The 63423-nt window shown below is 39.2% G+C and overlaps 2 protein-coding genes and 1 long non-coding RNA gene across 3 annotated transcripts; 2 read left to right on the top strand and 1 right to left on the bottom strand.

Annotated features, from left to right (window-relative positions):
• Positions 1-5016: 5016 nt before the first annotated feature.
• Positions 5017-7958, bottom strand: LOC139455265 (uncharacterized). The gene is made up of 3 exons (XR_011652471.1): positions 7781-7958; positions 6011-6177; positions 5017-5431 (listed from the first exon to the last, which is right to left on the bottom strand). It is a non-coding gene; the product is annotated as an uncharacterized lncRNA (long non-coding RNA).
• Positions 7959-8119: 161 nt separating this feature from the next.
• Positions 8120-16132, top strand: LOC139455264 (uncharacterized protein C1orf50 homolog). Its single transcript, XM_071236817.1, has 5 exons — positions 8120-8183; positions 9610-9725; positions 10301-10387; positions 13575-13706; positions 15147-16132. Exons 1-5 carry the CDS (start codon positions 8150-8152, stop codon positions 15372-15374), a joined length of 597 nt encoding a protein of 198 aa, XP_071092918.1. The 5' UTR covers positions 8120-8149; the 3' UTR covers positions 15375-16132.
• An 11072-nt stretch (positions 16133-27204) lies between these two features.
• Positions 27205-46654, top strand: LOC139456035 (uncharacterized). The gene is made up of 16 exons (XM_071237546.1): positions 27205-27418; positions 29390-29895; positions 30362-30473; positions 30738-30912; positions 33864-33924; positions 34363-34498; positions 35446-35634; positions 38869-38997; positions 40395-40468; positions 42042-42135; positions 43280-43341; positions 43545-43671; positions 44309-44442; positions 45081-45251; positions 45823-45945; positions 46508-46654. Exons 1-16 carry the CDS (start codon positions 27205-27207, stop codon positions 46652-46654), a joined length of 2454 nt encoding a protein of 817 aa, XP_071093647.1.
• Positions 46655-63423: the final 16769 nt, after the last annotated feature.

Below are 63423 nucleotides of genomic sequence, written 5' to 3'. Positions count from 1 at the left end.
TGTTTCTGCGTGTGTTTTTTATGCAAACAAATGACAAATTACAAGAAACAAGCGTATAGTCAACGAAGTCATCTATATTCCCCGCCCATTTTAACACGTTCTGGTCCCAAACCAGGTAACTGACCCAACATTTCTCTTAGCCCATGTCAAAATAGCTGCAATGGAAATTCTAAAATAAACATTTCTAAAACTCCTTAATATCAAATGGCACCTGTTCAGTATGCACTTTTTACATGGACATGCAATGTTTGGCAAGGAAATATTTAACAGTTTATTTGTTATACTCCATAAGTGAACCCACCCTATATGAAAACTTAAATCCAACTTGTTGCCATGGAAACGTAAAAAAAAAAATTAAAAACATTTCCTAAATAGCAAAAGGCACCAGTTCAGTATGTGCCTGGTAGACATGAAAAGTTCATAGAACCTAAGTCCAACTTGTTACCATGGAAACGTAAAAAATAAAAATTTCTAAAATTCCTTATTAGCAAAAGGCACAACTTCAGTATGTGACTGATAGATATGCCAAGTTTCAATCAAATACACTGAATTATTTTCGAGTTCTGCTCCGGAAAAGGAAATGATTACGGACGGACAGACGGACGGACAGACAGACTGGCTGATCGCTATATCCCCCCGCATAATATGCCGGGGGGGGGGGGGGGGGGGGGGGGGTAACAAACAAACAAAACAAACAAAACAAACAAGTACTGTCACTGTAGTAACACACATGCTTATATTAATATGGCAAATTAGGGATTTCATCAGTGGATCCTAACAACAACCGCAAACAGACTCATGTCTGTGCCATGAAGAGACAACGCACTAAAACGCATTAATAAGTAATATATCTTGATGATGTTCTGGTTTTTATGAACAAGTATGTTTAGAGGGGAAAACAAGTTCAAACGTATACAAAATCGTGAAGTTTTCCCTAGATCTTCAGGTGCAGACTATATCGACTCCCTGAGTCAAACCAACACCCCTGTGCATAGATTCAGTAGGATTTTCTTGATTGACGCAAGCCCTCGTAAAATGTTTTCAGAACGCCACAATGTCCATAAGAGTGAGTGAGTGAGTGAGTAAGTATGGTTTTACGCCGCTTTTAGCAATATTCCAGCAATATCACGGCGGGGGACACCAGAAATGTTGTCCATAAGAATACACGAATTAAATGTGACGGGAATTGAACCTCAAGGTTGGAAAAAGGTAGCATATATGGTATTTAATCATACATTGTGTGCAGTATTTTTAACATATTTAAGTACGTCTTGACAACTTCATTGGTAAATTGTTACAATCTTGACTACGACATCATTTTCACTTTGCATGTTTTTATGGACTTCTAAATATTTAAGATGTAGAACAAAATTACCGTTAATAATACTTTTAACAAAAAAAATTTTTTAAAGTCCTAACATCCACAGACTATGAAAACCTTTAGTAAAATCGATGAACGAATAATACAGTTCCTGTTTTGATTTCATCATTACCTGCATCAACATATAATATATTGTCAACTGGAGTTTCCTAAAGCCTGCATGAACAGGGTACAGTATATTATTTCTTTTCAAGAAAGGTATCAATAGTTTTCCAAAACAACGCTGGACAGTGATAGGCCCTTAGGAGTTGGTAACCTCTCATTCTGCCTCAAGTTTATATTACACATGATGTTTTATTTGGGGATTTGTTCCTCGTGACTTAATGATTACTGAACACCTGCTGTTCCCTCTCCCATAATAGGCTCATCCATTCAACACAAATCCTGCAGGCCAGGACATAAAAGGAATGTGAATGCAGATCAGTTTGTCTCAAAACATGCACTGAGAACTGGCTTCCGGTGAAGAAATTGGAATTCATAACCTCACAGAAAGATGAAAGAATCTGGTGGCCCTGAACATTTTTGTTGTATATTTCGTATGACAAAAGGTCTGCCGCACATGTAAAATATCTACATTTATTCATAATATGCATCAACGATGTTCGACCAGCTCTTTTACAACCTGCCAATATAAGAGACTGATCATCACAGAAGTTAAATACCTTAATCTTGTTTATGGAATATATAAACTAAGTTTATCTGATAAATATAATTCTCAAAATGATATAATAACAATGATATGCATCATATTCAGAGCCAATCTTTATTGATTGAATGAATATTTAACATGTGTATTGTTGTTGCACTGGGATCTAAATTTAGCAATTGCTCACTTACCAGGCAGTGGCATATACGATAATACAGTAGTAAATCTGATAAATTAATGTTGAACATTAACAGGATAATAACAATGATTTGTTTGGCAACAATTAGTTTTTAAAGCAAAGTGAACCAGACAGAGGTAGAGATACCTTGGTGTTACAACGATCCAGGAAAATCCAAGGTTAGAATAGGCTTTTAGCAAACCATATGATGGTGGTCTGTAAATAATCACCAGACAATCAAGTGATTGACATCATAAGCATCGATCCCTGAAATTGGGATACGATGTCATGCATCAACCAAGTCACTGAGTCTGACCACCCGATTCCATTAGTCGCCACTTCTGACAAGCATAGTCACCTTTTATGGCAAGCATGGGTTGCTGAAGACCTCTTCTACCCTGGATCTTCACGGGTCTTAAGCAAAAAAGAAAAAGATACTTTTTACAAATGAAAGTCATGAAAGTTGTCAATTTTCTAACAGATTTATCAAAAGCATTAAGCCTTGTATAACATCAAATTGAGACATTGATCAATGTTAGTATACGTTTTGTTCTCCCAACATAAAATTTTAAATTTTATGCAAGAAAGATCTTCAGTATTCACCAAATTGCACTGTATTGCTAGCATATTCACATGTATATGTTAACATATGAAATTGTTTACAAAAATAGATAAGTACATTTGTTTTAATTGACAATCTTCTTTTTATCATGTTTATGTACAATGTTTACAAGAAAAATATTTCAACAAGTTTTGGACCACATAAATTTGGATGAGTGAATGGCTTTATCTGTTATGTCATCTATAAGGAGATTAGCTGACAGACGTAGCCAAGAAACATGTTTAACTTGTAGAAAACATGTACATGTTAATTTTATGGCATACAAATACATTTACTTGAAACTACAAACAGGTATCAAGAGTTTTTATTCTGTCATGACTTTCCAACAATTCCTGGTTTACAGAACCATGCCGAGTAGGAACATAATTTTAAATTATTTCAATATGGGACACGTGTTCACAATGCTCTGAAACAATTAACATAGAAATTTGTCAACAAGACACATACAGTCCATATTTGATTAATTGAACCTGCAAGTGGCAATGGCAACTCTGAATCAAGAATATGATATTCCTTGCAGCATCCATTGCTCCTCTCAACAAGAATGTCTCTCCATCTTCTCGGTTCCACTAACTTCATCTCCAGACAATCTATCCTTTTCTCTAAGGAAAGCCGGAATGACTAAAATAGCTCCCTTCGGTGTGTAAGAAATATGCTCGTTTTGCAACACTGAGATGGGCAGTTTTATTATCTCGGTCCGAACATTTCTTTTGCTGATGCCTCAGCATAATTGATAAATATTACACAGTTTATAATGACATCATTCAACGCCTGTCAGTGTTCATATTTTCAGATATTAGCAGCTGTTTATGATTGTCGGAACACAATAAAAGGGAGACTACTCACAAAGTATTATCTCCCTTTGAACAAGATGCGAACGAACCATAAGCATGTGCTCAACACTGTACACCCACTGTGAAGCCCATTTCTGGTGTCCCCCGCCATGATATTGCTGGAATATTGCTAAAAGCGGCGTAAAACCATACTCACTCACTCACTAAAATTCCAGACTGTTGTGTTATTTCCTTATCAGGAGTGAACCAGTGTACAAGCAACTAACAAAACTAACCATACCATCCGGTGTCATGCCAACTAAAACTTTTACTGTTGGATGTGACTTGTTACTTGAATACGTTTCAGAATTCCTGGTTTCTGCACTCCATGTTTGGACACTTATTTCTGTACAATCCAAGATCACTGGTTTGTTTGTTTAACCCCACACTCAGCAATATTCCAGCTATATGACAGCGGTCTGTAACCATATGATGGCGATCTGTGAATAATCAAGTCTGGACCAGAAAATCCAGTTATTGATATCACAAGAATCGATCCACGCAATTGGGATACGATGACATGCATCAACCAAGTCAGCAAGCCTGGCCACCTGATCCTGTTAGTCGCCTCTTACGACAAGCATAGTCGCCTTTTATGGCAAGCATGGGTAGCAGAAAACCTATTCTACCCCGGATCTTCACAGGTCAGATCACTCTGGTATTAGGGTATGTACTTTTAAAATATTCTGGCATAAGTCTATTTATAACGGCTCTTTGTGGCCAACATAGCACCCTACCTAACATCACACACAGATAATTGGCCCTTGTAATAACAGTTCTACTTACAGGACTAACAGACACATTGAAGTGAACAGACAGATCAATCTAAAAAAAAAACCCGACAAAGAACCATGAAATACTGATCAACTTGTAATCTCATTAAAATCAGATCTTAGTTCTCGCAACCGCTAAACAAAGATCTGAGGACACCACATTATAGGTCACATCAGACCGACCTTGCGTGAACTTTGACCGACCAATGGAATGACTGACAAGAAGTCGACATTAGCCAATCAGAAGGCAGCTTTCTCTTGGTTTACGGCACTAATTTCAAATTGGCGACTACGCTTCGAAAAGCATTTCGACTTATTCTCGATTAAAAATATGAAACCTGAACAAAAGAACATTCTGGATTGGCTAATATATGGTCTAGATTGTGTGGATTTAGTCATTAATCTTGTAACTATCGTTCGGAATACCCTGTGTTAAAGTTTTTGAGGTTGCATGATTAGAAGTCACATTCCGACTGTCACTTTCATGATCTGGTAAGCGACGCTCTGATTGGTCGGATGAAAGGTTCTGACGTGACTCCTAATGGGATGTCCTCAGATCTTTGTTTAGCGGTTGCGTGAACTAAGATCTGATCTTGATCAACTAGGGAAACATTTTGTTATAAATGGGCCATTCTTAAACTGAATATTACCACTGTTGTCTGGTATTTGAAATTGGTTCCACCGTGACATATTACCAGCAGCTGGTTTCAATGAATCAAACTACAAAATTCTCATTTGTTCTAAATCCTGTATAAAACTGTATTAATTCAGGATCTGTAGAGAAATGTTGTATACCAAACTTATGTGATGACACAACAGCTATGGCTGCCTCCAGTTGTTTAACATGCTTCCTTAAGGTCTCCAGCTGTTCTCCAGCTGTACTGTCAGCTGGCTCGCCACACTCATGGTCTGGAGCAGGAGCCGGAGTAGGTCCAGGATCTGCCGACAAGGTGAAATTTGATGCCACATCTTCTGTGCTGACAATTTCTTCCTTAAAGCTGAAAACACAAATCTTCATTCCTTATTCAAGAATGTTTATTGAAAGTGTTCAGGTACTATGAAAACCAATATTACATTAGTAGGTATAAATTACAGGCTTTTACAATTAATAACATGCTATGACCCATACTTGTTTGTTTGTTGTTAAACGCTGCACTCAGCAATATTCCAGCGGTATGACGGCAGTCTGTGTATAATCAAGTCTGGACCGGAAATTCAGTGATTGACATCCCGATCCACACAATTGGGATACGATGACATGCATCAACCAGGCCAGCGTGCCTGACCACCCGATCCCGTTAGTTGCCTCTTACGACAAGCATGGGTTGCTAAAGACCAATTCTACCCAGGAACGTGACATGTCTAATGTCCCATACCAGCTACTCTTCATGAAAATGTGTAATTGATTGAAAAAAGTCTAGCGTGTCCAGGATAATAAATTCATGTATTATTACAGGTATATATTTCCAAGTATAGTTTCCTACGGCTACAGAACTATTTTGATAACATTCCTCAAATTAGTTGTACATACATGACATTTTTAAATATATTATAATTTGTAAATAAACAAGACAAACCTGACTAAACTTTTATAGGAGGTGGACATTCACTTGACCATTGTTGACATTTTGGATGAGAAAATGGTCGGTATAGCAACCTTCTTTAGCCTGCGGATGCCAGTCAAGAATATTTGATAATCATCTGGTCTGAAGTGTTTGCCACAAACATGTGTTGCATTAGTAATCTAAAACAAAACAAAATTGTACACAGATATGATTTTGTCAATACATTGACTAGCTACACACTCAGCATGCTCAGAGAGGGGGCATATCAACAATCATCACAATACAACTCGCTTACACATTGTCGGGGGGGCAGCATGGGTGGCCCTGTCGTCTTAGGCACAGCATTACGCTTGCAGAGTTGTGTCCCTTGTGCGAGTTAGAAACCTATGATTGTGGGTTCGAATCCTGGTTTGCCCCGATTATGTTTCTACGTTTGTCATACCCGTGCTTGTGGGTTTCTGAGACCTGCATCACTTGGGGCCTTCCTCCCACATTAAGCTGACATGCTGTTATATGACTGCAGTACTGTGAAAAGCGATGCTAAACACAACTCACTCACTTACTGTCAGAATTGCTAAGGAAATTGCTGATACCAAGGGAGATAACTGCAAGTGGTTTCAAAATTGACCCTTCATTAACATGTATTATCCTAAATGACTGGTCATATTTCAGACACTTAGTTGAACAAAGCCGGGTCAGACTGGTACATGGATCATGTTGATTGAACAGATATGTTAAACAACAAATAAAATATCAAATGTCACTCCCAGTAAACTGTTAATCTCATTCTACATTAACAACATAATGAACATCAACTGTAGTTTGGGGAATACCATAAATTGAATTATCTGTCATAATATATATATGCAATATCATGAATATATAATTCATTTCCATCTTATTCTAAAAACCCTGCTTTTATATACATTCTACATTAATGTAAACATTGCTATGCACAATAAAAATAAAATCTGACATGTTGAAATGGGAAGAATTTTTATTGATTATTTAAAAAAAAATATTTCCAGGACCAACACTTTTTTTCATTGATGTAGTATTGTGACATCGCCTATATGGAACTATTTAGTGTTTTTTTTCGAGCTTAAAGTCCTATTATACACCAACGTAAAATGAATCGTGGGGAATAAACTAGATTAAAAAGGGAAACAATATGGCTTAGCGATGATGTAAGACAATATGTAGGGGCATGGCAGTCATGTTGGAAAGGTGTTCCTGGGTGGTTTGTCTGGAGAGTTATCTCCAGCAGAGGAATATTATATGGACTATGAGGAAAGAGGATTATGCTTGTCTGTGAATTTTGGGTATTAGCAGTTCACCTAATTAGCTATGAAAAAATGTTTGGTGAGTGTCCAGGTACTACCGCTATAGAACACGCAGAATACATATGCAAATGTAATGAAACAGAACTCATTAGAAAAAAAACAAACCATATGAGACTTAGAGTTAAATGACCTGATTGTAACTGTCCCTACAGAGATTTCACATCCACTTTATTAAAAAATAATGTTTAGAAATCTATTTTAAAGCTTCATAAATAAATAAAGTCATTGATCGAAAACTGAACAGTACATCACCTTTCACTAAATAGTTGGTGACATACCGTTCAGTGTGTAAATATTACTAAATTTACATTTTTACTTATACCAGATATCAGTTCACTGTTTAAAAATTACAATCATCAAAAGTGCATCATGTGATCAGAGTAGCAAGTGAGTATCGTCGTTGTTGAGAAAAATTGATCACAGGTTTGATTTTTCTTACAATTTTACATGTGGCTTCGTGACCAATATATGCTTGAATAACGATCCCTTATCACGACGGATGTTGACAGTCAACTGTTTCCGAACCTCTTCATCTTCAGGAATATTGTGGAAGAACAGCGTTTTATCTTTACGGCTATTGCTCTTGTAGAGCGGTACAGTACATAATTCTGCGCCATACTTGCATACCAAGCCATGTTGATTTGATATCTTTTAGCGGGTCGCGAGAGAAGGCCTGGTCGTAAAAAGCAATAACTGCTCCCTTCTAACAGCTGATTGGTCTCTTATTTGTGACGTCATTCACTGTATATAAGGCCTTTGCCACATCCGGAGAAATCATTTCTGTGTTGACACTCAAACTGGGCTGAACATGTCACGTCCTACAGATCCCAATTTGACATCAGGTATAAATCTCATTATTCTCTGAAACTATAGATGTGACTCTCATTGTCGACATACTATTAATCAATGTACATTCCGCCGTCGAGTTATATAACATTTATTTCAAACGAAGGGAAGTAACTCTTGCGAACTTCGCAAAACTTCCGAAGCCGCTGGTGTAGTTACTCCGCTTAAAAAGCGTACTGCAGTTCGAGTTTCATAATTTCATCCGTGAAGGGCTCACTGACTTGTTTGATGCATGTCATCGTATCCCAATTGCGTGGATCGATGCTAATTAAATCAATCACTGGTTTGTCTGGTCCAGGCTCGATTAATGACAGTCCGCGGTAAGGATAGGATTTATGGATATGATCAATATAAGATCCATAAATCCTATCCGTTCTTAGTACTCAAACCTCTTAATGCGTATCAAACAAACAAAACACTTTTTTAAAAAGGGTTCATAATTTGAAATTGACAACATCGATTGATTTATATGATGCTTAGATCCTTTCACTGTTGTCAAGCAAGAGTGAAGTAAGTGTGCTGTCTTGCTTCTCTGTTGTTAGGCAATGGTATAAGTATCTATATACGTCAGATCAGAATAGAATAAAGAAGTTGTCATCATTAAAAAATATGTTGTCTTTACTGCCACCTATAGCAACTTATGAAAATGCCAGTCAGACATTTGTACATTTATAGGCTTATCTGTGTCCTATTGACTATATATAGACTAATATATCATACAACACTTGTCTCAGCTCTCAAACTGAAAAAACCAAAATTCCTGATGCTGATTTCATATAGCTTGCTAGACTGCCTTGCTTAGTGGCTATTACGAGTTACGTCCCTCCTATTGACCAATCAGATTCCACCTCTTATATCACTTGCATTTGCTTCAAACAAAATGGTGGCACCCATTCAAGGCGATCCAATTGATGGTCAAGATCTATATTGTAATAAAACTGTTCTTACTTTGTTTAGAATCATGAAATATTTTGTAAATATCTGTTTGCATGATTTGCACTCGGCGTCAACAGATATTTTCCAAATCCTTTTATGTTTTTAGTCAAGCTGCTCACATGATTTCATGCACTTTGCAGTATTAGATAAGTTTTATCACAATACAGATCTTGATTATTGATCAGATCATCTTGACTGGGCGTTGGCATTTTGTTTGAAGCAAATGCAATTGATACAAGAGGTGGAATCTCATTGGTCAATAGAAGGGACACTCGTAATAACCACTAGTAGCGCTATGACATTCCAGTCTAGTTCGGCAAGGGAAACTGGACTTTGATAGTCAGGAAGATGTTAACACCCTTGCCTCAGAAGATGGAGAAATAAGGTTTACACTAGTCCTCTTGACTGCTCATAAAAAGGACAAGTTTGTAAGGCTGCCATCCCAAACTAAGATGTGTATCTGTACTCTTCTTTTGTCTCTGCAAGTGTCTCTGGTGGAGAGCAGCACTCGTCCGGGGGGTGTCAAGCTGGTCAGTGCTCGTCATGCCAACAAGACATCCGACCCTATGGACCTCGTGGAGCTGGCTATGCAGGTGCAGAAGGTTGGTGCATCTATTCCTAACTCTGCCCATGTTACATGTACACTCAAACCACATCCCCCATAAAATTGTTAAAACTACCGTATTTGACGTAATAAGCGCCTGGGCGCTCTGAGAATTACAAAAGGGGGCTCTCATTAGAATATTATTTTGGTGAAAAAAAACAGTTGAAAGATAAATATCGTGGTTTATGCTGACGGCCTGAAATGTTTATGTACGACAGATATATCACCATGTTAACGAAGTTTGTCGGGTAGCCTAGTGGTTAAAGTGTTCGCTCGTCACGCCGAAGATCCGGGTTCGATTCCCGACATGGGTACAATGTGTGAAGCCCATTTCTGGTGACCCCAGCCGTGATATTGCTGGAATATTGCTAAAAGCGGCTATTTCAGCCTAGTTCGGCAAGGGTGGAAACTATACTTTGATAGTCAGTTAACGCTCTTGCCTTGAAGAAAACAAAGTTAAAATAGAAATGTAACTGTTTCTCATTTATGTTGTTTGACGTTACAATTGTTACAGACAGTTATTTCTTGTTGAGTAAATGTTTTTCATCTCTAATGTCAGATGCTTGCTTTCAGGCAGATGAGTTTACCCGAGCCAATGCTGGGAGCAAGTTGACGGTTATAGCTGATCAAATACGGTATCTACAAGAACAGGCAAGAAAGGTATGCTGACATATACCCTGTCAAGATTATGTTCCTCATGTGGGACTTTACAAATCATCCCTTGGACATGCTTTATGATGGTGGGTTCGAATCCTGTTTTGCCCCGATTTTGTTTCTACCGTGCGCATGGGTTTCACCAAAGTGGTAAACGTCTGAGACCTGCCTCACTTTGGGCTTTCCTCCCACATTAAGCTGACACACGATGATATAACTGAAATTCTTTTCCAATGTGGCTTTAATCTCAACTCAATCGCTCGCCTTACAAAAGCCCCCTTTATACCTATTATAATTAATCTTATTCACATATCAATAATAAAACCATAAATACCAGAGTTTTACCTTGACTTACAAAAGCTGGGGTCCATGAGACCCCCAAGAATTAATTTTGAAGGTCCGTGCAGGTAATATCAGGGTCCTGTAAAAGATAGTGATTTGTCAGTCTGTCCGTCCGTAATCATTTTCTTTTCTGGGGCAAAATTCGAAAACCATTCAGTGTATTTGATCGAAACTTGGCAAAGCTATCAGGAACATACTGAAGTGGTGCCTTTTGATATTTTGGGACTTTTCTAAGTTTTATTTTTTAAAATATTTATGGAATGAAGTTGGACATAGACTCAATTAGGGATGGGGTTCGTTGCCGGGGCAGAATTCGAAAACCATTCAGTGTATTTGATCGAAACTTGGCAAGGCTATCAGGAACATACTGAAGTTGTGCCTTTTGATATTTGGGGTTTTTCTGATTTTAATTTTTTTTAAATTTTTATGGAATGAAGTTGGACATAGACTCCATTGGGGAACGGGTTCGTTTCTGGGCCAGAATTCGAAAACGATTCAGTGGGTAAACAATGTATGCTTCTTAAAGAACATTCAACTGTTGACTCATTACATAGAGAATTGCACATTTACTAGTGGTTACTTCACAGACAGCTGCCGGGGAGATATGTCATCTTTCTGATGACTCTTGTTGAAAATTACTTTAGAGCCTGGAACGAATCAATGATCATGTTGACAGTGGTCATGACAGATTGATGAAAGAACAGACACCAATAATCGCTCTTGATGTGCTGTAGGTACAATGAATAACATTGGTTTGGTTGGTTGGTATGTTGTTTAATACCGCACTCAGCAATGTTCCAGCTATATGACGGCGGTCTGTAAAATCGAGCCTGGGCCAGACAATCCAGTGCTTAATATCATGAGCATCTATCTCTGCAATTGGGATCGATGACATGCATCAACCAAGTCAGCGAGCCTGACCACCCGATCCCATTAGTCGCCTTTTACAACAAGCATAGTCACCTTTTACGGCAAGCATGGGTTGCTGAAGACCTATTCTACCCCGGATCTTCACGGGTCTGAATAACATTGGGAGTCCTAAAGGATGCAGTGTATTCTTTTTGTGGGTCCATTCTCCTCATTTGTGCATCACGTCTTGTTTATAGGCTGTTGTCGATGATTCCATAGATTCTGATCAACAACCCACTCCAAAGACTGGACTCAACTCATTGCACTTCACTCAATATAATTTGTGACACCAGCAATTTCACGTTTTACTTAGTCATGGAAGAATGGAGTTAAACATACCGTTTTCAATAAAGAGCGAGGTTTCTTTTAGATTTAAGCACACTAAATTTGACGTTTGAAACCTCATGCTACGTGTTCGGTTCCAAATTGTAGCGCAGTTAGATCTTCAGGTAACCTTGCTCTTCACAGTATGTTTATATCATAATTTCTTCATTTCGTTCAAAATTAGCTGTAACATGCATCATGCAAAATAATCCTGGTAAACATGTGTTTTCATCATGATCATCTAGTTTTGAAAGGTAAATATAGAAAAAAACAGTAATCAAGACATTTTATCTGACTTAAGTCAATGCTCATTTCTAATTTGAAATATGTTCCTTCTACAGGACCAAAGTCATAACATTGTGGGACTTGAAACGTTATCCCATTATGACTTCAGAATGTGTAGTAATTAGAGTTATCTCCCTTTGTCTTCTTAACCTCTATGCGCAATTCCACTGTGTGATACCTTTGTCACCCTCCTGGTATCGCTGGCACCAGTCTGCAAACAGCCATTACAAGAGACGTGCAAAACTTTCCCAGATACCCCAAATGTAGTGATATTTATATTTTTGCGTATGTCTTTAGGACTGCCATTCTAGTGAATTGGGAAAAGGTGTATGACAGATTTAATATTTCCCAGATGTAATTGCATTTGTTTGTTTGGTTAAATCATATTGGTTTGAGATTGCAGACTATGGAAAAACAAGGAACTTCCCCCTTGCATTCTCGCTAAACTAGTTACGTGATAAGTGATACGAAATAGAAATTGACAAAGAAACAAAACAATTAAGCCGTACCAAGTGTATTGGCGTCACGATAGTCATCACTTGTAAACAACGGTCATTTGGTTGCGGGTTCAGCAGAATGCACTGTTAGGGAGCTTGTTTTAACTTGCTCAAGTCCTCCTCAAGTCTACGAGACATGATGCAGTGAAGCGAGAACATAATGACCCTCCCATAATGCTGGTCATATTTTTGGATGACCCACTCCATGTCCTTGTACATTAGGGGGCACGGGTGGCCCAGTTGTCGCGCCGCGATTCGCTGTGTAGAGTTGCGTCCCTTGGGCACGCCAGAAACCTATGGTTGTGGAATCGCATCTAAAAGTAGGCCCCTCATGGTTAATTCTACTTGTAGTGTTTTATTGAATGATAAATAACCCCCACTCATGGTGTATGTCTGAAAAATTATGTCCATTTTAACATTTTAATATAACTCTCCACAAATATGTGTATTATTTTTAAGACTCTCCCTCAGAGACTCCCCCTCAATAATAAATGGGGGCACGGGTGGCCCAGTCGTCTAAGGCGCCACGATTCGCTGTGCAGAGTTGCATCCCTTGGGCATGCCAGAAACCTATAATTGTGGGTTTCACCAAAGTGGTAAACGTCTAAGACCTGCATCACTCCGAGCTTTCCTCCCACATTAAGCTGACACGCCACGATATAACTGGAATACTGTTAAAAGCGGTGTTAAACCCACCTCACTCACTCACTCAATAATAAATGGCCGGTCCCTTAGTGAATCAAGTCAAACACACCATGGTACATAGTATCACAATATTAGTTCATCACATTTTGTGCTGTTGAGTGTTGATCAGTGATGAGATGCCATGTTTTCAGGTGTTGGAAGAGGCCAAGAGGAATGCCCTCCTTCATCACGTAGCCTGTAACTTTGTGAAGAAACCAGGCAACACATATTACCTGTTTGAGAGAGACTCGGGGCAGAAGTACTTCTCCATATTGTCACCGCAGGTAGGTATCTGTTGTAACCATGGCAACACATATTGCTGTATGAGAGAGTCTGGGCAGTACTTCTCCATACTGTCACATACCCTATGATAACCATAGCAACATACGTTTTGTTATTGATATCACAGATGGCTCCTGCATATATTTAAGCAAGGGTAACCTGACTGAGATGCTTGTAAATTACTGTTTTTTATAGTTCAGAGAAAAACATTACTCCCAGAGCAATTTGGCTCATCATGTTCACCGAAAATTAATTTTACTTTTTAAGTAATCTCGGTTTTGAACAACTACTCACATAAATATCATTGTGTGCTTATGTCTGAGAAAGATGTATGGTTTTTGTTTGGTTGTTGTTTTACGCTGCACTCAGCAATATTGCAGCTATATGACGGCGGTCTGTAAATAATCGAGTCTAGACCAGACAATCCAGTGATTAATATCATGAGCATTGATCCACGCAACTGGGATCGATGACATGCATCAACCAAGTCAGCGAGTTATATGAATTTACTGGAAAACCTTATCTCCCTTGCTTAGTCTGTGAATGTCATGATTCTACACTCATCATTACCGAAGTGTTACGTAGGTATTGAGGGACCCATGAAGACCCAGGGTAGTTTTGATCTTCAGCAACCCATGTTTGCCGTGAGAGGTGACTGAGTTCGGGTGGTCAGACTTGTTGACTTGGTTGATGCATGTCATCGATTTCAATTGTGTGGATCGATGCTCATAATGTCAATCACTGGATTGTCTGGTTGAGACTCAATTATTTACAGACCGTTGTCATATAGCTGGAATACTGCGGCGTTAAACAAAAAACAATCAAATAAACAAAACGTTCGGTGGGTGTAAACCATGAATAATGTCAACAAGCTTCAGTAGGTCTGAGTATGTTGACAATTTGATTAACAGTTAAAGAACATATATACCTGGGATAACACTTTCTCAGCAAAGTACAGTTGTGTTTAGGTTGAGTCCCATCCGGGGAAGTGCAAGATTAAAGGTGAAAGGTTGCCTGAATGCTACCAGTGGTTTAGCCCATGCAGGTACAATACATGACAAGTGACAGTCGATATGGGGAATAATATGGTTCATTCCAGATGCAACTGAACTGCAATCTCGGAAGTTGAAAATGGGAAGTTTAGCATCTGCTTGACCCATCAATAATTATGCAGAGTACCGGTATACGTTTTCTATTTTCAAGGAATGGGGGAGGGGTGACCCTTTAATAATGATGCTGAGAATATGTTTTTTATTTCAAGGAATGGGGGAGGGGTGACCCTTTAATAATGATGCTGAGTATATGTTTTCTATTTCAAGGAATGGGGTGGGAGAGGGGTTGAGCCTTTAATAATGATGCTGAGTATATGTTTTATATTTCAAGGAATGGGGTGAGGGGTGACCCTTTAATAAAGATATTGAGTATACGTTTTTGATTTCAAGGAATGGGGAGCATCATGTCCACATGAGTTCCTGGGAGGATTCCGCCTGGAGTATGACCAGTCCTGGACACCGCTAGATGATGTTGAGCGGCGGGGAGAAGAGATTGCCTTGATAGACAAAATACTGAATGCACAACAGGCCATTACTGACAGTGCCACGCCCAACTTCAGCGGCTTGACAACTCAACCAAAGCCCAGCACAGAGGCCAAAATAACTGACATGTCATAGAAGGAGGACTAGGCCATCACAACAAGCAGCTGCAGTTGCCTCACATCAGCCATGTAACCAGATTATTTCCTTGACTCTGGGATAAAGGATGGTTCAACTGAACATTTTATAGAGCATATTGAAGCAGAGGATTTAAACATGTTAAGTGAAGAAATGGTTTAATTGAAACAATAGTGAATGAATCTTCATATTGATGTGTCAAAACTGTTTGAGTTTCTAACCCTCAAATTGTCTCTACATTAGGTGTTTGTATTTATTTAGTGGATTATAAGCTAAACTCGCCAGATGGAAAGATATTCTACAAGACTTGGTCTGCTTAGAAATGGCTTTTGATGCTTACTGCTATGTTTGTTTATTTTGTGATTGACACTGTACTGCACAATATTCCAGCTCTATTCCAGCAAATTGTGATAAGAAATGACTTCCATATCCAAGTCGGCAAGTTGACCACCCGTTCCAGTTAGTCGCCTTTTGCGACAAGGGTGCTGAAAACCAATTCTTACCCAGATCTTTATGGGCCTTAGTGCTGAATTAATTATCAAATTAGGTGGAATGAGGATATGTATGTTTCATTTTGGATAATACAGAGAGGTTTTGGCTAGTGAAACAAGTTGAATATATACTACTTTATGTAAAATAATGTTAGTGTAGTGTTTTATGCAGACATAGCCGAAATAAAGGGAAAATAATGAAGAACAGATGAAGGAAAGATTTCATGACTGTCTATCATCAAATGTTTTCTGTTGATTCAGGATATTTTCAAAGTAGGTTTTTTAGTTTTCCTTGAACAAAAGCACTGAGTGAAATGAAAATAACTAAGGGGAACAATCAAGGAGTGATTCATTTATTAAATGTTTGCTCTTCCCTGTTCTATCAGTGTTGTAAGAAGAGTGTCACATTGACTTGAATATGCAGCTGGTCAGCTTCACATATGACTAAATATGCAGCTGGTGACTGAAGCCTGTTCAGGTTCAAGTGACATATATGATTCAGGAATATGGGGGGTAATTTTTTATGGGGTGGGCGATGGGTTCTAAAGTACTTGAGTAAGTTAACAGTTTGACATGTTCAACAAAGAAAATTTTAGTTCCCATCAAGTATGGAACATTGTAGTATTTACTGTTGATAATGTTTAGCTGTTGCAGGAGAAAACAGCTGGTGTATTTTCAGGTCTCTCCTGCTGTGGACTGGGTGATTTGTGTGTCTCAGGAACATCTGTTGATTTGTATATAAGAATCTGTATATTTCTCATTGGTACACGGGTGGCGAAGTCACCGTTATTATCTCCTCCGACTTAAGAAATGGGGAACATTACGTATAAAATTCTTTACCCAATACACAGAAAAACCCAACCAGTCTTCTGGTAACGTTTCTCAATCATGCTTCTGTCCTGCTGTGAGCTAGAAGTTTGTTTTTCATTCATTTGTAGCCTTACTAATCTCGAAAATTAATAATATTTTATTTTGACCACCTACATTGAATTTTAGGCCAGATTTTATGTAAACCAACTTATTACATATTTTAGACCCACAATAGAAAATATTATCAGTTAGGAATAATTAAACCAGTGTATCAGGCAATAATTTTATTGAGGGTTGTCATCATGCCAATAGCATGGTTGGCTCATAGATAATTTTTTATGCTGTAGACCCGGAATGGAACTCGTGTATGTATTAATACTTTTAGTATCATTAATTTTAAAGATATTGATATAGAATGCAAGATTGAAAGATGGCCTCCTTGAATTGGGTATGCTGGTTTGCATTTATTGCTCTAGAGTCTTGATATACAGATACATGATCTACAGTAATTGTGTCGGATAATATCACATTTCATTTTCATATGAATATTCATGGTGGTTATAGCTATGCATATAATATCTACATGTCAAGTTCTTGTGAATATGTCAAGGATCTAGATTCGTTGACATTCTTAAACTTATTATGTTTTGTATATATGAGTAAATAAACCGTTTATTTCATTTTAGTGGAGTCATCATGATGTTGTTAATTATCTGTTCCATTAAAGGGGCACTGATCTAAATCAATTCCCCGGGACTGGTTGTTGCCTTTGTTATTTTATTTTTTCCCATGACTACCCGGATGATATAGTAGAAATCTAGACTAGTTCGCGACCTGTGCTGCGCCATTTGTAAGCGCATTTGTCACCTTTGGTGACAGTATAAGAGCGTATGGTCACATTGATCAACAAAAGGAACTAAAGTTTTGGAAATAATAAGGATATGTAGGTGGGTATCTTTGTTGGTAGCATCGGTAATGGTGACGATAAGTTTTAGTTTTTAGTTTTGATAAGTCACTTGCTTGGTAAATGTACGATTTTCGTTTACAGTATTTTGACTAGCAACACAAAGTAAATATTTCACCTGAGCATTGCTTATTTTATCTTGCGTATAATTGTGCTTCTAGAGAAGAGAGGTTACTTTTGTATCTTTTATCAGTGTCTACAATTATCCAGCACATTACATCTTCATTCTGTGATGATAAAAATACGCTCGACCCATACATCACCATAGCCTCGTAATATTGAAGCAGTCGGGTAGCCTTGAGGTTAAAGCGTTTGCTCGCCATGCAGAAGGCCGTGTTCGATTCCACACATGGGTACGACGTGTGAAGCCCATTTCTAGCGTCCCCCGGAGTCATGAGTGGAATAGTGCTAAAAGCGGCGTAAAAACATACTAACTCACCCACTCGTGTCCGCATTGAGCCGGATTCGAATGGACTCCCTCTTGTCACTTTGCACACCAGTTTACATGAGTGCTGCACTCAACACTTTAAACACTGTCCGTCCTGATTTAGCTCCAATATTGACGACAGTCGCGTATAACAATGAACTCGCTCATTTCAACTGTAAATATATACGTAACTGCCATAAACAATTCAAATATACTCCACAACAAAAGTTCCTGTGACACCAATAGTTTAGTGTATTTACAAACAAGTGAAGTTTGGTTTTCAATATTGTAGTACATGTATGGAATCAAGTCACCAAAACGCAACTGCTACAGAAAAGCATGCATTCCTTGCAAAAGTTGACTTTTATGCAAGCCCCATGCATTTCACTACCCAAGAATGGGTATAAAAAAATGTGCGTTAACGGGATTCCATATGTATTGTTTAGCATCGTGCTGACAACAACCACTCAGAAAAACAACAACATTATGCAATTATTCAACATTACGAAATGCCACGCCTGTCCGAAAATGAGTGCCTGCGAGCCATTGGTATGCTTGAAGCAGGAGCGAGTCAACGTGATGTTGCAAGACAATTTAACGTCCACGGAAACACCATTTGGTGTTTATGGCAACGTTGGCAACAGACGACTGCAGTCAGAGACCATCCTCGGAGTGGCAGGCCACGCGTAACCAAAAATCGACAAGACAACTGGATTCGAACAACACACCTACGAAATCGATTCCAGCCAGCAACACTGACTGCAAGAAGCATCCCTGGCCTTCGAGGAATATCGAACGTCGCTGCCTCAGATGTGCAGGGATTGTCGCCAGAAGACCCACCAGACGTCCCATTTTCACAGGAAACCACCGTCAAGCACGTCTACAGTGGTGCAGACAGCGTCTACGCTGGACGGCCATGCAGTGGGGAAAAGTTCTATTCACTGACGAGTTTTCACCTCAGCCACAGCGATGGACGGATTCGAGTGTACCGATGTCGAGGTGAACGTTTCGTCAATCATTGTGTCATGGAAGAAGATCGGTTCGGGAGCGGCAGCGTTATGATATGGGGTAGGATTACAGCAAGACAGAGGACCCGTTTGATAGTGGTAGAGGGAAATCTCAATGGACAGCGCTACCGATACGAGATCATCGGCCCTGTTGTTCTACAGTTTTTGCGTCGTCATGGTCCAGACATCGCCTTTCAACATGACAACGCCCGGCCTCATTGCTTGACTTGTTCAGGATTCTCTTCACCAAAACAACGTGAATGTCATCCCTTGGCCGTACCCCCTGATCTCTCACCAATCGAGCACATGTGGGATGAGATGGATCGGCGCCTTCGACGTCAACCACGTTTTCCACAGACACTCCAGGAACTTCGAAACATGGCATGTACATGTTATTTATGAAATCACGCATTTTCTGAAGTAAGTATGGCAAATTAAACCATTTTGAACACTTACAGGAGTCTTTTATCTGTTGCAAACCGAAATTGTTTCAGATTTGGTAAAAAACATAACTTTGCATTAAATCTTATTCAATGTCACGGGAACTTTAGTTGTTCAGTTGTATACGAATAATATGTCCAAATGTGTAGGTGACAAATCAAGTTTGTTTCTTTGTTGTTTAACGCCGCACTCAGCAATGTTCCAGCTATATGACGGCGGTCTGTAAAATAATCGAGTCTGGACCAGACAATCCAGTGATTGACATCATGAGCATCGATCTACGCAATTGGGATACGATGACATGCATCAACCAAGTCAGCGAGGCTGACCACCCGATCCCGTTAGTCACCTTTTACGACAAGCATAGTCACCTTTTACGGCAAGCATGGGTTGCTGAAGACCTATTCTAACCCGGAATCTTCACGGGTCGACAAATCATGATAATGTTGATACAATGTAATTACTTGTGTGGGACACCGTGTACACCAAAGTGGCTCCGACTTGCACTAGGACCAACTTAACATGTGATAATTATCGCGAGATACAATTTGTAGCATCATTTTGACAGCGCGTATTCTTCTATATTTTGACATGACGTGTAATATACAATTGAACTATTCGTCATGGACGATGTTACTACCGCCACAGCTAGGTAGGCACTGGGACTTGTATTGCCATGTACAGTAAACTACGGTTATGACGAACTCAAAGGAACCACTAAGTTTTGTTCGTTATATCCGTCGTTCGCAAACGCATTTCAACCGTCAGACATCTTTTTGCAAGTTTTGTGACCTTATGTTACTCGATAAATAACAAGGTGAGTTCGCTATATCCGTTATTACGTTATGGGCCAGTTTGTTATATCCATCAACTTTATATGATAAAATATATGGCATATGGCCGGGACCAAAAGTTCGTTATATCCGTAAGCTCGTTATAAACGTGTTACTTAAAAATTGTTTAATAAGTGTTAAGTTTAGGCTAGATCCAAGAAATGTGGTCTAAGGGCATAGTTAATCCTATACCGCAGTCTAACACAGTAGACCCCAGAGATCCCCTGTCATATAGGGGGAGTAGTTTAGTTTCGGTGCCGAATAAATTATTCTTTTATGTCCGAAATAATAGATTAACATTTTGGACAGACAAAGTCGGTTTTATTGCTGAAGAACAAAATGGCTTTAGTAGAAATGGTTGGAGCACAATAGACCATTTATCGCTGACGTCAATCGAAGAAACTAGGTTGAAGAAAAAAAATCCCATCACCTTCATCGATTTTCGGTAAGCGTACGATTCAGTAGTTATATGTATTTATGGTACAGATTACGTAACCATGGGGTTGGAGGAAAGTGTGGGAAGCACTACACTCTGTGACAATGTTTCAGGTTATGTAAGAGTTAATGGTTTTACGACAGACTGGTGTCAAGTGTGGTGTAAGACAAGGATTCCCTTTGTCGTCCCTCTTATTCAACCTGTAAGTTCAACAACTTAGCCTCTTCTCTTAAGACTTTAGAAATGAGATGAAGAAAGAACGGAGTGTTCATATGCACTTTAATATATACTGAAGATGTTGTTCTTTAGCCGGAAACGGAGTCGTACCTCCAAATCTTGCTTGATTACCTTGGTAGCTGGTGTTCAGATAATAACATGCTAATTAATTGTGATAAATCTGAGGTAATGCACTACCATATTCGGGCCATACCTTGATCGTGTCAAGTATTTACTTGTGGCAATATTATGTACGTATAGATCGATATACGTATCTTGGCTTTCTATTACAAGGGCATTTAGACTACATTATCCCAGCAAGGGTTGTGGTTCAGTCGGCAAGTAGAGCGCAGGGTCTCCTAATTGCTGAGAGTAAGGCAATGGGTAGTAAGTATGCCAATGTTTTTGCAAAGTTATATTATGCGCTGGTTTAAGCAAGTTTTAACATATGGAGCTTCTATTTTGGGTACCAAGGAATGCTGTTATTAATAAGGTTCACAATCAAGCCTGTAGATGTATCCTTGGGGCTGGTAAATACACATTTAATGATGCTACGAAGAGCGATGCTACCTTAAACCCACTGCATATTGCTCAGTGATAAGAATGCCCTTGATCTTTGGATGCGAGTTACTAATATGAGTGTCAGTAGATTAAAACTGTTTTTACTTATGTGGACAGAACAGCACCAGTCTGAAAAATTAAAAAACTGGAACTATCACGTGAGGCAGTTCTGTATAAGTCATGAAATATTTGAAAAAGTTAGTATTCCGAAATCATATATTGAAAATGATTTCTTGAACATATGGGCTGATCGACAGGCGGTGTTTTCGTGAGAAAGGTTATTGAACAACGCCTGTAAACTTAGAACGTATCGTTATTCGCAACATGACGCGGAAAGCCCCGTAACACCTTTAATGCCCTGAACGTTTAGAAGCGCCCTTGCTAAATGTAGGTTCGGTGTTGCTCCCATTCGAAATGAAACCGGGCGATATGAGAACCATTCTGTCGAACAACGTAATTATGTAATTAATAAATAAGTGTGGTAAAAGAAGAAGTCTAATTTATTTTCTGAATTGTCCTGCTTATGACTTTATAAAGTTAGCAGTTATGTTTTTTAATGTCAGGTGAAAATCTACAAAAGTCTCTAGCCCAAACCTGCTTTTATACTCTTCAGCGACTGAAAAACATGTGTTATCACTGATGTTATAATAGCATTGCACAAAGATTGTATAATACCCTTTACTACAATCTCTCATGATACCTTAAGGAATGGCTTATATATGTTAATTCAAATTTGTCATTTTAATGTAATTATGTTATACGCAAGGAGAGGCTATACTTAATAACATGTCTGTCTGTCTGTTTGGCTTTTAGCGACCCATACAGACAGACAGATATTTTATTAAAGTATCACCTCAACATTTGATACATAAAATTATACACATACATTCTTAAAAAAAGTTGAGCCATTCCATGAGGAGCTACGAGAGACAAGTATGCATACAATATAACAAACTATGAACTAAGGCTATTAGATAACACCGTAAACAATTATTATAAAGTACACATTAAGTGCGAATATATAAATTGGCAACAAGTTTTGTTATGATGTTATGGCACGTTTGGCAGTTAAAAAGGTACAGTTCTGGGTATGACAGTATAAAACTATTCTCATCTTTACCGTTAAAGTACATAAAACCTTCTTCCTATGGGGTACACTTGTTAAGAGGTTACAACGTTCAACATGGTATATTGGGCAGCAAAACGTGACATTCGTATTCAATAAAATCTTTACAATAGAATCATTTTTTTCAGATAAAATACATCCATTATATCTTCCAGTTTTAAATCTTAATAGGAGCTACACCACATCTAAAAAGAGACGAGACATGTTACAATTTACATAAAATTCACACACGAATTCATATTCATAAGTAGTATAGGTTCACACAGGGTGGGTTAACACAACAGTGCCACCAAACATAGCCCTGAGCAGGATTAATATTAACCGCACGTCCGCCGTTCAGGAACACACACAGTGTTGTAAATAAATGTTATGTCAATGCCTTAATTATTGAATATAACTCAAAGTGTTGTCAAAGTGAGAACGACATCTGTTCACGTACTAGTGAACAGCTTGGATCTTTTAATTAACGTTATGTTCGTTGCCCTTTTAATGAAACCACACAACGAAGTGGGGAGCCGTGATTTCAACACTCAGTTGAAACAGTGTTTCGGCCACATCACGTTGTGTTAATGACATGGGCTTTTGTATGGAGACTACGTCTACAGAGTCTGATATTTTTTAAATTAAAACCATGGATCTAACTTTTTTCATCAAAGAACGGCTTTCAACAATGTAATGCTTGTCTCAGACAGTTTATATAGTTTCAACAGTCAAATACAGATGGAGATACGAACTGTGTGAATAATTATAGAGGTATTTCTTTATTACCCGTTTTGGGGAAAATATTCACAAAAATTATCAACGAACGCCTGCAGCTATGGTGTGATGACAATAATATAATATATGAAAACCAGTTTGGTTTTAGAAAAGGACGCTCAACAGTCGACAGTATTTTCACATTGTATGGAATGATACAGAAATATCTATCAAAATCAACCGGTAGGAGATTTTATTGTCTCTTCATTGACTTCAGTAAAGCGTTTGACTGTGTTCACCATACCTTGCTTTGGCATTGGCTTATGAAATATGGTATCCATGGAAACGTTCTAAAAATTCTACGAGATATGTATTCGAAACTAAAAGCTTTTGTGAGAACTGATAACGGTTTAACTGAATATTTTAACTGTTTTATTGGAACGCGACAAGGATGCATGATCAGCCCGACACTCTTTGGCCTGTTTATAAATGAATTGGTCAACGAACTAAATCAATCTGACTGTCGTTGAATATTCATCTCAGAAGAAGCACCAAATATTTGTTCTTTATTATACGCCGATGATGTTGCCAACACTGCCGATACCACTGGAAGATTACAACAACAGATCAACTGTATAAGTGAATTTTGTAATGGTTTTACCAATATTAACATATGGCTCTGAAGTTTGGGGGTTCCAGTACTACGAAACTATAGAGATGGTACAGACTAAATATTACAAACGGATTCTTAACCTACCAAATAATGCAAGCAATGACGCTGTTCTTGGTGAAACTGGAAGACAACGATTATATGTGTATTATATTATTTAATGTATTAAATACTGGACAAAATTGATCTCTATGAACACTGATCGTCTACCGAAGCAAACGTATTAAATTATGTACAAATTAGATGAAGCTGGCCGTATATCCTGGGCAAAATATATAAAAAAACATTCTTTTCAAGTATAGATTTGGCTACGCCTGGATAATGCAAGATGTTGGAGATCCGCAAATATTCATTTCACAATTCAAACAACGTATCGTGAACTGTGGTCAACAACATTGGATTTTAAACCTATCTCAAAAATCAAAACTTAAAACATATTTAACTTTCAAATCGGTATTAACAATAGAAATGTACGTTCAGGAAGTAAACAAGAAGATCTATGAAGAAACCCTAACAAGATTCCGATGCAGCTGCCATAAACTTATGATCGAAACTGGACGTCATACCAATATAGAAGAAAACAAAAGATTTTGCTCACAATGTCAAAAATTGGACTTCAACTACATTGAAAATGAATATCATTTCCTTCTTCTTTGTACTTCATATTCAACATTACGTTTACATTTTATTGATACATATTTACACGCTAATCCATCATATGAAAAATGTGTAAATCTTATGTCTTCTAAATGTAAATACACTATTACACAACTTGCTAAATATATCTACCACGCTTTTAGATTACGCGAGTCAATCACAATTCACTGATATATTATTTATGTATGATATTCCTTTCATGTATTTATGCATACACTTTATTGATATAATGTATGTTCTATGGGCCTATGGCCTGAAACTTGGAGGAAATAAACTCTACAACAACAGTCAAATGAATCTTTCAAAATTTTCGGGGAAAAGTTATCCCTTTTAAAAAAATAAAGTGGGATAACGTGTGAGGCCGTTTCTGGTGTCTCCCGTCATGGTGTTGATGGAATATTGCAACAAGCGGCCTTTAACAACATACAAGTTGCTTTCCTGCATCAGCAGCCTGCTTGTAGTGGGATGGACATAAAACATTCAGGAACATATTGACAGCGACTCATGTGTGCACTGGATGCACACAGAGAGCAAATACAGTCCTTAGAGTAACATTTCAACCTTTGCTTTTTTAGGGATTTTCAGTTAATACGAGGAACACTGAAAACGACAGATAATGCAGATTACAGGCAAACCGACAATATTCCGAAATTAACAATGTTTTGAAGGTTAATACCTCAGATCATTTGTATACTGGATGACAAAAAAGGACGAATATTCAATAATGATATTCAAAGAGTGCAACGAAAGACATGGATGTTATCATGCAAATAGATCGTATATTTTCCCTATAATTGTCCACATTCTACTTATCCACTAAATAAATAACATGCAACAGCTATTTCACCCATTACATATCTACCCCTACTTTCTGTGCCTACCCGACTACCAACAGCGTACATATCTACCCCTACTTTCTATGCACAAATCTACCCCCAACCTTCTATGACTACCCACCTACCTTCTGCGTACATATCTACCCCTACTTTCTGTGCCTACCCGACTACCAACAGCGTACATATCTACCCATACTTTCTGTGTCTACCCAACTACCAACAGCGTACATATCTATCCATACTTTCTGTGCCTACCCGACTACCAACAGAGTACATATCTACCCCTACTTTCTGTGCCTACCCGACTACCAACAGCGTACATATCTACCCCTACTTTCTGTGCCTACCCGACTACCAACAGCGTACATATGTCCCCCTACTTTCTGTGCCTACCCGACTACCAACAGCGTACATATGTCCCCCTACTTTCTGTGCCTACCCGACTACCAACAGCGTACATATGTCCCCCTACTAACTGTGCCTACCCGACTACCAACAGCGTACATATCTACCCCTACTGTCTGTGCCTACCTGACTACCAACAGCATACATATCTACCCCTACTTTATGTGCCTACCCGACTACCAACAGCGTACATATCTACCCCTACTTTCTATGTCTTCAGCAACCCATGCTTGCCGTAAAAGGTGACTACGCTTGTCGTAAAAGGCGACTAACGGGATCGGGTGGTCAGGCTCGCTGACTTGGTTGATGCATGTCATCGATCCCAATTGCGTCGATCGATGCTCATGATATTAATCACTGGACTGTCTGGTCCAGACTCAATTATTTACAGACCGCCGTCACACAGCTGGAATATTGCTGAGTGCGGCGTTAAACAACAAACAAACATAACTACCCCTTCTTTCTATGCCTACCCATCTACCCACTGCGTACATATCTGCCCCTTCTTTCTATGACTACCCATCTACCCACTGCGTACATATCTGCCCCTACTTTCTATGCCTACCCATCTACCCACTGCATACATATCTGCCCCTACTTTCTATTCCTACCTATCTACCCACTGCGTACATATCTGCCCCTACTTTCTATGCCTACCCATCTACCCACTGCGTACATATCTGCCCCTACTTTCTATGCCTACCCACCTACTAAATACCTACATATCTACCCCTACTTTCTATGACTACCCATCTACCTACTACATGCATACCTGCAATCTATTTACCTTCTTCTAACCGAGCTAACAACCTGGGATGTTTCTGAATACGACGTGATGCAACACATTATCAAACACATGTACATATCTTCTTACCTGAACGTGTTACCATATTGTCAATTGTCTAAAATCAATGTGCATGACTACCTTACCACGCCTGCACACATGTGTTGAGATATCAAATAATATACTTCAAATTAAAGGCGCCTGTCCCGTATTTTATCATTTACAATTACTGCATTGTCACAAGGCCCCTTGGAGAGTGTCTAATCAAAAAACCACCTGTTACTAAGCATCGTATAAAACATATGAAACGCGAGCTCTATATCTAAATTATAAACTCGCGAGACCGTTGTTAGGATTTGATACGGATACCATTTAAACAACGTTCGTACATTTATTCATAATTCCCACGTGTATAATACAACACCAGCCCGTATAATATATGTATAAACTGTAAATGTACTTCATGCAAGATGAATGGCAACACTGTTTCAGTGAACAGTACGGCTTACTCCAGTGTGCCAAACGTTGACGCCAACGGAGATATCAACGTTGAAACAACACCTGACGTTGACTTTAGAATACAGAGCCGGACATGGTATTCCTTACCTGCTTTCCGATTTGTAAATGTTGTTCAGACTATCCTGCTACTGGACGCCGTCGTGTCGATAGTGCTGTGGCTGACAGGTAAGTCATTTTATGACATAATGTCTAACATAATTGATGCAATGAACCAATACGAAAAAAAATTAACGACCTGATAATTATGCAAATGAGGTCACTAGCAGGAACTACTTTAAAGCTCAATCCATCGATGCAATGCCTTTTTTTATCCCCCCGTCATATAATGCGGAGGGATATAGCGATCAGCCAGTCTGCCTGTCCGTCCGTCTGTCCGTCTTTCCGGGGCAGAACTCGAAAACAATTCAGTGTATTTGATCGAAACTTAGCAAATCTATCAGTCACATACTGAACTGGCGCCTTTTGCTATTTAGGAATTTTAGAAATTTATACTTTTTACGTTTCCATGGCAACAAGTTGGACTTAGGTTTTGATATAGGGTGGGGTCACTTATGGAGTATAACAAATAAACTGAACGTGTTAAAATGGGCGGGGGATATAGATGACTTCGTTGACTATACGCTTTTTTAGTTATTGTTTCTTGTAATTTGTCAGCATAAAAAACCCCCACAGAAACACACTTGTTTTACTTTCCATTTCATATGGATGCGACCATGGTGGATCTTTTATGGGTAAACAATGTATGCTTCTTCAAGAACATTCAACTCTTGACTCATTACATACAGAATTGCACACTTACTTGTGGTTACTTTACAGACAGCTGCCGGGGGGATATGCCATCTTTCTGATGACTCTTCTTCTCAATCAACTATTGACTAACATTTCCATGCCAGGATAGTGGTTCCCATCTGAATCACCGTGTTTTAGTAAACAAACATTTGGCACTACATGATAAATTGGTCATTTCACTCCAACATATTATTTATACGCGGCTGCTGAGGCTACGCAATTGAGTTAACATACTTATTAAACGTCGAATATTGTAAGAATGACATAATATGATTACTACTCTTTTGTGTTTCCGTATTGTCAATATCATGCGTTTCCAAGTCAATATCATGTGTTTCCAAGTGAGCCAATTTCTAATATAAATTTAAGTTACTGAAACACTCTGGTCGGATATTCTCTACATCGGTATCTTTATCTGGTATAAGCAGTTTGCAGTGTGTGAGTTTGGTGTATCAGCGCTTTGAACAATATTTCAGTTATATCAAGGTAGTCCAGTAACTGGTGCCTTTAGACATTTAAATTGATAGTAAGTTTGACTTGTAAACTGTAGCATTGCAGGGTTATTCCCTCTTTATAAGCCTGTGTTAAGTATTTTGTAGTCCGATATGGAACAATTGTATTTTTTTCACTTTTCGGACAGCCGTAATTTATTTCTGTGTAAGATTTCACTTCAAAATTGTTAAATATATATTCCCCTGTCTTGATCCTATGAAGTTGATTATAAATAGCGTCATCATCAATGTTTAGATTTTGATTGATTCTTTTTTTTACTTTTTCGATTTTCGTTTGTATTGATGGCGGCCATCTCGGATTTGATCTATTTTGGGTGTTCCCCAAGTCAAATTTTGGTAAACTATTTTTTTTAAAGTAGACCTATCAAGGCAGTGGAATGCGATAAAAAACCTTTTCTGTCAATTTTGTTGAACCTTCATGAAAAATAAACCTTTATTTACCGGACTAAGGTGTGACAGTTTGATGTTGGAGGAAGCCCCCCCTCTATGATGCCGACCATAAGAATGAATTATAACCAGCAAGAATCAGTTAATGCTTTCAGGGGGCAATTCCCCAGATTTGTGGAAAGCATTGTTGCATCGCACAGAAGCAATGTTAAGTCAATGAATGTGAAGAAACCTAACCTCCAATACCACTTACACGCAATTGGGTGCATGTCATCGATATGAATTGAGTGGATTGATGCTAATGATATTAATCACTGGATTGTCTGGTCCAAACTCGATTATTTACAAACCGCCGTCATATGGCTGGGATATTGCTGGGTGTGGCGTTAAACAACAAACCAGCCAACCAACCAACATAAAAGCATCACTAATCGTTTCTCTCTTTCAGGTGGCAATTCCCTGTACTTTGTGGACAGCATTGTCCAGTTCCATCTGACGGAATCAGTGTTTGATTTGGCAGTACTCGGGGCATGTAAGGCAACTGTCATAGTGTCATTCTATCATTGTCTAGAGGAAACGATGTTCAAAAACATTCAACACCCACTGCAGCGTTCCTTCAAGAGAAATGCGCGAGTGTTTCACACATTGGTCGTGTTCCTCTCATTCGTGTTCCTGGCGTTCTCGGCCACCAAAGGGGGACTGGTGCTGTACTCCATCCTGCAAGACCCCTCCTACCCCGGGATGCACTCCACGTACTATGCCCTCGTGGTCAGCGCCGCCTGTTTCAGCCTCCTGGAGTTCTTTATGTGTCTATGGAGTTTTGTGGCGCTGCGGAAGCTGGAGTCTATCCGTGTCATCCACAGAGTCAACGCAAAGGGGGAGGAACTGGATGAAGAAGGGAAACCGATCGAGAAAGATGTTGATATTATCAGGTTGATAACCCTTGCTAAACCTGTGAGTATTATGAATGGCAACTACAAATTGCTCTTTAAGAAGGTTGAAGTACTATGAATATCTTGATGGTTTAACAAACCTTATGATATGAATATCTTACGTTGCTACTTTTCTCAAGTTTGTCCGAATCAGTGACATCCTGTAGGTTATGGTGATATTACTTGAATCCAAGTTGATAATAGTAATTGAATCCAAATACATTGTTAAGAAAACACATCCGAGAACTGATGGCGTTTTAGCGATTTGGTGAAACCCATCAGCAAGGACATTTTATCGACCGACCAAGAACTATAATAAGCCCAGGATTCATAACCATCGATCAGCGGATCCTTGAAACTAAGGGACACACTCTGTATAGCGAGTAATAGCACCTTTGGCCACTGGACCATCAACGTCCCGGATACAATACAGACTAGCGAAGGATACAATAGATGTGTGCTGTCTAACCTGTTGTTTTTCCATCTAGGAAAGCGGCCTCATTTGCTTTGGTCTCATAGGGCTTTTAGGGCAGAGTGTTGGATCCATCTTGTCCCCGATGTTCTTTGGTCGCATTGTAGATGCGGCACAACAAGACATGGGTAAGATTTTACTATCACACATGCGTACATACAATTGTCGTTTCTCATAGAGTCCTAGATGTCAGTTTCAGGAAAAATGTATAAAACCATTCTTACTGTTTCAGGGAATATTCAGACTCATAAAATGCTATTTCAGGGAGTATGTATAACAATGTGATCCTATTTAGTTAATGTGTAAAATGCCGGAAAATTAAAGCATTTTTCCTTATTCCTCTGGCGTTGTTGGTGTATAGTACATTCCTCACTGGATTGACTATTTCCCAGATGCCTTGGACCTGACCGTGGTGACTGTTCTGGGTATTTACATACTGGGTTCCATCTGCAGTATGGCCAAAGGATGTCTGTTCACACTAGCAGGACACAGACTGGTGGCCAGGCTGAGAATGAAACTGTTCGACGCCATCATCAGACAAGAGGTGGCTTTTTTCGACCAAAACCGGTACTTATGCACTTGAGCTTACATGTCTATGATGTAGTTCTGTAGGATGTAGTTCATTGATGTTCCCTGTCGGTCTGCATTACTCCTTGACGGTATGTATCGCAAAGTTCGAAAACGTTCTATATCCCATAGCTATCTGTTGTTCTGTATCGCACAGTTCTGTAATGTTCTGTTGTCCTGCATTATATCGTTCTCCGTGGTTCCTTATCACACAGTTCTTTGTGGTTCTTTAACACATAGTTATTTCTGGTTCTTTATCACATAGGTCTTTGTGGTTCCTTATCACACAGTTCTTTGTGGTTCTTTATCACATAGTTATTTCTGGTTTTTTATGACATAGTTCTTTGTGGTTCCTTATCACACAGTTCTTTGTGGTTCTTTATCACATAGTTATTTGTGGTTCCTTATCACACAGTTCTTTGTGGTTCTTTATCACATAGTTCTTTGTGGTTCTTTATCACATGGTTCTTTGTGGTCCTTCATCGCAAAGTTCTTTATGGTTCTTACCACATTGTTCTCTGTTGTTCCTTATGACATAGTTCTTTGTGGTTCTATATCACATTGTTATCTTTGTTTCTTTATCACATAGTTCTTTAAGATTTGTGGTTCTTTATCACATAGTTCTTTGTGTTTCTTTATCACATAGTTCTTTGTGGTTCCTTATCACATAGTTCTTTGTGGTTCCTTGCCACATAGTTCTTTTTGTTTCCTTATCACACAGTTCTCTGTGGTTCCTTATCACATAGTTCTTTGTCGTTCTTTATCACATAGTTCTCTGTGGTTCCTTATCACATAGTTCCTTGTGGTTCTTTTTCATATTGTTTTTTGTGGTTCTTTGCCACATAATTCTTTGTGGTTCTTTATCACATAGTTTTTTGTGGTTCTTTATCACATGGTTCTTTATAGTTCTTCATCACAAAGTTCTTTATGGTTCTTTATCACATTGTTCTCTGTTGTTCCTTATGACATAGTTCTTTGTGGCTCTATATCACATTGCTTTCTTTGTTTCTTTATCACATAGTTCTTTAAGATTTTTGTTTCTTTATCACATAGTTCTTTGTGTTTCTTTATCACATAGTTCTTTGTGGTTCCTTGCCACATAGTTCTTTTTGTTTCCTTATCACACAGTTCTCTGTGGTTCCTTATCACATAGTTCTTTGTCGTTCTTTATCACATACTGTAAACAGCTTTATTTCTGCGCCGTTAAAATATTGCGAATACCACGCTAAAGACAATACTGCGACGAGATATTTTTGCGAGTTGCCGTGTTGATATGACCCCTCGATTACCAAACAAAAGACAGCTTCTCTCTGAAGCTAGTTAATCTGAGTTGGCCGGAAAGTTGACCGGAAGGGATTGCGACCAATTATCAAATACAATAATTGACTCAACTCAGTGTCATGACTGTGAGTTTGAATGCAAACTATATAAGAAGACACTAATTGGTCTGTTTACACTGTCATTTGTGATGTATTGTGTGACCATTCTGCATTCATTTGTGTTTTTAACTTATTGAGTAACTTGTGGTTCTGGTTGATGATTTCAACATTTGATGACGTGTTGCAATGAATAAAGTATGTATGTATTATTTATACTTATTTTTGCGTTTTTAATTTTTGCGATTGAGTCTCGTTCGCAAAACTCGCAATAATAAAACGGTCGCAAAAAATTCCCTGTTTACAGTAGTTCTCTGTGGTTCCTTATCACATCGATCTTTGTCGTTCTTTTTCATATTGTTCGTTGTGGTTCTTTGCCACATAATTCTTTGTGGTTCTTTATCACATAGTTCTTTATGGTTCTTTATCACATTGTTCTCTGTAGTTCCTTATCAAACAGTTCTTTGTGGTTCTTTTTCACATAGTTCATTATGGTTCTTTATCACATTGTTCTCTGTGGTTCCTTATCACATAGTTCTTTGTGGTTCTTTATCACATAGTTCTTTGTGGTTCTTTATCACATAGTTCTTTGTGGTTCTTTATCACATTGTTCTTTATCACATAGTTCTTTGTGATTCTTATCACATAGTTCTTTGTGGGTCTTCATCACATAGTTCTTTATGTTTTTTTATCACATAGTTCTTTATGGTTCTTTATCACACAGTTCACTGTGGTTCTTTATTGCATAGTACTTTGTGGTTCTTTATCACATGGTTATCATTGGCTCTTGATGACATAGGTGTCTGTGGTTCTTTATTACATAGTTATCTGTGGTTGTTTATCACATAGGTATGTGTCGTTCTTTATCACATATTTCTTCATCGTTCTTTATCACATAGTTCTTTTTGGTTCTTTATCACACAGTTCTTTATGGTTCTTTATCACATAGTTCTTTATCGTTCTTTATCACATATTTCTTTGTGGTTCTTTATCACATAGTTCTTTGTGTTTTTTATCACATAGTTCTTTGTGGTTCTTTATCACATAGTTCTCTGTGGTTCTTTGTCACATAGTTCTTTGTGGTTCTTAAACACTAAGTTTTTTGTTGTTCTTTATCACATAGTTTTCTGTGGTTCTTTATCACATAGTTCTCGGTGGTTCTTTATCACCCAGTTCTTTGTTGTTCGTTATTACGGAGTTGTTTGTGGATCTTGTTTACATATTTCTCCATCGTTCTGCATTACGATGTTCTTTAAATTTCTGCATCTTATAGTTGTTGGTCATCCTATATCATACGTTCTACGTACTTTGTTATATTGATGTATATGTTCTGGGCCCACTTACACAAATCTTTTTTAGAACTAACATGATCGTAACTCCCATACTTAAACATAGGCTTACGGTAGTCTTAAAGCTAAGATCGCTTTTTGCAAGTGGACCCTGGTACTTGTGCGTTCTGGTTTCAGTTGCACTTGTAGTGTGTGCAGTGTGTCGACAGGTACATTCTCATGCATTCGCAAGTATCACATGTATTTGTATTTGTCGTCAATTCTCACCCAAATATTTCCCTTTCAGGACGGGAGAATTGTGTAACAGATTATCATCCGATACGCAGGTTGTCCAGAATTGCCTGACGGTAAGTCTGTTTTGCGTCGGTAATACATAACAGCTGTGTGTACACGATAGCGAATATGTATGTAGCGGTAAACGTAGTGCTTAGACAATTACCGCCATAATGAAGTGGTATAATGTACATACAACGGACAAGGTAAATAATTATTTATACATTGTTACGAGACTGAGCCACACTTTCGATATTCAACCAAACTGTTTACAAATCACAATTTGAACAAACTATGGGACAACATTTTATATATTGTAAATATTTAGCCTAGTGGTTAAAGCGTTCGCTCGTAACGCCGAAGACCTAGGTTCGATTCCCGACATGGGTACAATGTGTGAGGCCCATTTCTGGTGTACCCCGTCATGATATTGTTGGCATATTGCTAAAAGCGGCGTAAAACCATACTCTCTCACTCTTTATCATATTGAACTCTTGTTTATCAAATTTCAGGTTAACGTGGCCACGTTGGCAAAAAACAGTCTTCAGATCATAGGGTCATTGTCGTTGATGTTTTATCTCAAATCTTCCTTGACGGGGGTGCTGTTGGCTGTGATGCCTGTGGTATCTGTAGGCGCTGTTCATTACGGTGAGTCGACAACACAACGTAGCGGCAGCAGTGCAGCGTTTTCCCAAGCCTTCACATCTTTTGCAGTAACATATCATTATTCTTTTGGGGGTGCGTTTTTCGTGACTACAGTTGTATGAATGAATGAATGATTGATTGAATGAATGAATGAATGAATGAATGAATGAATGAATGAATGAATGAATGAATGAATGAATGATTTGAATGAATGAATGAATGAATGAATGAATGAATGAATGAATGAATGAATGATGTTTATTCTCGTAAATCACGGCAGTGATACAGAGATGTTATTGGATACAGGAATTAGATACAATAGGAGAAAACATATCAGCGGAACATTTCCATACATGATCTTATATAACTCGCCAGTTTTATTGGAATTGGCTTATAAGTAATGGACATCAAATGAGAGAATTTTACGGCAGAAGGATACATACAGTATAGTATTGAGGCAAAAACTTGTTTCTAATTTCTGAGAGTGTTGGACATTCTAATAAAAAGTGCATTTCATTACATATCAAATTTTTACACAATGTACATTTTCTTTCCTCTCTTACAATATTATACCATCTTCCTGTTTCAATGGGTAATCTATGATTTGCTGTTCTAAAACGAGCAAGAGAGATGCGTAAGGTGATTGGTAGTTCTTGTTGCGGGCGGTGGGAAGCCTAGTGGCTAAAGTGTTTGCTCGTCACACTGAAGGCCAGGTTTTGAAACCCCAGATGGGTACACTACGTGTAGCCTTTTTCTAGTGTCGCAAGAAATCCCGAGCGCGTGCGTGCGTGCGACATATTCAAAGATGAACTTACAAATGCGAGTTCGAAAATACTGTTACCTAAAATGTCAGTTGATTTACGCGGCACTTAGCAATATTGATTGCGGCCTGAAAATCATCGAGTCTAGACAATACCATTTTGAGTCATTTACGGACTATGTGTCTACAGGTAAATACATGAAGAAATGTAGGCGGTTGTTCCAAGACCACCTGGGGGAAGCTGGAAGCCAGGCTGAGGAAACCCTCTCCAGCATCAGAACTGTTCGGATGTTCTCCGCAGAGGAGAAAGCAAGAGATGAATATAAACATTACATCGATCAAAGTTACTGCATTGGAAAGAAAATCGCTGTCGTGGAAGGTAGGTACTTGTATTACATAAACCTGGGCCCATTAGCGCAAATAAACACCCAGGAAGTATACACCCATATGTGCTGGTGGCTAAAAATGAAACAAATGGTCATTTGATGGTGATGTATTTGATACGGGAGTCAAAGATGTGTTTTTGACATAAAGTTCGACAGTGTTTATGCGACTGTCTCAACCTAGAATGAGAAGTTTTGTGATATTTTGGTCCAATCCAAATTTCAAGTTAATTTTTCGTTTGTCAGGCAGTGTATTGTAAGTGTTTGTTTCTGTGTAGGAATGATAGCAGTCTCAGGAATAACTATTGTAAGTAAATGTTACTAGCCGAGACTAAGAGGCTCAAGTTAGATGAACTCTCGAGTAGGTACAATGCATGTACTCGAGATTTCATCGACCTTGAACCTCAAGGTCAAGGTTAGCGACTATTTCACACACTGTAGACAGGAAAAAAACGTTCACGTTTCATCTGTTTGTACACCTTGCAAATGAATACCTTGGGACGTTTGTAAGCGGGTGACTAACGATATGAACTCCTGTGACAAACAATAGAACTAATGTGCTCCACTGTTTAACTATAAGAGTTTCATGTCCTTGTTTGGACATGTATTGTGTCTCCGTTGCTGTTCTGGAATGGCTATACCAGTTGGCGGCGTACTACTAATCAAACGTAAGAAACTTCACGACCTGACAAGCCGCAGATCTGCATCAATCGTGCAGTCGATAAGGACAACAGGGGTGGAACGTGTTCTCGGTGGAATTTCGGTTCTGTGTTCCCTGTTCAATGGAAATGAAATCTTCCGTTGCACGCGGAATGCCCACATTCCCCAAATGAGCTATAAACTCAGATATTTCCCATGTTTGTTCAGCAGTAATTACTGGAGAAGGTATCTGTTGACATATGATACGGTTAGGTGGCTTCGTGGTTAAAGCGTTCGCTCATCACGCAGAAGACCGGGGTTCGATAACAAAAACAATCTTGGAGGCTTACTTTTCTCCGAAATTGTGCTCAAATGGTTTCCCAAAGTACACACACTGCTCATGCATTACAAGAAAGAAAACTATTGCCAAATTGTAGAGTTTCATTGCATTAAGTAATCTAAAAATCGACACGATCAGTATTCATTACTGAACACAAGTTCTGCCATAACCAGGTGGCACATGGTCCTGTATCCAGCGCAAAGGCCACAACAAGGCGAAGTTCCGACACGTCGGTCATGGTGTGAACATGGATGGGTGACCGTATTTGGCAGCTTGACTCCTGAGAGTGTGTTTTGGGCCTGACCTTCAGTGAAACACATGCTACATGTGGTATCTCTTTCTGCAATAGATTTTGTTCGACATATACCTCTCTTCACTCATTAGGATGAGATGGTAACGATAACTTTCTAGCGCATCACAAGGCAGCTTGGCTGCTGACAATGAAATTCGTGTCCACAGTGAGCCACTGAGCGGGTTAATAGTACAGCTTTCAGCATGCTTCAGGGTGTGCATTTAACGCATTATCATCATCATCAATCATCATCATCATCATCATTATTATTTACAGATTAAAATAAAACATGCAGCAAAGAGGGTTCGGGTGATCCTGGCAGTCAAGTTGGTTAGGCTCATCATCAGCTCAGGGCCCTTGCCCCCTCTACACGAAGCTCAGACAGCGAATGGGACTTCTCCCAGGAAGCGCTGCCTAGTCAAACCCACCCAGAACTTTTCGTAGAATGTGAAGACTCCCCGACACTGCAGCCTTCTGCATTACCCAGGTTGTCAGAAGGGCTGTATTTCTGGTAGCAAACCCGGGTACTCTCCCGATGTCAGTCAACAGATTGGGAGGTAACAAACCTAAGGCACCAAATACAATGGGGAGTCGGACAACTTGGTTCTTGGGATGCACGCGTGACATTTCTAAAGCGAGGTCTGCATATTTGCCATGTTTTTCCTCAATCTTGTCAATCACATTTGTGTCAAAAGGGACAGAAAATTCAATAATATATATGATTTCATTGGATTTAACAAAAAGGACCAGACCAGGTTTGTTGGCCTGGACACGTTTGAAGCTGTTTATGGGCCTATTCCAAAGAATTTTGTATTTATCATTTCCATGACGCCTACTACATATTCTGGGTCGTACCTTGGATGGACCTGTGTCAAAACCACAAGCATGACGAAGACGGTAATAAAATGATCGAGCTACACCATCATGTCGCCTAAGTTACTGTGTTTCTGCTAAAGCTGGGCATCCGCTGACAAGAACCATAAAAAAACCTAACATTTACATTGAGATTATATCCCACATCCTTGTTTTCATGAGTCTTGACATGCTTAACAAGAAGATCTGACAAATAAATGTGTGCAAAGATGCACACAAAACGAAGAGCCCCAACGTTAATCAAACCACGCCCTCAGATAATGATTGGTAAATTTAAACGATTGAGGGAAGAGCGAGGGTGTTCGGATCTATTGTCTGACATGATTCTTCGTGTGAGGGTGTCAATACCCTTAAAATCTTGTTTCGTCCAATCAACAACACCAAAAGAATACGAAAGGACGGATACAGCATAAGTATTTGACTTTATTGCGAGCGTTCAGCTCTGAACTCCAGATTTTATTAAGAGTACCTTATACATTTGTATTCCGCCCGAAGTTTTTCCTTGATATGGGCATTCTGGAGTTTGTCCCTAATCTGCATTCCTAAGTACGTAAAGGTCTGACCTTCCACAAGATGGTCCATAACTCCTCCTCCAAGTAAGCTGACTTCTTCTTCTTCTTCTTATTATTATTATTATTATTACTATTGTTGTTGTTGTTTAAAAAAAATATTGTGTGAGTCATACTTATTTGAATATTGGTTCTCAAACAGTGTGGCGCTGTAGATTAGTGATATCCAGAATCGGGGAAGGAGTTCTGGGATGGTGGTGTAATACTTGTTGTCTGTGATGCAGGGCAGGGGGGGGGGGGGGGGGGGTACATGGGCGTTGTGGGTATGGCTGTACAGGGAGGAGTTGTGGGATGGTGGTGTAATACTTGTTGTCTGTGATGCAGGGCGGGGGGGGGGGGGGGGGGGGGGGTACATGGGCGTTGTGGGTATGGCTGTACAGGATGGAGTTCTAGGATGGTGGAGTAACACTTGTTGTCTGTGATGCAGGTGGGTACATGGGCGTTGTGGGTATGGCTGTACAGGTGTACAGGGTGGAGTTGTGGGATGGTGGTGTAACACTTGTTGTCTGTGATGCAGGGGGATACATGGGCGTTGTGGGTATGGCTGTTCAGGGAGGAGTTCTCCTGGTTCTGTGGTACGGGGGCAAGCTGCTCCACGACAACACTCTGGACCCCTCAACCGGTATCAGCGCAGGAGTACTTGCCTGTGAGTATTACACGTGTATATAATCCTAACAAAACATCACCCTTGAGAAATCACTTAGTCTACATTGAGTCTTAAGCGATGACTTGCAATATCAATGTAATTACTAAGCTAATGGATATTTAAGAAAAAGACGCAACACATTTATGCAATTGACATATGTGTCAGTGAGATACAATTAATAATGTGATACTACAAGGTGTGCCCTCTGTTAGAATCGAACTATGTTATATATATATATATATATACAGGTGAGGTGAGCTAAAATGGAGTTTAACGTCGCGTTCAAGGTTATTGCCATCACATAAAGACGTTAGCGTGTATGGCTGCTTGTACTAGTCCAGACTTATGCCGGCTTTATAGTGCTAGCCCAATGAAATACCATGCGGCAGTTTTAACATGGGTACCCAAATCAGACTCAGAATATTGACTGAGCCAAGACCTCCTTTCACCCCCTTAATGCCGAACGCCAGACAGGGTTACAAGAAGCACCATCTATTGACATCTTTTGGTATCATGGGGCCGGGAATCGAACCACTGATCTTCCGCTCTCTGTGCAGACGCTCTACCCTCTACACCACGGAGTATACGTTACAACGTATGCTCTCAAAATACTAAGAATGTTTTTCCTTACACGCAGGACCCACTGCTGGGTAATGTTATGACTTTTCGTGACATCCAACACGTGTGTTATGGTAACTTGTTAAGCATTTTGTTAATAATCAAAATATAAAACTCACTGACTTAAAACATGGCAATAAAAATACTTTCAATACTAACATTTTCTATGCAGGTATATCTAATGTATATTTCATAATGCTTAAAATGTTAATTAAATTTGAAACAGAACGCGTCAAAGTCATAACCGCAGTGACCCGTGACGATCCGGGGTAGAATAGGTCTTCAGCAACCTATGCTTATCGTAAAATGAGACTATGCTTGTCGTAATAGGCGACTAAAGGGATCGAATGGTCAGGCTCGCATGTCATCGTATCCCAATTGCGTAGATCGATGCTCATGATGTCAATCACTGGATTGTCTGGTCCAGACTCGATTATTTACAGATCGCCGTCATATAGCCGGAATATTGCTGATCGCGGCGTTAAACAACAAACACACATAGGCGCAGTTACTAAGGCATACGTCTTAATAAGAGCGACGTAACCCTTTCCATAATCATAAGCATAGTACGTATATCCGGAGTGCAGAAGGTCGGTGGTTCGCTCTCTTGTCGCGGCATACCATAAAACATGAAAAATGGTATTTGTTGTTTCCCTGCAAGACGCTCAGCAGATAAAACATGGGGATAAAACAATAACTAGCCGGCTCGGAGTCACACATCAGTCCGAAAGCTGTCACTACAACGTGTGAAAAGTGAACATGATTTCTTGATCTTACAGCCTTCCTCATGTACACCCTGTCAGTGTCCATGTGTTTTGGTGTACTCTCCAGTGTGCTGGGAAACTTCATGCAGGTCTGATTAACTTCAGTGGCATTTAGAAGTTGGTGTGATGAAGAAAGACAAGTTCTATGGATGAACAACTTCAAGTGATGGATAGTGCTGAACAACATAGGTATATATACTTATTAACATCAATGTTTATACCAGCTCTCTGTGTCCATCAATCAATTTACTGTATAAACATTGATGTTAATAAGTATATATATATATACCTTTGTCGTTCAGCACTATCCATCACTTGCTTGATAAAGGTGTTAAGATCTACACCGAAACGTCGCAATATTTGCAATAAAGAAGTTGTTCATCATAGAACTTGTCTTTCTTCTAGGTCTGCTTAAGCAACAGTTTCTTGTGAATGTCTTGCAGTGAATATATTCCGCGTATCCTTCATTTTCACAAATATCAACGAGCACTTATGCAACAATAATCCATTTTGTAGGCTTTGGGAATTTATATTTGAAACTGTTCCTCTTTGTACCAATGTACTTTTGTTTAAACAGGTAAGGCCATAGTTTGCTCTTGTCCTCATAAAATAATGAAGTGTTATTGCTAAGTTCTGAGGCTCACTGAGAAAGACATGACATAAAAACATTAAAATGATTTATGTTTCAACATAATCCCATGACGGGAGAACACATCTTTTCTCAGCTTTCCACATCCCTTAGACTTAATTTCATCATGCAATATGGTCAAGGGTGCATCATTATATGCTTCGTATATTGTCTGCACTTTTGAAAGATAGACCACCACGCCGATACACTCGGCATCCCAGAGCGCGGAGACCATTTTCAGCTTTCTTTGGTAGTGCAGATGTCAAATGCTTCCACTGTTTTGATTGGTGTTTGATCTGTAAGTTGTGAACCCAGGTATTATTCACAGTATCAAGTTGTTGCAAGAACATTTCTGGTTCAGCTTCAAACAGAGTTCGATTATCAGGAGGCACGCCTGGAGCGTTGTTGATCGGATATCAGAAGCTTTGCAACCAAGCGATCTGATACGTTCCTTTTTGCCAAGGTTTCTGTGGTAATGGAATTACACCCCCTGGGGAATAGCTATATTTTATTCCCTGGTCAATCATCACCATATCGTGGGTTCTCTGGATCATTTCCTGGTGTTGCTGACATTACAGGAAACCAGGAAGGGGGTTCTACCTGCTGAGAGTAAACTCTGCTGCCTACCTCTTTGTGTTTGCTTCATTTTCAAGAGGTAATAGGTCCCTGCTTATTTTCATGACTTGTCATTATAAAACAATTTGCTCAGATGACTCAAGTCTTTGTGGATATGCGTCAATGTAATGTAATCGCCAACACAAAAATATTACTCTTTCGTTTTTCGTGCTATTTAAGGCTCAGAACTTATCAGTCAACCCTCGTATGTTTGATTATGTCTAATATACATTCGATATTCAATACTTTCTTTCAATTTTTTATCTTCGTCACGAAAGCATATAATGCACTTATAACAATGATAGTTGATATATGGATCTTAGCTGGTATGCCATTTTCAACTTTCTAAATTTTGACTTTGCCAATTATCCAAACCCACGTGAGCACCTAGGCCAAATATTACTGTCTTTTCATGACAGGCTGTTGGTGCTTCTGGTAGAATTTTCACCTTAATGGACAGGCTTCCGGAAATCGACACTGAAGTGGGGCTCGCACCTATCACATTTGAAGGTGGTGAGTATGCTTACTTTAGAGAATAATACACACCTTCAGTGATATATTCAATCCATAATCACACTTGATTGTCTGATTTGTTTACAAGCCACCATCGCATGGCAAGAGTACTGCCGTGCAGGATCAGACAACAAATACTTACTTTTTTATGGCAAATTATTTGAATTGCGGTGCTACCGGTGGGGAAGGATATGTTTGCCCTTTTCGCGAGCACATGGTGTCATCACTGATTTTCAGTGGCCCAATGATATAGTTTTCACGTCTATTTTGCCCTTTACGCCAAATGTGTTTCGGCAGGTAATCTGGACTGGTTAGTCTCTTGGATTACCAACTTATATTCACTGATGATGGGAATAACAGTTTTAATGTCCGGTCAACCTCGTCAGATTAGAAACTAGATCTTCAGGAGAGTACTCTTTGGAGCGTTTTTATATTGTTATAGGAACATAACTGCGAACAGTGCTGTCCACATTAACCAGCTTCACTGTTCGTGATAAGTAGTGAGTGAGTGAGTTGGGTTTAACGCCGCTTTTAACAGTATTCCAGTTATATCAGGGCGTGTCAGCTTAATGTGGGAGGAAAGCCCGAAGTGATGCAGGTCTCAGACGTTTACCACTTCGGTGAAACCCACGAGCACGGGTATGATGTGTTCGTGATAAGTAACCTTTACCGCTTCCTGGTACTGCACATGTATCCATCAGCTCCAGCCATTTCACAACTTTTGAGATACAATCGAGCATGCTCTTTCTACCAAGACTCCTTGCTCAGAAGCTGTTTGATCAAGGTTACAACATTCAGTGCCTCAGTAAAGATTTCAATTCTTTTTATGGTAGACATGTGGAGGATAATAAAGTTTCCAAATGTATTTATTTGACTCATCACTGACAAACATTATGTTCTCTACTTTTATTTTACCATAAGTTCCCGTGTTTTATCAGATGAACAATTGACTAGTATTTACATTTGTTTGTGACGGTTGCCACAAGTGGGGCAGGATACCACTACACGTTTCTCAAACACCTGGTATCATGACTATTTGATAGGGATTCATAGACACATGATATAGTCGGGATTGTACAATCGAGTCCGCCTTTCGTAGCAATTTCTTATGACTAGGAAAGGATTTTGTCTCTTTCTTTTGCAGAGATAGAGTTCAAGAATGTAGACTTCAGTTACCCGAACAGACCAGACGCCAAAGTCCTGAAGGTAAGCAGACAAATCCTAAAGGCAGAGATGACGATATCAACTATGGCTGAACAACGAAAACGACAGTTTAATTCATAAATAGTGATTATCAAGAATGACCATTTTTGTCAATGATATTCAATAAATATTAAAAACGACAATTACAGAGTAACGCAAAAGAGAATAATTTGCAGCAATTGATTTATTAAATGTTATTTTTTCAGGATTTATCCTTCAGTGTCTGTCCTGGGCAGATGGTTGCATTAGTTGGTCCTTCTGGGGGAGGGAAGTCCACAATCGTCACAATGATTGAGCGTTTCTACGACCCGCAGAAAGGGGCGATATTCTTAGGTTAGATATAGATCACGCATGATTGTTTCAAAACATGTTTTATCATCTTTTTGTTTGACTCAATGGATGTTCATTCCTGTCTGGAGTTTATTTGAGTATCTAACTCGTATTTTCAACACATGAAGTTTGCCAATTGTTTTATAGTGATTCATAAACACATGCTCGTGATTCAATCGGAATCATATAATCGACTTGTGGCAAAGGAAAGCGTTTTGTCGCTTTTATTATACATCTCTGTTTCAATAAAACATTTTTTAGTAATATGGCCTTTGACATTCAACGTTTCCCTTATTGGAAATAACATGTAGTAGGTTTACCATTGCATATAGGACGTAAATTGACTGGTATTTTACCAATACAACCAATGCCAGTCAAGGGCAAAATGAAACAACAATTTTAATGTAACATAATTGTAAAATAATTAAATAACTTAAACGTATAGTTTACATTCACAACATTTCATAAATTGCATCTATACTCACCCAAAACGTCACCGAATTTGCAGATCATATTTCTCCATCCGCAGCCAATTTATATGTATGAACTCTTGAGAAACAATAACACCGTGCAAATGGTTAACTGTTATACCACTTGTCGGGCACTGTTGATGTTAAATCGTTGTAAAAACTATGTACAGGGGGGCATGATCTGAAGACACTTGACCCTTCCTGGTTTCGTCGCAAGATCGCAATGGTGAGCCAAGAGCCAACGTTGTTTGCTTGCTCCATCAGAGACAACATCACCTACGGTAGACTAGCGTCAGACAAGGAAGTAAGTAATATACGTGTATGTAATTACATTATTTAACTACAAAATCATGCCCATCAGCAATGTCAGATTTACAGTCTTTTTCTATCGCAACCATGATGGAATGATATAAATACTCATAACAAATCTTCTGGGATTTTCTCGAAAATAAGTATTGTCCTCTAAAATTCTTGAAAAGCATAATTATGCTTCAGACTGTGAAAAAAGAAGATTGCCTTCTACAAAAATACATTCAGGCTCATAGTTTTAGGTTTTGTAGCTGTAGCAGCCCATTAAAACCAAAAACCAAACCAAACCAAAAAAGCAATAACGACAAAAACAAAACAAAACACATAATTATTATAAAAAGAAACATGTATATAAAACGGTCGGTCCCTTACCGGGGATCCCCTCGAGGTCCAGCCAAGTGCATTTGGCAGACATCACCAGGTGATAATATGTGTGCCACATGTTTGCAGACCAATTGTATCATTGTGTGTCTACGACATGCATTCTGTAACACATGCTGCTGATTCTGTAACAAACACATAATCTAAAAATTAAAAGTCCGTGATACTCATATTTGGTATAATATTTATTTTGAGAGAAAATCAGATGTTCCTAATTGTTTCAACAATACCCTTCAACTGCTTCTCGAACAGGTGATGGAGGCGGCCAAACAAGCCAATGCACATAACTTCATCATGACGTTTGATGATGGGTACGACACCTTGGTTGGGGAGAGAGGTATGAGCCTGTCAGGGGGGCAGAAACAGAGGATAGCCATCGCCAGAGCCCTCATCATGGACCCGGTCATCCTGCTGCTGGACGAGGTGGGGAAAACGGACTGACAACAAATATCATTACTATCTGATAGTGATTCATAAACACATGCGCATGATCGGAATGGTGCAATCGACACTGTTTTATGCAAAGATTTCTATTGGATAAGGAAAGGGTTTTGTCGCTTTATTTATATTCAATTAAAAGTATCACCATAAGCATAGGACCATTATCTTGTGTTTCAGCAATGTTGCCTTCTTACTTTTTAAGTCTACATAATTTTGAGTTCACTTCACACTAGTGAGTAAGTATGGTTTTATGACTTGTATCGCAATAGTCCATTTACGTCACGACGGGGGACACCAAGAGCTTAGCACGTGTGGGGAATCGAACCCAGGACGTCAGCGTGGCGAGCGAACACCTTCATCGCCGCCTCCTCCGCTGGAAGCAAGCCCTCCATGATATAATCACGTACAGATAGCAGTGATAGTGAACTTACATAGCCTACGCATATGCATATTCACATTAATGTATTAATGTCTCACTATCGTACGCACGTATGCCCATAAGGCCTCGCCATAACCACCCAAGTCTAATCACTCCTCGGGACATTCCTTCCAGGCCACCAGTGCTCTAGATGCAGAGAGTGAACACTTGGTCCAGGAGGCTATAGACCGCGCCATGAAGGGAAGAACAGTCATCGTCATCGCCCACAGACTCTCAACTGTTCAAAATGCACATAAGGTAAAAGCAAAAATACCACTCAACAGTTAAATGGGAAATTTCCATTTGTCAATGATACTGATTACGCAACATATTTATGCATAAGTGGTACGACATATCCTGTTATAAGTCCACCAATGTATTTTTCTGTAAATGACAGAGAAGCTAGTGTGGTCTGTGTTTCACGAATATATATCCTGGCTCGATGTATGAGACTTAAAAGGATGCCAAGGGAATGGGAGGGAAAATCCTTACCACAGAAGTCTCAGTTTAAGCACAAATATGCTGAGTAAATGCCTATCCGTTTTGTGAATAAGGATTCCCCACTCGACGGCGGCGCAGTTGATTAAAACAATTCAACCTGTGCATCTTACTGGAGCCACACAGTACAAGCATCCAAAGTAATATGATTGTAACTTTTCATTTTTTATCGATGGCATTAGGTATTCTGTCCTTCATAGTACGTGATAAGACCAGGAAACGTAAAATGAATATTATTGTTGCCATGTTGGGGTTAGCCATGCTTGTTTCAGGAACACCATGTCACTACACTTTAATCTCCGATTCTTTATTCTGTTCCAAGGTGATGGTGATTGACCAAGGGCATATCGCCGAACACGGAACCCACTTAGAACTCATGCTAAAAAATGGTGTATATAAACGTCTAGTATTACGTCAGCTTATGGCGTCGGACAATAAAAGTGAGATACTTCGGGAACACAATATGTGAGGGCGATTCTCAAACGGAATAGACAAAGAATATAGTCATCATATTGCACCAGTCAACAGGATATTACTTGAGCGTGTGTCAAAACGTGCTTCGTATGTAATAATACATTATGAATATAAAATGTAGACACGACTACAGCGACTGTAAAACAGTCTCTGACATGTTGATAATAATTCATGAACGTATAGTCTATACCATCTAAGTGTATGGATGTTTTCAAGTGTACATATCTCATTTAATATATCATGTACAATAACCAAAATAAATTTGTTTCATGAATTATGTTTTAAAGGTTTGTTATTGAAACACACTAAAACAGACAGACAGAGGGACAGACATAAAATGTTTATTGTGTATAAAGACCACATGAACATGCAATTGACATGAGTATACTTGGAGTTATGATAGGGACTATAACGATATGTTCCATCAGTATAGATTATCAGCATTATTCATGAAGCGAATATATGTTCGAGGAAGTATGTAAAACCTGCACTTACACAGATGTACCCATCCTCTGAAGTGAATAGCACTGCCCATATACAGTTGTTACAAACAAGTTCATCATAATCAGAGCAAGACTTCTCCGAATTAACTCTATGCCTATAATATTACTGTCACATCCAACTTTGTTAACATGCCTTTATATTCAAGAGAAGATTTATGAGATTTAAAATGGTAATGCAGGATAATCTAAAGAGGCACACCAGTGCTTGAAAGAACGGTCTATCACCCTCTCAATATATTTACATAAAAATACGTTTGGGTAACCTTAATTTTGCGTAATATATCCAACACCGAAACCGAATTGAAATAAACATTTTTAAGTGGGGCGTTTTCTGTATGACAAAGAATGCAAAAAAAGAAAGAAAACAAATTACACAAACAGCTTTTTAAAAAATATATTGAACTATGCACTAGCTCAGAACATTTCAAATGAATTTCATTCAGCTTGTTCCTCACAATCAATGAATATATTGATACCTCCAAAATACCAAAAAAGACGGTGCAGTGATTTGTTAGAATGTCCAAATACTTTCAAACTACATTCAATCATTGCTTTTGCATCAAGATCTGTATAACATAACTGACAATACAAACCAGGCAAACGTGTTTCATGTGGTGAGATGTGGAGGACATTTCTAAACTTGACGCAACACTGACAAAAATTATGTCCGATGCCATCTCTCATCTGAACGTGTACCATTTGTTCCCGTGCTTATTCAGGTGAAGGGTTGACTTGCCGTTGTATGTGTTTATGACGGTTCCACCTTTTCTCAAACACCTGGTGTCATTATAATTTGACTGTGATTCATACACAAATGCTCACAATACAGTCGGTATCGTACAATCGACTCTTCATAATTTTCCAATGCCTATGGAGTGAGTGAGAATTGTTTTGAGCCGCTTTTAGCAATATTCTAGCAATATCACAGCGGGTAACACGAGAAATGGACTTCACACATTGTACCCATGTTGAATGACTATTTAAACGATTACACTGTACAGAGCAATTGCTGAAATATGATTGAATAACTGTCAATGACAGGAGTAACCTCTTTGTTCTTAACAGAGTGATCTCATCCAGCTTAAAAAGGAAATTCGGCGTGATCCAAAGGGGTAAGGCTCGGGAGCTTAGACTGCTCTTGAACTGTGTTCACCCCGAGCTTGTGTTCCATTTTGAGGTATATATGCACCTTGAGCCAGCCTGTTTGTTTGTTTGTTGTTTAACGCCGCACTCAGCAATATTCCAGCTATATGAAGGCGGTCTGTAAATAATCGAGTCTGGACCAGACAATCCAGTGATGGACATTATGAGCATCGATCCACGCAATTGGGATACGATGACATGGATCAACCAAGTCAGCGAGTCTGACCACCCGATCCCGCTAGTCGCCTCTAACGACAAACATAGTCACCTTTTACGGCAAGCATGGGTTGCTGAAGATCTATTCTACTCCGGGTCTTCACGGGTAGCCAGCTGTACAAAAGTAAGACACATTAAATGTGTTCACCTTGAGCTTGTGTTGTGTTGTGTACAGTTTGATTGTTTTGTATTACTGACACACTGAATACTTGTCATTATAGCAGATATGAAGGACAGTTCCATATTTTCTCGCCATCAGATTGAAACATAATGCAAAACAGAATTCCCAGTAGCATAACTAATGTAAACTCTGTACTACATACCCTAAACCGCCACCCACATGGAAACAGCACCCACTGCAACACACCAGAAGATTTACACCATTTATTTAACCACTGTCCCCCCTATAACACAATACATAAACAATATTACACTCCTCTTCAGTCCTAAGGACTCTCCGGAGTGAACACACAATGTACTTCCCAAAGGAAGTGTTATCCCAAAATATAACATTTGTTACATTTGACCACTTTCTCAATGGCATTGTGTGTAGATAGCTTTCGGCCAAGGGAGCCGTGCCATTCCACACTTGTCAGAGGGTTACACAAAGTACGTGATCTAGACTACCAGTTGTCTGACTTTCATTTTATGGAAGCCTCGGTGTCTGAGATGGTTAGATTTGTGACTTTGTGTCCTAACGTTTAGGTGCCTCACTCTGGCAGTGTGGGTTCGAATCCATGATGGGATTAGAATCTGCACTTTACCAACATTTATTACATTTGATCACTTTCTAAATGGCTTTGGGTGTTCATGGTGCTTTAACATTATTACATTTCAGATTAAAAGTATAAATGTACTTCATTACACTACTCATTATTGGCGTGGATAAATTATTCCACAAGCCGAGCTTACACGTGTAAACATAGCAGGTGTCGCTAGTTATTGTCAGTCGAGGGGCTTTCTGTCCCAGAAGTTTCAACTGAAGCTCCAACCACTAATGTGAGACTGCATGTCATCAATGAAGTGCTTATACCGAGGACTGCCTAAGTGTCGAGCCAAGAACAGTCGGGACGGGCCAGTGGGTAATATTAAAAATGGATTGCAGAATAATAAAACGAAACACGCGTATGTGGGCAAATATAATCTCAAGTGTCCACAAATGTATAGTTTTGCTCAATTAATTGAGGTTGAATCAAAATGTATAAACAAGAATATAATAAAGTGATAACTATGACTACAAATCGACAGTCCTAGTAGAAGAGCCAATGTCTTTAAACCGAGTTGGATGATACTGTAACCAACGTCCTGGGACGAACATGACGAGGAAAGCAACAACGGTCGGTTTGGGTGGCTGCAGTATGTTGAAAAAGTCCCTACGGTGAGCAACAGATGTACATGTGGCTATGCAACTCTTCAAGTAGTGCTCACGCGTGTGGCAAGAGACAACCGCGATTCTCAGTGCACTAAAGCTGGCCTCAAACCGCCGTGGCACAGAAGCAGCGGTTTGAATATGTTGGAGAAACACCGCAGGATGAGAGACGGTTGACATCATCTTGCCATATTTCTACTCAAGGTGATCACTTACTGTGATATTCACTTATTGGACAAGTTTTAAAGAAAATATTTCACCGATCGATAATTGATGCTTTACAGTAACAATAGTGAATGAGTTAGTTAGATTTTACCCCGCTTTTAGCAATAGTCCAGCAACATCAACATTAATCTTTTAGCGTAGCATCTTACAACACTGCATAAAATGTGAAATAAAATACTAATCTATCAACTGTTACCGAGAGCCTTATTTCGCGTAAAACATTACCATTGCGTCCTTATACGTTCCAGATACCTATATTATCATGTGTTCTCGTGATTCGTCCCCAGTATGTCTCTATGATTGTCTATACCATACCTGTAGGCTTCACCACAACGGTAGCTGTCAAAGAACTCCATCACTTTAGGCTATTCCTCCCACTTCAAGCTGACACACCGTGATATAATTGCACGTTTGTTCAAAGAACATATTTGCAAACGCCCCGACTAATGTACGTTTTATTTGACAAACATGATTCGCCCTTTGTTTGTTAAAATGAATCAGCCTCCTCTTCTTTCGAATCGATCGCTGCCATTATGCCGAATGCCATTAAGAGTACACATACTCTGATTTAGTCGTAAGTAAAGTGATATGCTTTGGCATCTTGATCATTGATGTCTATATGTGTATAGTACTGATCCGTGTTTGTCCGTCTGAAACGTATAAACCCTTACAGTCATTCACCCAAAGAAAATAACATAAATTGATTACTTACAGGGGACCAGTGTTCAGTGCTACATCAGGAAGGATACAGTTAAAGCTTGACTGGTGTCACAGGAGTAGAAACAGCAGTGCACCATGACTCGCGTTGAGTCATTTAGAGGCTTTTGATAAGGCTTTTTAACCCAGTGATTTTTTTCGTACGTTGCAGTGGAATAAGCATGGGTCAAGGTTTTGATGAAGACAGAAGTGTGGATACTTACAAAGATGGGCGTCTCCATACACTCTACTGTGTGATAACATCACTGATTTTATAGGCAAACACATGCTGTCGTATCTACAAGTTGGTCATCCTTGAAACGTTTTCAAGCGATTGGATACAAACATTTCAGTTTTTCATTTTGAATGCAGTGGCGCCCGTTCTGAGCGCTACTGCATCGTTGATTACACACAACGGATTTTTCATAACTGGGTAAAGCAGCCATCCCTTTATGAACACGCGTGTGGCACAAATGTTCGCTCCGAATGGCTAATGATAAAGGTGCAATTAATCATTGCTGCAGTCATCTTGATCTCTCTAGCGTCACCCGGTGTCTTTCTCACCTTGGCTATCACTGTTCCAAGAATCCATGACATGGCTAAACTATATCTCCTCCCATATAAACAGTCAGCTGGTTCTCGTTTCTTATCACAGCCTTCTTACACTTGCTGTGATAGGTTCGTTCCCTCTTTGCTATGATCTGGATAAAGCCAATAAACTGATAGCCCAGATGTGTGAACGTGATACAGCAGATTGCAATGACCAAGAACCCACCGATATCATAGAAGTTAATCATGTCAAAAGTACGGAAGTGAGCAATATGATCCGTAGACATGAACGCATCTGTGGCTTAATATCTGAGTACAGTGGGTGTGCCAACTATGGGTTTTTTACGTCATTCTTCGTCACAGTGCCAATCGTATGTTTCAACCTGTACATTCTACTCACAAGAGCGAGGACCTCGTTTGATGTCACGATTTGCCTTGTCGTTCTGGTGATGTGTAGGTTACCAGCCATCTTGCTTTGTGTCACAGGCGTTCGCATAAACATAAAGGTAATCCTTGAATTACTAAGTTTTGGGGTTCAATCTCAGGAGTGAGTGAGTATGGTTTTACGCCGCTTTTAGCAATATTCCAGTAATATCACGGCAGGGGATACCAGAATTGGGCTTCACATATTGTACCCATGTAGGGAATCGAATCCGGTTCTTCGGCGTGACGAGCGAACGCTTTAACCACTAGGCTACCCGACCGCTCCTCAATCTTAGGAACACTCACTGTCTAATGATAACTCTCTCAGCAACATCTTGAAATGGATTTGTTTTTTCTCATATTCGCAACTAAGGATGCCCATTGGTCTGTCTTAGAGTGGGGGCGGTCGGGTACTCTAGTGGTAAAAGCGTTCGCCCGTCACCCCGAAGACCTGGGTTCGATTCCTGACATGGGTACAATGTGTGAAGCCCATTTCTGGTGTTCCCTGGTGTTCTGGTGTCACTCACTCACTGTCTTAGAGTAGTTTTTCGAAGGTATTTTCTAAGTATTTGCATAATTTGTGTGTGCCAGTCTTTCTTTCTGATAGAAAAAAGGGCCTGTGTGCAGAATTAACACTTTGCTGTGGAGACACACAGGGACATAACTCTTTTTTTTTTAAATAAATTTTTATTCAGTCATATACACAGGATACATATGCACTCAGAAAGCAATACAGCTTTAGGAATACAGGTACTTCTCAAAAGGATATGGTACAGAGGAGGCCTAAGGCATAATACACATCATGGTGCAGATGAAGGCATAATCCACATCATTGTACAGATGAAGGCATATTTATGTATACAATTAAGAAGATGCGGTATTTATGGTACATCAAATTATGTTGCAAACATCAAGTGAATAAGTTATTTTGCAGTTTGAGTAAACAAAACCCATTTTCTATTAAAGGCAGAGAAGTCGTTATTTCTACGTGCAATATGATATTCAACGCCATAGATACTTCTTATTGTGTTCTTAAAAGCAACAAAGTCAATATTTTCATTCTTAATACACTGGGGACATAACTCTTCGTCCTAACAGCTTTGCATAAAAACATTAATCGGATTGAATTGTTTCAAATATGATCACCACATGTAGATACCAGATTCATTTATAAGATAACATAATCCTATGTAAGTGTGCTATCTTTTACAAATGGATAAACATGCTCATTTTCATAAACCGATGACGTGCAGCGACCATTCGTGACCAACTCGTGTTACTTCGGGACAAGGTGAATGGCGACTCGTGCCCATCTCGTAGCAATGTATGCGACTGGGTTCCGTCTGAGCGCAAACGGGCGTAGCCAATGAATTGTCAACGAGCTGCGTGTTGATTCACGTATATTTCCCCATATATCATACATATTCAGATGCCATGTAAAACACTTCGGGACATACGGTATCATGCAATATGATTGAACACATTTAACTGTATCTAGGGTATATTTTTAGACGCAAGACGTACAATCCAAAATTATTCCTGATTCTTTGACCGAAGTACTTAAAGTCATACGCGCATTCTGACTGGTTTGTCGTAGTTTCGCACACAACCTCCATCGAAAGAGTGACGAGTCTTCTTGCAGGTTACGGATAGGGGCCAGTGTTGACGAATGGAGCAGCGACATTGCATGCATCACGTCTTACGTCATTGTGCTAACAGAACGTTGCGCTGCTTATCTCATTCATTTTTTCCGTAAGCAAAACACAACCTGAAATTTAACAAACGTTTGACTGATACAACACGCCGTACGGTTTAGACCATTGTTCTCGTCAACGCTTCATATTTGTGATAGATTGTCCTTCAACTGTTCTTGAAGGACCCTGGATTCACTACAGTTCACGACAGTTCACTACAGGTCACTACAGTTCGATCACAGTGAACACAATATCACTGTGCAGACAGACACTCTCAATAATTCGTCTCCAGCCGTCCACTTAGATAACTGTCTGTCCCTTGGTTAAAATGTCAAATGCCTGACTGATATTTTTATCTTCTAGTTCCTTTTATATTTGATTTCCCTTTTTTTAAGGCAGATGCCATTGCTTTTAATGAGTGGTTCCCAACAAGAATGACTATAATAGCCTTCAACCAAGACATTTATTACACGAGCATGTCAATAGAATTCAATCAAAATCCTGACAGGATACGTTGGTAGTTGGTTCGAATCCTGTTATAGGCCAAAGTATGGCATGTCAGCACCCTACTTGTGCTGAAGGATTTCAGCATAGTGGTAAAGGCCTACATCCTTAGTGCCTTCGTGGTCTGGTTGTAGAGCGTCCCCGACCGCGTCATTCCAAAAGTCGATACTTGTTACCCTGCCTGGCGTTCGGCATTAAGGGGCTAAAACAAGGAATGCTCGGCTCGGAGTCATTATACTGTGCATGCACGTCGCTATATAAGTACAATAATCTTGAACGCGACGTTAAGCCCCATTTCTCCCCATCTCACCTCCTTGGTGTCCTCCCACAACAAGCTGAAGTGAAGTAACTGAATGGTTGCTCTAAATGGTGCCAACTCATTCACTCATTGGACATACAATGACATTCCGAGCAACACATTAAGATGTTTATTCTTCTGTCCTCCCAGGTTCACGAGTCTCTGGAACACATGTGGAAGATACGAAAAGCGGACCTCAGTGACAAGACCATGAGAGAGGTGAGATCTCACCAAAGTATATGCCCCAAATGCAATTGGTTGAAGCTAATATGGAAAAGTGCCTGGTTTTGACCATTGCAAACTTAACGGGGATTGTGTCTTGTTTGTAATTTGTGTGGCTATTTCTGTCTAAAGTAGTTCCATTGGTCTCTACTGGTTTTCTTTGGTAGTAATAGAAGTTATGATCTCCATGTCAGTGAGACTGCCTCCGTGGTCTAGTGGAAGAGCGTCTCTCCGGAGAGCGAAGGTCGAGGGTTCGACCCCCGGCCGCGTCATACAGAGGGTACTTCTTGTTACCCTACCTGGCGCTCGTCATTAAGGGGCTAAAACAAAGACTGGTCGGCGTGGAGTCAGTTGAGTGTGTCTGAGTGTGGTGTTCATGTTAAACTGCGGCAATGTATCTCAGACTAGTAGAAGCATCCAAACTAGAATAGTTTCTGGCGAACATTATGTATATCTGTGTTGTGCAGGATGCGTTGATGATCGTATCGTGATAATATATTGTCTTGTAATCTTATCGTTCCCCAAGGTCATTCTGTTTACCAACAAACTAACTGGGACATCAATCGGCGTCAGCGCGTATGGATTCTCCACTATCAACCCGCCGATCCTCCTGACGATAAGGTTATGCTTCTAGAAACATATTGGCTCATCCAGGATTCGAACCCAAAATCATTTTTTTTTTGGGGGGGGGGGGGGGGGGAATGCCTAAGGAACGCAACTATGCACAGCGAATCATCCATGTGCCTAATTTCAGATAACCTGCCGGGCAGCAGAAAGTACACACCGACGTTTGACTGTAGTAGCAAGTGAATCAAACAAGAAATATTACATGGTAATGTATTGGATTCAAAGTTGTGTTTTGGAATGTTAGTTTGGAGTTTTCGGTGACTTCTTTGAGCCTATTCACGTTTGACAACGTCTATAATTGTTTGGTCAAATCCGATTTTCTAGTGGATATTTTCTTTTGCCCGGCAGTTAATATCATTTCCTGTTTTAATGGAAAGTCCATAGCGATGCAAGGTGATGAAGTTTTCTACTTCGGTGCCGTCTTCGCGCGCAATTATGGCGGTAGGACTTAATGTTATTATGGTGGACACTGGAATCGAACCCAAGACTCATATAGCCTCTAACGGCAATACAGCACAATACGGCAATACAGTTCAATATCAGAACATAATAGAGTATGTTGTCAGTAGCAATCTCACTAAAATATAATCTTAGTCTTGAGAGGTCGCAGGGGCGGTCGGGGAGTCTAGTGGTTAAAGCGTTTGCTCGTCACGCCGAAGACCCGGGTTCGATTCCCGACATGGGTACAACGTGTGAAGCCCATTTCTGGTGTCCCCCGCCGTGATATTGCTGGAATATTGCTAAAAGCGGCGTAAAACCATACTCACTCACTTGAGAGGTCGCGACAGGGGAACTTTCTAATCCTCCAATCAGGGTCGAAGCGTAGTAAAAAAAGATGAGATTGCTATCAGTTATGATGATACATGTTGAGTATGTGTATAGTTTTAAATACGATGATATATTAATTAAAAAGCAATTTTTAGAAGCGTTATTTTAAAAGATTAGTTTTGGAACATAAAAATAACATAACATCGTGTATTTTCCTTCAGACCATTAGGACTTTGATTACATACATGGTTGTAGTTCTCCATCTCAGCCCGCCAGACCAGGGGCAATGTAGCAGTGGACTTCTGGACCTGATAGCTAACCTTACCATGCTCTTGCAAGAGGCACGAAGTTCATAAACAATTTTTTTTTTAAATCAGAAAATTAAAAAAAAAAAAATTAACCTATCCTACGATTGATAAGTACAGTGGTAAACTATTGTTTTCAAATTATGAATCGTATAGAATAGATTTCTCGAACGTTTTCGCTTATATAAAGTCTTTAGTTATTTTGGAAAATTCATATGAAGTATCACTTCGAAGTCCCATAAACGCCCCGAAAAAGTTCCTCTGAGTTTGTCTGTTTGAACCATTCCTGTAATCAGTGTTCAGTGTCAGTGAGTATGGTTTACGCCGCTTTTAGCAATATTCCAGCAATATCACGGCGGGGGACAACAAAAATGGGCTTCACACACTGTACCCATGTCAAGAATCGAGCCCGGGCTCTTCGACGTGACGAGCGAACGCTTTAACCTATAGGCTACCCCGCCACCTCATTCCTGTAATCATGTCACTAATCTTTAGATATACATTGCAAATTATATGAATGGACCACTGAAAATCAGCGATGACCCAAGGTGTTCGCGAAAAGGGTGAGGATGTCTTGCCCCACTGGCAGCACCCGCCATTCACACAATTTGCATACAAAAGTAAGTACTTACTGCCGTGCGACGGCGGTCTGTAATCAAACCACACACTCAAGCGATCGATAGACCAGGAAATAGTAAAACAACCATTAGGACCAATATCACTGAAGCTGACATTTTATGATACAACAGAAATACTGTTCAAAAAGCTCATTCATTCACATACATTCTTCGACAAACACTTGCCGCTACCAGGTGAATAGTAATGGACAGTTTCACCAATATAAACAATCACTTATTACTGAAACCATTACTGAACTATTATCAGGAGAGTCGATAGACCCGCAATCTAAGTGCTATCATTGTGAAAAATTTCAGTGGGCAAACAATACTGTGAATTACAAATATACTGATATGGTGACTGTAGCGAATCGTAATAGCTACAGGATACGTAGTGCATATATAAACACGCACGCAGGTACCTGTATGAACCAAGCGCACCAGTTGATAATCATGTAGTATCAGGACCGATGACAGTGTTCACCCTATTATAAAATAATAAATAACAAATAACAATACAGCCCTGGAATCTACATCACTGAGCGGCATGCTCAAAGCGCAAGCAGCATATATATACTGAACAACAAAAGTTCCTGTGACATTGAATAAGATTTAATGCAAAGTTATGTTTTTTTACCAAATCTGAAACAATTTCGGTTTGCAACAGATAAAAGACTCCTGTAAGTGTTCAAATGGTTTAATTTGCCATACTGACTTCAGAAAATGCGTAATTTCATAAAAAAAACCATGAACATGCCAAAATGTCAATTTACAGATCAATAGCGTGTGTGTCCAGCTCTGGTTGCGATGCAAGCAACACATCTTCGTCTCATGGAATGGACTAGGCGTCGCACAAAGTCCTCTGGAATATCTGTCCATATCTGTTGAAGCATGTTTCGAAGTTCATGGAGTGTCTGTGGAACCCGTAGTTGACGTCAAAGGCGCTGATCCATCTCATTCCACATGCGCTCGATTGGTGAGAGATCAGGGGAGCGAGCCGGCCAGGGGATGACATTCACGTTGTTTTGTTGAAGAGATTCCTGAACAAGTCGAGCAATATGAGGCCAGGCGTTGTTGAAAGGTAATGCCTGGGCCATGACGACGAAATAACGGTAGAACAACAGGTCCGATGATCTCGTCGCGGTAGCGCTGTCCATTGAGATTTCCCTCTACCACTATCAAACGGGTCCTCTGTCTTGCTGTAATCCCACCCCGTACCATAACGCTGCTGCTCCCGAACCGATTTTCTTCCATGACACAATGATTAACGTAACGTTCACCTCGACGTATGTACACTCGAATCCGTCCATCGCTGTGGCTGAGGTGAAAACGAAACTCGTCAGTGAATAGAACTGCATGGCCATCCAGCGTAGACGCTGACTGCACCACTGTAGACGTGCTTGACGGTGGTTTCCTGTCAAAATGGACGTCTGGCGGGTGTTCTGGCGACAATCCCTGCACATCTGAGGCGGCGACGTACGGTTTCTGAAGATATTCGTCGAAGGCCAGGGATGCTTCTTGCAGTCACTGTTGCTGGCTGGAATCGATTTCGTAGGTGTGTTGTTCGAATCCAGTTGTCTTGTCGATTATTGGTTACGCGTGGCCTGCCACTCCGAGGATGGTCTCTGACTGCATTCGTCTGTTGCCAACGTTGCCATAAACATCAAATGATGTTTCTGTGGACGTTAATTGTCTTGCAAAATCACGTTGACTCAATCCTGCTACAAGCATACAAGTGGCCCGCAGACCCTCATTTTCGGACAGGCGTGGCATTTCGTAATGTTGAATAATTGGGTTATTTTGTTGTTTTTCTGAGTGGTTGCTGTCAGCACGATGCTAAACAATGCATATGGAATCCCGTTAACGCACATGTTTTTATACCCATTCTTGGGTAGTGAAATGCATCGGGCTTGCATAAAAGTCAACTTTTGCATGAAATGCATGCTTTTCTGTAGCAGCTGCGTTTTTGTGACTTGATTCCATACATGTACTACAATATTGAAAACCAAACTTTACTTGTTTGAAAAATACACTAAAATATTGGTGTCACAGGAACTTTTGTTGTTGAGTATATATTTATTTTGCATTAAAATGAGATAGACCAATTAGAGCCCGTATACCGTCAGTAAAAATCCAAGATGGTTGTTACTGACCTAATATCAGACCGTATACCGTCAGTAGCAGCCATTTTGGATTTTGCAACACTCGCCTCGCATATTTCACATCAAAATTCGGGTACAGAAATTCGCTATTCGACATTGTTTTGTGTTTTAATATCATTAATTGTGATTCGCAAAGACATTAATGTTCAAAGAAACCACCTTCGTGACTTTATTAATAAAAACGTATGGAGAAATAAGTCCAAGTTTTAGATAGTCATGGCAAGCCATCCATAGTTATGTATTGAAACTGTATATTGAGCCTTCATGTCAATGAAGATGTGTTCTGCATCCGTTCTATGAGTCTGGTCAGATTAGCTACCAGGTGGTGGTTCAGTTTGTTCTCGCTGTGTCCTGTATCAGACGGCCTGAACTGCACAACAATCACAAAGTACGTGACCAGAGTCCCAACTATCTGTAAATACAGATGAATTACAACAATTTGAAAACACTTGGTGTGTAACAACAATCTGAAATACAAGGTGTGAAACAATAATCTGAAAACACAAGTCGTGTAACAACAATCAGAAAATACAAGGTGTGTAACAACAATCCGAAATTACGTTGTGTGTAACAATAATCTGAACACGCTTGATGTGTAACAAACATCTGAAATACAAGGTGTGTAACAACAATCTGAGATACAAGGTGTGTAAAAGCAATCTCAAAACACAAGGTGTGTAACAACAATCAGAAAATACGTGGTGTGTAACAACAATCAGAAAATACAAGGTGTGCAACAATAATCAGAAAATACAGTGTGTGCAACAAAAATCAGAAAATACGTGGTGTGTAACAACAATCAGAAAATACAAGGTGTGTAACAACAATCAGAAAATACAAGGTCTGTAACAATAATCCGAACACACGTGGCGTAAAAGAACAATCAGAAAATATGTGGTGTGTAACACCAATCTTAAAAAACAAGGTGTGTAACAACAATCTGAGATACAAGGTGTGTAAAAACAATCTGAAAACACAAGGTATGTAACAAGAATCAGAACACACGTGGTGTGAACGAACAATCTGAAATACAAGGTGTGTAACAACAATAAGAAAATATAAGGTGTGTCACAACAATCTGAAAATACTTGGTGTGTAACAACATTCTGAAAATACAAGGTGTGTAACAACAATCTCAAAACCCAAGGTGTGTAACAACAATCCGAACACATGTTGTGTGAAAGAACAATCAGAAAATATGTGGTGTGTAAGAACAATCAGAAAATACAAGATGTTTAAAAACAATCTCAAAACACAAGATGTGTAAAAACAATCTCAAAACACATGGTGTGTAACAAGAATCCTAACACACGTGGCGTGAAAGAACAATCAGAAAATACAAGGTGTGTAAAAACAATCCCAAAAAACAAGGTGTGTAACAACAATAAGAAAATATAAGGTGTGTCACAACAATCTGAAAATACTTGGTGTGTAACAACATTCTGAAAATACAAGGTGTGTAACAACAATCTCAAAACCCAAGGTGTGTAACAACAATCCGAACACATGTTGTGTGAAAGAACAATCAGAAAATATGTGGTGTGTAACACCAATCTTAAAAAACAAGGTGTGTAACAACAATCTGAGATACAAGGTGTGTAAAAACAATCTGAAAACACAAGGTATGTAACAAGAATCAGAACACACGTGGTGTGAACGAACAATCTGAAATACAAGGTGTGTAACAACAATAAGAAAATATAAGGTGTGTCACAACAATCTGAAAATACTTGGTGTGTAACAACATTCTGAAAATACAAGGTGTGTAACAACAATCTCAAAACCCAAGGTGTGTAACAACAATCCGAACACATGTTGTGTGAAAGAACAATCAGAAAATACGTGGTGTGTAAGAACAATCAGAAAATACAAGATGTTTAAAAACAATCTCAAAACACAAGATGTGTAAAAACAATCTCAAAACACATGGTGTGTAACAAGAATCCTAACACACGTGGCGTGAAAGAACAATCAGAAAATACAAGGTGTGTAAAAACAATCCCAAAAAACAAGGTGTGTAACAACAATAAGAAAATATAAGGTGTGTCACAACAATCTGAAAATACTTGGTGTGTAACAACATTCTGAAAATACAAGGTGTGTAACAACAATCTCAAAACCCAAGGTGTGTAACAACAATCCGAACACATGTTGTGTGAAAGAACAATCAGAAAATATGTGGTGTGTAACACCAATCTTAAAAAACAAGGTGTGTAACAACAATCTGAGATACAAGGTGTGTAAAAACAATCTGAAAACACAAGGTATGTAACAAGAATCAGAACACACGTGGTGTGAACGAACAATCTGAAATACAAGGTGTGTAACAACAATAAGAAAATATAAGGTGTGTCACAACAATCTGAAAATACTTGGTGTGTAACAACATTCTGAAAATACAAGGTGTGTAACAACAATCTCAAAACCCAAGGTGTGTAACAACAATCCGAACACATGTTGTGTGAAAGAACAATCAGAAAATACGTGGTGTGTAAGAACAATCAGAAAATACAAGATGTTTAAAAACAATCTCAAAACACAAGATGTGTAAAAACAATCTCAAAACACATGGTGTGTAACAAGAATCCTAACACACGTGGCGTGAAAGAACAATCAGAAAATACAAGGTGTGTAAAAACAATCCCAAAAAACAAGGTGTGTAACAACAATAAGAAAATATAAGGTGTGTCACAACAATCTGAAAATACTTGGTGTGTAACAACATTCTGAAAATACAAGGTGTGTAACAACAATCTCAAAACCCAAGGTGTGTAACAACAATCCGAACACATGTTGTGTGAAAGAACAATCAGAAAATATGTGGTGTGTAACACCAATCTTAAAAAACAAGGTGTGTAACAACAATCTGAGATACAAGGTGTGTAAAAACAATCTGAAAACACAAGGTATGTAACAAGAATCAGAACACACGTGGTGTGAACGAACAATCTGAAATACAAGGTGTGTAACAACAATAAGAAAATATAAGGTGTGTCACAACAATCTGAAAATACTTGGTGTGTAACAACATTCTGAAAATACAAGGTGTGTAACAACAATCTCAAAACCCAAGGTGTGTAACAACAATCCGAACACATGTTGTGTGAAAGAACAATCAGAAAATACGTGGTGTGTAAGAACAATCAGAAAATACAAGATGTGTAAAAACAATCTCAAAACACAAGATGTGTAAAAACAATCTCAAAACACATGGTGTGTAACAAGAATCCGAACACACGTGGCGTGAAAGAACAATCAGAAAATACAAGGTGTGTAAAAACAATCCCAAAACACAAGGTGTGTAACAAGAATCGGAACACACGTGGTGTGAAGGAACATTCAGAAAATACAAGGCGTGTAACAAGAATCCGAACACACGTGGTGTGAAAGAACAATCAGAAAATACAAGGTGTGTAACAATAATCAGAAAATACAAGGTGTGTAACAAGAATCGGAACACACGTGGTGTGAAGGAACATTCAGAAAATACAAGGTGTGTAACAAGAATCGGAACACACGTGGTGTGAAAGAACAATCAGAAAATACAAGGTGTGTAAAAACAATCCCAAAACACAAGGTGTGTAACAAGAATTGGAACACACGTGGTGTGAAGGAACATTCAGAAAATATAAGGTGTGTAACAACAATCCGAACACACGTGGTGTGAAAGAACAATCAGAAAATACAAGGTGTGTACCAATAATCAGAAAATACATGGTGTGTAAGAACAATCTGAAAATACAAGGTGTGTAAAAATAATCTCAAAACACAAGGTGTGTAAAACAATCCGAAGACACGTGGTGTGAAGGAACAATCAGAAAATACAAGGTACATAACAACAATCTGAAAATACAAGGTGTGTAAAAACAATCCGGACACACGTGGTGTGAAAGAACAATCAGAAAATACAAGGTGTGTACCACCAATCTGAAAATACAAGGTGTGTAAAAACAATCTGAAAACACAAGGTATGTAACAAGAATCAGAACACACGTGGTGTGAACGAACAATCTGAAATACAAGGTGTGTAACAACAATAAGAAAATATAAGGTGTGTCACAACAATCTGAAAATACTTGGTGTGTAACAACATTCTGAAAATACAAGGTGTGTAACAACAATCTCAAAACCCAAGGTGTGTAACAACAATCCGAACACATGTTGTGTGAAAGAACAATCAGAAAATACGTGGTGTGTAAGAACAATCAGAAAATACAAGATGTGTAAAAACAATCTCAAAACACAAGATGTGTAAAAACAATCTCAAAACACATGGTGTGTAACAAGAATCCGAACACACGTGGCGTGAAAGAACAATCAGAAAATACAAGGTGTGTAAAAACAATCCCAAAACACAAGGTGTGTAACAAGAATCGGAACACACGTGGTGTGAAGGAACATTCAGAAAATACAAGGCGTGTAACAAGAATCCGAACACACGTG

The sequence above is a fragment of the Haliotis cracherodii genome, unplaced genomic scaffold (assembly GCF_022045235.1).
Source record: "Haliotis cracherodii isolate W230 unplaced genomic scaffold, xgHalCrac1.p SCAF_11, whole genome shotgun sequence".
Taxonomy (NCBI): Eukaryota; Metazoa; Mollusca; class Gastropoda; order Lepetellida; family Haliotidae; genus Haliotis; species Haliotis cracherodii.
Note: the sequence above shows the minus strand (reverse complement) of the source record. Positions and strands in the feature narration are given on the sequence as shown.

Excerpts from the sequence above, each read along its gene's own strand:
- LOC139455264 (XM_071236817.1), top strand. The coding sequence starts at position 8,150 with ATGTCACGTCCTACAGATCCCAATTTGACATCAG. Across the intron at positions 8,184-9,609 it reads AGATCCCAATTTGACATCAG|TGTCTCTGGTGGAGAGCAGC; the intron begins GTATAAATCTCA and ends TGTCTCTGCAAG. Across the intron at positions 9,726-10,300 it reads TGGCTATGCAGGTGCAGAAG|GCAGATGAGTTTACCCGAGC; the intron begins GTTGGTGCATCT and ends GCTTGCTTTCAG.
- LOC139456035 (XM_071237546.1), top strand. The coding sequence starts at position 27,205 with ATGAATGGCAACACTGTTTCAGTGAACAGTACGGCTTACTCCAGTGTG. Across the intron at positions 30,913-33,863 it reads GCTTTTTTCGACCAAAACCG|GACGGGAGAATTGTGTAACA; the intron begins GTACTTATGCAC and ends TTTCCCTTTCAG. Across the intron at positions 44,443-45,080 it reads GACTAGCGTCAGACAAGGAA|GTGATGGAGGCGGCCAAACA; the intron begins GTAAGTAATATA and ends CTTCTCGAACAG.